Here is a 53,108-nt window from a genome sequence, read left to right as displayed (position 1 = left end):
ATCACAGGAAGCCTTAACCAACAAGGCTAACAAATATGCAGAACCTCTTAGCCACGGCTCACCCCCTTTGCTTTATTTATCCATTAAACACGCATCTTCTTCCACATCCACTTACATTCATTAAGCTAGCACAGTTGCCATGCAAACACTTGACTCCACATCTTTTGGCTCTGCTCCCTCCCACATAAGCCCATTCACAGAGAATTTTCCAGAAAGGGAGAGCTGGCTCCAAGCTTTCTTCTGTTTGTGGAATAGCTTTTCCAAAACAATAGCCTTATCTCAAATGAGATTCTGCAAAATGAGATCACTGGTCCTGGAAAGAGGCTCTTTCCCTTCCGACTCTTGGTTTTCTCTTCCGCTAAACAGTGGTACCCACCAACATCTCAGTACACAGTGTACATAGAAGGCCTGGCTTCTTATCAAATTACTTTCCCCAGGAAAGGTTTAAGAAGGAGGGAGAATGTCCACAATATTTCTTAAAGCAGAAACCGTGTACACAACAATAGCTGAGACAGTGGGCAGGGACCACTGGAGTCTGCACCTTCACCCAACACTAGGCAGCAGCGAAAGAATACATTAGCTAGATGACTTCTAGTTCCTTTTCAAATTTAAAATTCTCTCATCTGGACACATCTTAATATCCCCAGGAGTAGGCATTTTCCACTGTGGCTTGTTTTCTTCTGTGTAAAGTTTGTTCTCTGATAATTCATAATAAGATGGTTTCTATCCCTTACCACTCATTCTACTCAGAACACTGCCCACCGTCCACCCTTCCATCATCACCGAAGTCTCTTCCCTCTTGGAACCTCAGTCCACCCATCTGTAAAATGGGACACCGACACTGAACTATTCGGAGACAGCTTCCAGGCAGTAGCTTGGACCCTAATCATTCGTTTGGTGCAGAAGTGTCTCCCTGTTCTTGAGATGTCTAGGAAGCAAACACTGAAACTCAGCCTTTGTGGGCTGAAGAAGACTCAGGTGAGGGGTAAAGTGCAGAGGTGATGTCCGCTAGCCAGAGGGCCACTGCTCCAGAAAGATGCCTTACAAACCAAATGGACCTCTCCTGCTGAAGCCAAGCAGGGCAAAACTGCAAACTGAGCTGAGATCTTTCTGCTCTGGCGAGGCAGGTGCAGGCGGATGCGGGCTGCTGACGTGGGGAAAGGAGCTATGCGGAGAGGAACTGCAGGCCCCAGGCCCAGGGCGAGTACAGCCCAGGACGGGTGCTGGGAAGCACAGAAGAAAGCTCCTCACTTGCAGCAGGAGGGGACAGAAGGCAGCTTCTAACTCAGTCTCTGTTGAGGCTCCGCACATAGGACCTAGCCGAATCATCAGAATCACCATCCTATCAAGAGACTCAGAGCCAGCCACTGTCACCGGACTCTTTCCCTTCTGGTTCTCTTATGTCCCCCAGGCCTTTTCAACCAAGGCTCTCTTTATAGAAGAGCATACTTCCAAGGTGCTCCACAGTCCCATCGAGTGGAGAATCATTAAAGGATGGGAAGACCCGCCTTTGGAACCTGGAATTCGCCCCTCACCCACGGAACCCCTCCCCCCACACCTTGTTCCCATCCCCACCTCCATCCCCATTCATCCCTCACCCCTACCCATCCCTACACCTTCAGACCTTCTCTATTGCCCGCTTCCCATAAGTTCGACCTTTCAGAGCTCTCTGAGTGGCACCAGCCAGCTGCAGATAATTTAGAGACATTAGAAAATGTCCCTTTGGATCCTGACCCTGTGGTAGGGAAGTGTCACATTGTTATGCCTTCCACACATACCTCGCAACACTAATGACAGGTCCCATGCTAAATGCTCGGAAGTGTTATTTTAATATAACTCTGCCACTATTACTCCTGTGTTACAGAATGGGAAACAGAGGTACAAAGACTGAGCAATTTAGACCCATGTTCCCAGGAAGTCGTTGCTAAAACAGAGAGATGAACCTTATCACCTGTGCTTTGTGCCCTGTTGTCCCTCAAGGTGGAACTGACATTTGATATATGAGATAGGAAACGTGCCTTCTGTTCTTCATTATTTGTTTGTGTGTATAGGTGTTTTGCCTGCACATACGTTTGTGTACTATGTGAATGCAATGCCCATGAAAGCAAGAAGAGAGGGCATCAGATCGCCTGGAACTGGAGTTACAGACTGTTGTGAGCTGTCATGTGGGTGATGGGAATTGAACCCAGTTCCTCTAGAAGGCAGTCCATGATAATCACCAGCAAACACCCACCCCCATTGTTGCTCTGCCTGTGTGACTTTGGGCAAGTCATTTCATCTTGTTTTTCAAATACATGAAACACCTAAATTGAATCAACTATGCATATAAGCATTCTTCTGGTAAGAGCAGGCTTAGTTTTCAATAACACTGAAGAGACCACTGCCTGATTCCACAAATACAATCAGAACTGGTCAGGGCTATATCATCCTTACACCCTATTCTGCTGCACAGCCAACCCTAAGCTCTCTTCTAACAGGGGCTTGAGCATATCAGCTGCAGGCTGCTGCAACATTGAGCCAGAATCCCCTAGTCATGGCCAGATCTTCCAGCATGCCCGCATGCCCGGATAGTCATCACAGGAAGGGTGGCCTGGAGATCATCAGATTCACCCTGCACCTGTAACACCTCAGCATTTTTACTGTGCCTTTTGTGTTCTTTGCTCTGTCTACTCTACGTTTGTATTCCTTTAAGTTATACTAGGAAAAGGATGGTCCCAGCTCCCCCTCCAGTCTTGGGATGAAGCAGGTGTGCGTTATTACAGGATTGCTAGGAGGACATTGTACAAGATCTTATCCTTGTCTTGCAGTCAGGACTCTGACTGCAAGACAAGGATAAGAGACTCTGAAATAGAAATGCCAGGCAGAGGCTCAAAGCATTGAGAACTGGGAAGGGCTTTGTGGAGATGTAGACTCCGAGCCCTTCGTGAAGGGTGAAGAGGAACATACAGTGCAAGTCAGCAGGCTGAAAGGGCATTCTGAACAACAGACAGAGCCTTGAGCAGGCCCTGGTTTGTTTATCTCTTGGCTTACTGCTCTCTTGTGCTCTTTTCTGATCTTTTCTATTGCTTTGTTCTGAATAAAGTTATTTTGTTGCTATTTAAAAAAAAAAAAAAAAAAAACAGCTGGTAAGAAGGACCTTGAAGATTTGGAGCTAATTGAGAACTGACAGCTATGTGGGCTGGAGTAAAGAGATGGGAAAGGAGCCCTGATGGAGCCAGACCCATGCTGGTGAGGGTTCAGGGTTACTAGTTGTGAGACTTGCTGGCTGTGTGACACTGGAAGTCATGTAACATCTCTGACCTTCCATTTCCTTGAACTTGGAGAATTTGGACTAGATGATTCTCAAAGTCTTTCCTGACTCTGTTATCCTGTAATTTTTGTGATGTCACAGAAAGGGAAGCAGCCAGAGCCAGAAAGGAAAGTTTGGGCAACGTTCTGGGTTCTATCAGTTAGGCCTTTAAACTCTCCTGTTGAACACCCATGGCCTCGTAGAACAGGAGTGCGAAACAAGGCAACCCTGTGTCTGCCATGTGCACAGAGCCATGTGCAGCCATGTCTGAGTGCACACAAAAACATTACATCATTCAGCCAGTAGAAATCATTTTCCTGGCCTGGTTTCTAGTCAGTTCCAGCCCCGGCCTCACTCTAGCTTGCCCTCCTTCAAGACAAGAGCTATTAAGATTGATTGACAGCTGCTTCTGACAGCATGCGAAGGCCAACCTCTGTAAACCCTCCCACAAATCACCTAGTGCAAGCCCAGTCCTTTAGCAGGATGTTCCACCTGCAGCTCCTAGGCCCTATGCATCCCAGAATATCTGGTGATATATTTCATTGTATGGAGATAATTGATATTTCCATATCAATGAGTTGGACTCCCCTGCAAGCCTTTTTTAGAACCAACTTTATGAGCTACTCCACAGTGGTCCTCCTCCGCCATGAGTAAGAACCCACTCAGCAGTGGTACAGTGCATGGCTGAGGGTGTGCCAGCTCGGGGCTGGCTGTGCCAGCTGCACCTCCCTTCATCTCCCACTTCTCATCTGCGCCTCTTCCCCGCCCGCCCAGGCAGGTCCTATTTGAAGGACATTGATTGCTTTCCTCAGTTCTCTCAAAAGAGACCCTGCTCTGCACCTCAGGTTATTTACTAAGAAGAAAATGAGGAAGAGAAACCCAAGAGCAAGATGATTCTCTCCCCTCTCCATAGACACGGCTTATTTCTTAAGTGTTTACCCACCTCTCACACCACCACCCGGTTTTAGGTCATGCCTGGGCTGCTTGATAAGTAGCATTTCTACTTAGCAGTCAAGCCCCAGCAAGCAAACTAACCCTTTAGGTCATTTCACTGGAAGGCAGCCGTATCCCACAGAACTGGCTCTCTGGGAAGTCTCTAAGGAATAAGCTCTGTGCCATGCTGGTGACTCAGGACCACAGTTTGATTTCCCTCTTTTAGCTGAAGGCTTTCCAGTGATGGGGTCGTGGAGGTCTCATCTCAGGCCTCTGTTCTGTTCCTGCCAACAGCCCAGCCCCAGGTGCCTGGAGTCAGATGACAGGCAGCAGAAAGAGCTGACTTCTGTCCCTAACCAAGGTCAGACCATCACAGTCATCCCTCCTATTGAGAATTCTGGTAAAATCAATTCCTCTTAAATGGCGGAAGGTGCAGCCAGCTCTTTCCAGGTGCATCAGTCGTCAGAGCCAGGTTGTCTGATGAGAGAAAAGAGTAAGGGATTTGTGCCCAGCTACATGCAGGCCTACACAGATTTTTCTATAAGGGACCAAACTGTAAACATTTTAGACTTGGTGGGTAAATCAGCCTTTGCCATAACTAGTCAAACTACCCTTGCAACATAAAAACAACCATAGGAATTACGCATGTAAGCCAGGCAGCAAGCTTATATTTTAATAGAAAGTGTGTTTACACAAACAAGTCACCCATGAGCTGAATTTCTTTAAGTCCTGGCTTAAAGAAATCAACATAAAGTAACCCAAAACTAGGAAAGGGTACCCTGACCTTTGTACTTGACTTTTACAACTTACAGAGAAATGAGAAGACTTAAAATCCACTCAGAAACTTCTGGAAGATACAAGAGGGACGGAGGGAGGAAAGCAAGAGTGAGAAGATCAAATCTTATTTCGAAGGGGGAGTGGAATCAAACAGCTGTCGGCAAGGCTTCCAAGTAGCAAGGCCACCTTGTGACTCTGGAAGGCTGGTCATCTGTTCTCAAGCTGGCCAGTTGTGACCAGAAACCGTGCCTCACAGAGGCCAGGTGCAGGCAAGGCAGAGAGACAGAGCGCACTGGGTAAACACAGACCACAGGCTGCTAGCAGGTAGCCCTGGACTCCTGGGAAACCAGACAGGCAGGGAGTGATGGACAGGGCTTTGCAAACTAAACGCCCTGCTTAGACTCTCAAGCCATCCTATTTGGGACCGGTGGATAAACTGTGAAGAAAAAGGAATGTAGTTATTTTGCATATCAGAGAAAGGGACTAAGTAGTGAGATTCAAGTTACAAGTAAATCTCATGAGACTTCTTCTGGGAAAGGGTGGAGGAATGTGACAACCCCACAGGTAAGTCCCTTCTCTTCAGCTGCAGCTTCCCATCAGTGGTCTGTGATGGGGGGTAGGGAGGGGGGTTGTCTCCTGTGAGTAGTGGCTGTGTTTCCTTAGCTCACAGAAATTCAGAAGGCTGTATCGTCATGTTTTCTGAGTGATGTCCTAGAACTCACTATCACTGTATCTGGCAGCTTGTTGCGTAAGAGAGATTTTAGGGAAACTGTTTTGGGGTTGGTAGGGACAGGAAATTCTTTTGTCTTTTCAAGGTGTATTTTGTTGTTGTTGTTGGGTTTTTTATTTGTTCTGTTTTGTGTTTGCCAGTTACATTGGGAAATTATAATGCTGGAAGAAAAAGATTCACTTAAAACAAAAGAAATCACTCTTAGATTCAGAAGTCTCTTAGAACAGAATATACCTGGTGCAAGTGCAGAAAGGAGATAATTTGGCCGAGACACACAGACTTAAACATATATCACTTACAGAGGGCTCATTAAAGCTGGGACTTCCGGTTCTGTGGATAGAGGGGACCAGGAACCCACAGTTCTAACCACTCTCCATGCTCACACTGCAGCAGGCCCATGAGCTACGTGTTGAGATTCACTGTCCTGTGTAGCCTGGTGACAACAGCTCTTTAACACTGGGTTTCTGAAGGAGGATACTGCTGAAGCTGAGGCCCTGGCTCAGCAGCATTGGGCTTTACCATTATGGCTAACACCCTAGATTAAATTCCTAGTGCTGGGGAGAAAATGCTTTTCCATTTGCATTAAAGTTGGCTTTATCTAGAGATGGGACAGTCAGCACTGTCCTGCCTCAGGACAACGTCAGGCACCATCACTAATGGAGACTCTTCATGGAGGCAACTGATGTACTCCAAGATTTGGTTTTTCCATTTGGTTTGTTTATTTTAAAGGGTGACTCCAGGTACTCCTGGGAAGAGCTGGAGAGGCCAGCTAATAAATCTATAAATATTTCCTGAGGGGGAGATAGGTTCCTTTAAAACAGGGAACAACATTCAAAATGAATTTAACCAAAAGACATGGTTCCTCAAAAATAAAATCAAACTCAGTTTTACCAGTTACAGTGTGGTTATATTTGGAGATGAAAACACCAACAAAGATTCCAAAAGGACTTCCCAAAAATGCATACAAATGCACAGCTAGCCGGACCTGGGTGACAGGGATGTGAGAATTGGCCAGCCACATTATGACATCATCGGGAACTGGCACACACATGCCCAGAGATTAGCTAGGCTGTTCCTCTCAGACTGAGGTCAGTTAAAAACCATGACACCCATGATTGTTAGGATGCCCTAAAAGATGATGGAAAGGTCTACAAGATATTAACAGAAATCTCTAGAAAAAATACGAAATAATTTAAAGTTTCTGGAAATAAAGTCCCTTGAGCTGTTAGACTTGGAACAAGAAGACTGACTTAATTCTACCTCTACAAGAAATAAGCAGTTTGTCTCTGTTGTTTCACTGCAGTGGTGACCAAGCAAGAGAAACAGCCTTAATTTTGAAAGACATGTGGTTTTCAGTTAACATTTCAGGCAATTTTTTATTTATTATTACATAATTTCAAACACATACAAAATGTACTTTGAACCTGTTCCTCGAGTCCTTAAAATTTTGCAAAAAGTTAATAGCATTAATGTTTCCTAGAGGTGGCATGTGCAAGTGATGCTTGAAAAATCTCAAATGCCCTTTAGAGAAAACATGAATCAACCATTCATGATCTAGTCACATAGTGAAATATTATATACAGCAAGCAAAACCACGACTTAGAGTAGAAACTTACAGGGGAGTCTTATGAAGTTTCAGAAGATGGCATACAATATGGTATTCTTTTATAAAGTTTAAAATAATTAAAATGTTCACATGCTTTTAGGAATACAGGTAAACACAATATAGAATATAAAAAGAAGGCAGATAAAAGGAAACCCAGAGGAAAGTGGGTAGAGCTAGAAGACATTACTTGAAGCAAGGTATCCCAAACTCAGAAAGACACATGGAATCTGACATCCTCTTCTGACCTCTGAGGGCACCAGGCACACACGCTGTACACAAACATACACACAGGCAGCACATCCATACACAAAGTAAGTGAAAAACTGTTTTAAAAGAAGACACATTGAGTGACAAACCTAAGCCACTGTGTCTGTGTAAGTGCATTGTGACTGTAACCTCCCAGCATGAAGCCATGCCCCACTGCTGACTGACACATGGTGGCTGTGTTACTCAATGGAGAAGAAAAGCCAACAGGTTCTACAATACCACATGGCTGGCTCCTGCAAGTGTATTAAAACAAAAGAAACCAGGCACAGAAGAACAAAACTTAAAGCTGGGAGAGAGCTTACTGTTGGAGACAGTAAGTGTGTGTGTGTGTGTATTGTGTGTATATATATGTGTGTATGTGTGCATGTATGTGTATGTGTGTGTATGTGTGTTTATGTGTATGTATTGTGTGTGTGTATATGTGTGTATGTGTGTATGTGTGTGTGTATGTGTATATGTGTGTATGTGTGTACATGTGTGTGTGTATATGTGTGTATGTGTGTGTTTATGTATATATATATATTATATATATATATTATATATATAATATATATATATATATAAAATATATATATATATATATTGTGTGTGTGTGTGTGTGTGTGTGTGTGTGCACTTGCGCAAGAGGCTAGAATACATAGTTCCATCTGTATGAAGCACAAAGCAGAGAAGCCAACCTGGTGGTGGAGGTCAGCTCTGGTCTCCATGAGAATCACTGTGACTGGGGAGACCTGGGTCAACCTCTGAGGTTCTGATTCCCTCCAAGCTTGGAAACCAATCCCATGGCTGTTTTCAGACTGAGAATTCACTCATGGTTTGTGAGCATGTCTTGATGCCTGCCACATTTTAAATAAAAGTCTACTTTAACGGGGAGTGAAAGATAAAGGAGAAAAGTAGACAATAAGGAAAATAGACCAAATATTCAATGTGTCATCCACAAGCCTAGACCACCAACATCCAGTGCAATATCCATGTATACTGACTGCCAAAAATATATCTGAAGGCCAGGCCATATAACTAGGCGAAGACCCTTTGGCTTTTCATGGTTAATATTTGTGTTCATTTATACAGTCATTTTTAATGGGGGGGGGGTGCAAGAATGTGCCTGCCAAGGCTAGAAGAGGGTGTTTGACCCCATGGGGCTGCAGTTATGGATATTCAGGAGCCACCTATCGTGGGTGCTGAGAACCAAACTCAGGGCCTCTGGAAGGATGCTCTTAATTGCAGAGCCATCTCTCCAGCCCTGTAGCCAGCCAGTAACATTTTTACAGGACATCATTTCTGTGTAAAAGTAACACAGGTTGGTAGAGCATGTAGCAAAGAAAAGGCCATGAGTCCAAGCTTGGCAGCTCACAAAAGGTAACACACATTATTTCTCATAATTTCACAAGCAACAGTCAAAGTCCAGAAGTTCATCACCCAAGCTCTTGGATGTAATAAACTCTTAGAATGTTTTTGAGTATTTTTAAAGATGTTCATAGCATAGGAGGGGAGGAAAGCAAGGTGTGGGGAGCAAGGCTCAGGATGCATGGCCTCCTAGTTGGGAAGAAACAGAAGAACTCTTTCTTCAGGGCAGTAGATTCGTTATAAAAATAACAAAGAAATACAAATGGGAGGCAGAGATTCTTCGCCTCTGATTATTCATAACCTAATAGTGTGTATACCTGCAGTCCAATTAAAATGGAAAGCAATCCCACACTGAGTGGATTTTATGCTGCAACTGAAGAAAACGTCTTTTAGGACCCAAACCGACATTTTTAAGAAATGCTGCACTGACAAACGTTAAGGGTGGGGTGTGGTAGGGTTGCGTAGTGACATCCCTGTTGCCTCAGCAGAAAACACTCTCTCTTCAATCACTAAACCCGGATGTTGTGAGTCCCGGCTTTTGATTCTGGTGGGATTGGCCACTGTGATTTTTGATAAATCAGTCCCCAGAAAGGTAGAGAAGCAGCCTGTAAACGTTTACACTAACGCTGTGAGAAGACAGTCTGCTTAAGTCTGTTCCTTCAGCTAATGAGACCAGGATGGCTCCTGTGTCCCCTGCCTGTTAATGACACACGGGTTTCAGCTGATGATTCTTCTCATTTCTGCCGGCAACACCCCAGATTTGCACAGTGATTTGTGTTTGTGCCCCTATCACTGTATAATAAGAAAGATTTAATGAGGTGTGAAAATGGGGTCTAACACAGCAGGAAGAGTCGCTGGGTTTGTTGTAGTCTTTGGTTGGGTTGGGTGTTTGTTTGTTTGCTGTTTTTGAGCCATAGTAAACTCCACTGTGGACCTTTCAATTTCCATCTTAATGAGAACTGGGTCATGGATCCAATTTGCAACTTCTTAGTAGGCAAAACAAAGAGAAACCGATGAGTTTGTGGTACGCATAAAATATGTTGGGCCATTTAAAAAATAAAACAAAAACAAACCCTAGTAATTCGATGAGCCACCAGGTCTCTGAAGGCCCTTGCATGGAAGTGCATACATAAGGTGCAGCCTAACTGAATCCAGGATGTCTGTATACCCCGCATCCTGTGCCTGCTAAGAAATAATGATCAATACACAGGGATTTTTGCACATTGGTTGTTATACCATTAGCAGCTTGAAACTGCCCACAGTGGGTCTACAGCACATAGCACCTGGATCCTATCTGAAAGCTGACTGCCACAGGGAATACTTAGCTTACATTGTATTTTTAATTTAGTAGGTCTGCAGCATCTTTTATGTCCACTCCCTGATTTTCTTTCCTTTCCTTCATACAACTAGTTGTCTAGGACATCACTCCATGTGGAGCCTGCACAAGGTGCAGATGGGTAGGAGACAGGGTCCTTGTGCAGGCCTCTTGAGTGCAGCAAAGACACTCTTGGGGAGCAGATGGGAGTCAGAAATACATTCCCTTGAAATGACGGGAAAGTATGCTGAAATATTCACCCACCCCCTTCCCTTCAGGACTGCCCTTTGGGATATCACAGCGATCCTTTGCAGAACACATGGCACCCACGGAGGGGGAGAAACATCTTATACAAAATTTGTTCAGAGAGCCCAGGAGGATCCCAGATTCCTGGTTCTTAGGCTTGCCCTCAGCTCAGCACTTCCAAGTCCTTGTTTTACAGCATTGTAGATGGACGTAGGCAAATGTCTGTGTGCAAGAAGTAGTGATCTCTTTTGCCAGGGCCTTTAGGAGGTAAATTTACCCCATGGCAGCGTGCACACCAGTTCCTAAACTTGTTTAACCCAGCATCCTAGGTGGTGGCAAGTGTTGGGACAACAGACTGCACTATGACACCCTGGGAGTCAGGGACCCCTGTGGTTTGGAAAGGCAGTTCTACCATGCTATTCCACAAAGACATTACTGTGTGATCCTGGGAAGTCTGTTATATTTATAAAGACACTTCTCGGGTATCTCTGCAGTTCAAATGAACCCTTTCATTAGCCCTTTGGTTGTGCACACATCCATCAGCAGAGCTCACTTGGGCGTGAAGTGAGGTGGGGTAGGAGAAAAGACTTCCTAACTCTTGACCTGTGCCCCCAGTAATGCACCCAGTTCTACCTGGAGACTAGTCATCAGCAGGGTCCATGCAGCGATCCCCCATTACACTGTCCACCCTTAAAATCCAAGAGCGGAGAGTCCTGGTTATGTTTTAGCCTTGAACTTACACAGCTCTCGCCTTCCATTGCTCTTTTTTTTTTTTTCCTGTTTTCTTGAGAGCATTACAAGTTCCTCACATAGCACTTGTGTTTTGGACACACTAAGTGTGGATGTGCACGCAACAGCCATACATGTAGCCCTGCACCTTGAGTCACCTCCGCCTGTCAGAACTTAAGACAGAGCTGATGCCTGCCAACACCCTGGCTTGCTTCTCTCCTTCGTTTGCTTCCTCTGGCTTCTCTCCATGGTGCTCCTTGTCCTAGGATGCTCCTCCCCACTCTTGTTCACCCATCTCCCTCCTCCTCTCCTTCCAGTCCCCAGCTCAGCTGCTCCAGTCCTTGCATTTTTTTCCAACTCAATTAAGCCATTACCGGAGCTAAATGAGGCGTGGGCTCTCCAAAAATCGCACCTGTTGTCAGGGAGATTTGGTGGGAGGGAGGAGCAGAACCCATGCAGCTGGTCAGCAGAAAGCCCGGCTGGAGGGAGGCAGCAGAGTGTGACCACGAAGTTTGTGCTGAAAGAGGCCCCCATTGTAAAACAAGAGATGTCCCACCTTGAAATAGAGGAAATGGAGTCTGACCTAGGGTGGGGGATGGTCCCATGGATGATGGCAGATAGGCTGTCCTTCCCTAATTCTTAAGCAACAAGTTTGTACAGAACCCCTCACCATGGATGCATCTTCAGCAAGAATAAGGAAAGCTGTAACCAGAGCCAGGTACACAAGTTTGCTAATCATTGCTCGAACTCTCCCAGTTACTTTTCCCTGTTCCTCTTTGTTAAAGCATGCACGGTTCTCACCTCTCCACACTAGTGGTTCAAACCCCACAGTCTGTGACAGAGAGGGCAAAGATTGCTCTACAATCAGTCAAAGAGAAAGCCGTGTGCTCAACCTACAAAGACAGATGACCTCCACTGGAAATCAATTTGGCTTTGTGAACACTTCCTGCTCTGTTTTCTTTCATGGGCGATCTAGAAATATTATTTTTACAACCCAGAAGTTGAGAAATCATAGTTTCTGAGCTTGCCATGCCTTGAATATACCTGCAGGCTTTGTGTTTGGAAGATCTGTGCCTCGGCTCTCTCTAGGTGGACAAAATCATTTGGCTGGAGAATTACATAGTTCCTAGAAATGTTGAAGCCAAAGGGAGATAAGGGAAGATTTTACTTTGGTGAAAACTGAAAGTTAAAATGTTATTAGTAGCCTGTCTTTATCCTCTGGCAACTTGATCTGAACTGTGGCTCTTAGACCAGACAAGGACCTCCTACATTTTTGCACAAAGGCAAGTTTAACTAATAATTTTTTTAAAGTATCAATTTAGCTTCAGTCCCTTGTTTAAAGCTATAGATGCAACTGTGACCATGAAGAAGCCCCACCCAGAGGAATCGTGAGGTCAAGTGCGGTGACTGTTTCCCTATTCCCTCTGCAAGTTGCCCAACCAGACCTGGTCTGTACCAGTCACCCTTTAACAAATATGTGTGTATTATCTACTAAATTTCAGAGGTGATTCTTGGGGGTACTTTGTGGTAGGCCACAATAAGGAGGAAGAGACAAGCCCTGCCCCCAGGATGCTGCATGTCATTCAAAACCTGGACTTAGTTCATCCGCATAGTCCAGTCTGCTCATATCTCCTTCTCCATCTCTTGGGTAAGGACTTCAATGAGAAATCACCTGTCTATACTGAAACACCCCTCCTGACATCTTCATGATGTCGAGAACCTTCTAACCTTGGAGCCAGCTGCTTCTGATATGTGTCTGCCAGGTAGAGAAAAAAAAAAAAAAATATTAGCCTTGGTTTTTTCGTGTGGTGCTTTCTGGAAGAAAGCAAACAGGACTGATGTGATTTAAATAGAATAAACTTAGTGTATGGTTCACAAATGAGTTTGTGACTCATGACAGGTCTGTTAGGAATAATTAGTTAAGCAAAAAATATAGAAAAACCCTGGTTTAAACAAGTGTGTTCTCTATCACATGAAGGCTGGGATAGTTCAGTTGTGTGTTTTCCAATCCGTGAGAATTTTAACCCACAGAGCCACCATTTCTAGAATGTTGCTCTCTGTCCCAGCTGGGCCCCAGCTGTCACATACACCTCCATTCAGCAGAGCAAGGAAGCTGAAGCAGGGATGAGGGGCTGGCTCTCCTAAGCAGGTTTCTTAGAAGCTGTCACAGGCCTCCACCCTAAATCCTGTTGGCTGGGACATAATACATGAACACATAACATCAGAAATGAGGGGTGGAGCAGGACAGTCTTTATTTTAGCCACTTTCCAGCTAACAATGAATTTGTTGTGGCATAAAATGAGGGAAGATACAAGACACAAATACTAAGACTGAAGCCCTGGGGCTGAACAGATGGCTCAGTGGTTAAGGGCGCTTACTACTGAGCTCAGTTCCTTGCAGCTGCAGTGGATAACTCACAGCCATCTATAATTCTTGCTCCAGGGGATCTGATGCCCTCTGCTGTCCTCCCCAGGCACACACACACACACACACACACACACACACACACACACACACAGAGAGAGAGAGAGAGAGAGAGACAGAGAGACAGAGAGACAGAGAGAGACAGAGACAGAGAGAGACAGAGACAGAGAGAGACAGACAGAGACAGAGACAGACAGAGACAGAGACAGACAGAGACAGAGACAGACAGAGACAGAGAGAGATAGAGAGAGACAGAGACAGAGAGACAGAGAGACAGAGACAGAGAAGGAGGGAGGGAGAGAGGCATGTACCCAAAAATAAAAGAAATCTTTTAAAAATACAAAGTGTTGTTAGTGATTATTCACAAACTATTATACTCCCATTGCTACAAGCCAAAATAAGCCAAAATCACAGCCATGAACACCCAAGTTAAGCACATGAACTTGGTCCTGATGTCATTGTCATGCCTAGGTATGGGAGCAAGGGCAAGAGAGGAAAGAAGGTTGCTCTAACAGGGAAGATGATGGAAGTCTGACTAAGGGACCACAACAGGCAGGAGAAGGCAGAGGGAAGGACGAGGTCAGCATTGCAGAGGAGGGTCTGCATGCATAGACTTGGCGTTACCTTCTTTGCCAAATCATTGCCTGGTTTAAAGTAGACTAGAGTTTGCTGGAACTGACACAACAGCTTATCAATACGCAGAATTGATAATACTCTTTCCAAACACTTACTCTTCCTAAGTATTCCTTTGACACACAGTTGGCATTTACTGGTTTAGACGTTGTGCTAAGAGCAGGGCCTGAGTTATGGTTGGATTTAGTCTGAAGAAAGAGAGTTCAGTTTTGTTGTGGGGCAGCTTGCTTTTCACCTCTTCCCGCTGAGGTAGATGCTGAAGCTCCTCAACAGGAGCTACCGTTCCCACCCACTGGCCTTAGACGCCTAAGGACAGACTTACATGTGGTTATATATGTGCTTATCATCTTTACGCTGGCAGGCCTCTGTACACGTTTTTATTAAACTGTACGGATGAGCATGCCGGGTCCGTAGGATGAAACCAAATGTCCAAAAGCAAGATTGGAGTCCAAAAACTAGAGTGATCATGGATGTTTGAGAATTTCTGGAGTTAATTTCGTGGAAGTTCATCACCTCTGATATCTCTTCTCATGTGAAGAGCAATGAAATTGGCTAAAATGACTGTCAGAGTCTCTTAGGAGGTCAGGGAAGTGGAAATTCAGCAGAGCTAAGGGCAGAGTTCAAAGCAAACACCAGCAGTCTAGAAAACAGCTAGTCGGAGCCACAGCTAGAAAGGGTTTTTCTCAGGCTGCCTCTCCACTCCATTCTTTTGCTGTGTAGAAACCCTGTTGCTCTATTGGTGGTGTTAGCTGAGTGACTGGAGTCTCAGCTACAAAGTTCTTGTCTGGGCCCAGGGCCCTAACAGTGTTTTCTGAACCTTTTCTTCTATCAGCTTTAGAGTGTTAAGTCTTAGCTTAAGGTCTTTGATCCATTTGGAGTCAATTTTTGTACAGAGTGAGAAACACTGATATAGTTCCATTCTGGGTGCAGACCATCCAGTTTTGCCAGCATTATTTGACGAAAAAGCTGCCTTTTCTCCAGTGTATACTTTTGACATCATTGTTTAAAAAAAGAATTCATAACTAGGCCTCAAAATATTGAACACCAAACAATCAATAAATAGGCCAATGAAGTGAACTGACAGTTCTCAAAAGATGAAACACCAATAGCCAATGAGCATATCATTTGCCAACATCACTGGCCATCAGAGAAGTAATATACAAACTGCACTGAAAGCCTAGCTCTCTCCAGTCAGAACAACAGGCATAGAGAAAACAAGGAACAAGTATTGGCAAGGATGTGAAGGCGGGGCCTATATAGAGGGGGTGGGACTTCAAAATGGCCCCACCTCTACAGAATTCAGAGTAAAGTTTCCTCAAGTAAATAAACAAACAAACAACAACAAAATAAAACCTAAAAATAATTCTGCCATATGACTCAGCCCTACTACTCCTGGGGATTTACCCCAAGGACCCCAGATCAGCTTATCACAGGAGAACCTGCACACCAGCCCTGCAGCAGTAGCCATAAGACTAAGGCACAGAGACAAGCTCAGTGCACAACAACAAAGGGGTGGGCTTAGAAATGTGGTTTATATACACAGTGGAATGATTTCAGCCACAAAAAGGATGGAGTTGGGGGCTGGAGAGATGACTCAGCAGTTTGGGGTGCCTCCCCATCTTGCAGAGGACCTGAGTTTTTGGTAGCAAGCTCCCTAGTGGGGCGGTTCACATTGTTTATTATTCCAGGTCCAGGGAATTCAATGTCCAATTTCTGACCTCCCTGGGCACATATTTAAATATACACACAGACACAGACAATGGCACACACCACATAAACTCACACACACACATACCACATACACTCACACATACCACATACACACACACCACATAAACTCACACACACACATACCACATACACTCACACATACCACATACACACACACCACATACACTTACACACACACACACATACACACACACCACATACACTCACACACACCACATACACTCACACACCACATACACTTACACACACACACACCACATACACTCACACACACCACATACACTCACACACACCACATAAACTCACAGACACACACACACCACATACACTCACATACACCACATACACTCACACACACCACATACACTCACAGACACACACACACCACATACACTCACACACACCACATACACTCACACATACACTCACACACACCACATACACTCACACACACACACACCACATATACTCACAGACACACACACATACACTCACACATACACTCACACACACCACATACACTCACACATACACTCACACACACCACATACACTCACACATACACTCACACACACCACATACACTCACACACACACACCACATATACTCACAGACACACACACATATACTCACACATACACTCACACACACCACATACACTCACAGAGATACACACAGACACGTACACTCACACAGATACACACACATACACTCACACAGACACACATACACTCACATAGACACACACACAGACACACACACATACATACACACACACACACCACATATAATCACAGAAATGCTTATACTCATCAACTTAAAGTTTTAAAATCTTTTTAAAGGAAAGAAGAATGAAGTTATGTCATTGGTGGAAGGAAATGGGTGCAATTGGAGATAAACATATTAAGGCACACATAAAGTCATGTATGTACAGGTGACACGGAAATGGAAGTAAAACTCTCTGGGAACAAAGGGAACCAGTGGGAGGACAGGGGAGAAGAGACAAGTATCAGGCAGGGTATAAGGACTGACAGACTGTGCTCAAAGGACATCCTATACCGGTATGAACATGGCCATATGTGGCCTTGTATAATACAAAAACTTCCAAGAAAGAGGTTTGTCATTTCTAGAGGTTTACATGTGCCGATGGTTCTCCATGCACTGTATCACCAAGTTCACAGAGATCTAGCAACTTACCCCAAGTCCCACATCAGTTTTGTAGAAATACAGTCCAAGCCACAGCTAAGTCAAAGCCTGTGCTCCAAACCCTTTCTTCTGCTAACTGTGAAAGCCTGCAGTCCCTGCAGTGCCAATACTGAAAGTGGATCTGAGTGTGGTAATCCATGTCTCTAAACCTGGAGGCTGAGCGAGGCAGGACAATCTCAAGTGTGAGGACAGCCTGGGCTACATAGCGAGTTCTAGGTCAGTCTGAACTACCTAGCAAGACCCTTTTCAAAAACTAAAGAAACTAAACAATGAAAATATATATTCCCTCAAAGTGGGAAGGCAAACCAGAAAGAAATGTATACCCTCAAGTTTAAAAAAAAAAAAAAAAAAAAAAAAAAAACTTTAGATGCCCTTGAATACAGGGAGAATTGGGTGGACCCTCGGGGGGATTTAGAAAGAAGACTCAGCAGTGATCATGTTGGTGAGAGGGGCAAGGGAGCTCGAGTCATGGGTACCAAACAGTTTTCTGTAATCGGAAACAATGAAAGAGGAGCAGATTTGGAAGGGGGGTGCATTTAGGACTTGTTAAGATGTAGCAGCTCAGGAGGGTGAGCCACACGAAGATGTCCAGCTGACGGTGAAGCTCAGGAAAGTCATCCACACAAAGATGTCCAGCTAACAGTGCAGTCCTTGCCCTGAACTTGAGAAAGACTATATGGAGTCAACATCAAAAAGCAATCAGTACTTGACCCTCCCAGGAGATATCTGGGATCTGGGATGTGGGATGGACTCAGAGGTCTTAGCAGGCTGATAAGGTTACAGCAGAAAGGCTTCCTCAGAGCCGGTGGTTGATCAATAATTTACCAGAATCCTTCACCCTGGGGCTTCTTACATCTTTTCACTTGTCCCTACTTTTTTTTTCCTGAAAAACAAATTGATATGGCTTTAGGTGTACAGACAAATAAAATAAATTTAAATAATTTATTTAAATAATAAATTATTTATTTATTTATTTAAAAAATAAATAAATTTGTCACACAAATAAAATCTTTACTGATAATGAATCGGAAAGGAATGTATCTAAAGCAATTATTTACTGTTCTAGTTTTATTCTATTACTGCTACTTAAAAAAAATCTGACTAAAAGTAGCTTAGAGAGGCAGGTTGTGCTAGTGCATGCCTTTAGTCCCAGCATTCAGGAAGAAGAGGCAGGTGATCTTTGAGTTTGAGGCCAGCATGGTCTACAGAGCGAGTTCCAGATAGCCAGAGCTACACAGTAAGACTCTGTCTTGAAAGAGAGACAGAGGAGGGAGGGAGGGAATAGGGAAGGAGGGAGAAATACACACACACACAGAGGGAGAGAGAGACCAAGAGACAGAGAGAGACAGAGACAGAGAAAGAGAGACGAGAGAGGGAAAGGAAGAGAGAAAGAGAGAAAGAAAGAGAGAGAGAGGCTTAAAAGAAGAAAGGTTTTATTTGTTTCTTATTTTTAGAGTATGTTTGCTTTTTTATTAATGTTATTCAGTTTACAAATGATGAACATCATATGACATTTGCATACATGTACTTTAACCTACTTTGTTCACATTCACCTGTTAGCAAATCTTGTCCTCCCTTTTCCTCTTACTGTCCCCTTCCTTGTCCCAAATTATAGTCATCCTCCCTTCCCCTTTTATGCATGTATACATATATTTAAATCTGGATTTTGCTCGTAAGTACCAACAGGCAGAACTTGTTTTGTGTGTCCCCCTTTATTAATAGTGATGATCTCCAATGGAACCATTTTCATTCAAATGATATGATTTTCTTCTTGTTTATGGCTGGATAAAACTTTATTTATTTTTTTCTTTTTCCTTTTTTTATTGGATATTATATTTACATTTCAAATTTTATCCCCTTACCCCATTTCCCCCACCACCCAGGAACCCCTTATCCCATCCCCTGCTTTTATGAGGATGTGCCCCCACCTACCCCCTACTCCCACCTCCCCACCCTCAAATTCCCCCCGACTCAGTGTTCAGCCTTCATGGGACCCTCTCCCACCTATGGTCGACAAGGCCATTCTCCCCTACATATACAGCTGGAGCCATGGGTCCTTCCTATGTGCTCCCAAGCTGGTGGTTTAGACCCTGGCGGGCTCTGGTTGTTTGGTATTGTTGCTTTCCTCATGGGGTCACAAACCCTTTCTGCTCCTTCAGTCTTCTCTCTAACTTACCCATTGGGAAACCCTTGATCAGATCAGTGGTTAGCTGTGAGCATCATCCTCTGAATGTGTCAGTCTCTGGGAGACCTCTAAGGAGACAGCTATATCAGGTTCTTGTCAGCACAGACCATGGGAGCTCTGGTTGGTTGGTATTGTTGCTCTCCCCATGGGGCCACAAACCCTTTTAGCTCCTTCATTCTTCTCTCTAACTCCTCCATTGGGAACCCTTGATCAGTTCAATGGTCAGCTGTGCGCATCTGCCTCTGGGTATGTCAGACTCTGGCAGACCTCTAAGGAGACAGCCATATCAGGCTCCTGTCAGCATGCACTTCCTGACATCCACCTCAGTGTCTATCTTTGGTGACTGCACATGGGATGGATACCCAGGTGGAATGGTCTCCAGACGAAAGGTTCTATTTCGTTTTTCATTAGAAGATCAAAGTACTTCACTGAGGGAGACCAAGGCCAGGAAGCAGGAAAGTGCTGCACACTGGCTCCTTTGCAGGCTCATAATTAGCCAGCTTTGCTGTACAGCCCAGGACCACCAACCTAAGAACTGTGCCATTCACAGGCGCCTAGGCCATCCTGTATTGATCAATAAAAGACAATCTCTCAAAGATATGCCCACAGGGAAACATTATATAGACAATTACTAAAACAAGACTTTTTTCTTAAATAACTCTAGGCTGTGTCAAGTTGACAATTAAAGCTGACTGGGAGCCAGGCACAGTAGTGCACGCCTATGATCCCAGCACTTAGGAGGAGGAAGGTGGATCTCAGAGAGATTGAGGCTAGCCTGGTCTACATAGAGAGCTTCAGACCAGCTAGGCCTACAGAGAGTCCTTGTATTAAAAAAAGAAAGAAAGAAAAGAAAAGGAAAAAACACTGTAGGACATTTATTATACTTATAATTTTAACATTTATTAAAGACAACAGCAAATTTGCATACTTATTTGAATGTACTTGTTCATGTTTGCGTAAATAAATCTTAGCTAAAATTTTTGCCTCATCTTCAACATTGTCAGGAATTCGTTGATATCTGATTTGTAATTGTCAATGCTGAAGATGTCACTTCATATAACTATGTAGTACAAAATGGCAGAATTCTGATTAGGACCATCTCAGAAATTGCTGAAACTCTGTCCCTGTCCCAGTCCCAAGCCAAAATCCACTGAATGGTTTTAACTTTTTCAAAACATTCAAATCAGCACCTCAAATGACAATGTTGAAAAATCAAGCCTTCTGAGGTAATACAATCTGAAAATACAATGTTTCAACACATGGCAAGGAATGGCAACAGAGAAATAGAAAATCTCTGCTTTCTATAACTAAGTCATTAAGTTTGTTTAAGAGCAGAAAACTTCGTATGTTCAATAAAACACTGCAGTTCACACCTACAATTGTCTTAAATCCAAGCTAAGGCATTTCCAGAAGCATTATTTGTCACCCAGCATGATGTCAGGCTAGTGCCAAGGTACATGTGTGCTCAGAACCAAGGCGGTGGTAAAATCACATGATGCCACCTGGCTAAGCACTGCCAGAAGCACCTCAGATTCATCATGCATTTGATTTAGAATTAAGGTGTAGTCAATGTTTCTTCAGAAAACCTTTAATGTTGCCATTTTTTCCTTTTAAATTTGCATTGGGGGGGGAGGTTAGGGGTAGTGTTTGCCACTGGGCACATATTAAGATCAAAGGACAATGTTTAAGAGTCCCTTCTCCCCTTTCAGGAATTGGACTCAGATCCTCAGGTCATCAGCTTGGTGACCTTTTACTCATAGAGCCATCTTGCTGGCCCTTGTCAAAATTTCCAGAATCCCTTAGATTCAGTTGCATGGCCCACTATGTTGCAACCCATCATTTAAGATACTACATTTTATATAAAATGTTCATAAAAGCCTTGTAAACCATTACATTACAAACTGGAAATACAGACCTTCAGTAAACAGGGAGGGGGCTATCAAAATAAATGATCTTCTTTTGCTTGGTTTGAAGTCAGATTTAACCTTAAATGAAACTTGTCCTGTGTTTTCTGTAGGAGTATATGGGTGAGTAAAGCACTATTAGTATTTTAACTGAAGGGGCTGCTACTTCTGGGACACTTCCATACACCATTCATGTGATGAGTGGTTTACAGGCAGCAGCCACAGAGCAGGCCTCTTTAGAATGTGGCCTCTCAGAATTGGATCCCATCCTTCCGAAATATATGAGACTATATGAGACAGAAGTTTTCTATATCTTACATGTAGTACTGTAAAAACGTGATTCTGCGCCATGCTTCTCAATCTGCTACTCCTCGACCCCTCTAAATGGAAATTCTGAGCTACCTCTGTCATAGTATTAAAATGGAACATAGGTTTAGCTGAATCCACTTTGTCTTTTTTCTCTTAGAAAACTTCTCTGGAAGTCTCTACGTGATGTCGCTTCTCAGGACTCAAGGACCAGCCACCCTCCACCTCTGCAATGGAGAAGGCAGAAATGGAGACCCAAAGGCCATCACTTCTGTTCTGTCATTAACCACTCTGTAGACATGTATCCCCATCAGAAGGCGTGAACCACACTGAGGGGCGTGGAGTTCTCAGGCCCCCAAACCACTAACACTTTTAACTATCCCCTGGAGAGAAGGCAGAGCCATGGCATCCTACAGCTGCTGTTTGGCCCTCTTGGCTCTTGCCTGGCACTCCTCTGCCTATGGGCCCGACCAGCGAGCCCAAAAGAAAGGGGACATTATCCTAGGGGGTCTCTTTCCTATCCATTTTGGAGTAGCAGCCAAAGATCAAGATCTGAAGTCAAGACCGGAGTCTGTGGAGTGCATTAGGTAAGGGAAGGCTGAATGGAGAATATCTGCATCCCTGGATAGTTAGAGAAAAAGCTACATGGGACCCAAAGGAACATTAAAAATCTTTTCTCTCTTTTTCAAAACAACTGGTTATCATGCTAAAGCTTATTGATCCCTTCTTTGCTTTCCCTAAAACATGCTTTTCCCAAAAAGCAAAAGAGCAAGGGTATGGTACGGAAAACACCAGGCCTGTCGAGGGCCAGTAATTTGGTAGCTAGAGCATCGTTGTTCATGTGGTGTCAGCATCTGGCAGTAGTGTTGCTCAATTCAAGACCAAGAGAGAGTTGAGCTGAGCAGGGTGGTACATCCTGCAACTCCAACATGGCCTCAGAAGGATTCAGAGTTCCAGGTTATACACCAAGACCCTGCTTCAGAAGTAAGACCTTGTCTCCAAACACAGATAGGAAAGAAAGAAAGAAAGAAAGAAAGAAAGAAAGAAAGAAAGAAAGAAAGAAAGAAAGAAAGAAAGCTGGGTACTTAGCCTAGAGTATAGCTCTTCTTATAATGTGCTGCATTTAATCTTCAATGCTGCAATATTAATTAATTTATCCATTCACCAATTGATTAATTAAACAGGTATAGACAGAAGTTCATTTTAGCTTGTAAACGGTTGTAGTAAAGTTCTCTTTGACCTATGTGCTCCCGTGGCCTGGGGCGTGGCTGCTTTGCCCCGCTGGTGTTGTTCCTCTTAATAAAGGAATTTAGAGTAGAAAGAAGCAGGGTGGCCTCTAAGACCCAAGCAAGCATGTTCCAAATACAGCCCACTATATTTTGAAACTCTTTCTGTTAAATGTCCTTCACATAAGAAGCTAAACCCCTTCCGGTGCCCTACTCCCTGACACAATCCACACTTCACTCTGTCACATACAGGGATCATACCTGGCACAGATGGAACATCATAGAATACTTAGTTATCCCATGGCCTCTCAGGACACCAGAAGGAAGCTAACATGTCCCTCTAAATATTTTCTTCTCCAAGCCAATAGTCTCAGTTTTCTTATCAGTTTCTGTCCTGTGTGACTTTTTAACCCCTCACTATTCTGCTTGTCCCCCACCTGATACTCCCTCCTTGATCGTGACGCCTTTAGGATGTGGCATCCAGCCACAGACACCTCCATAGCAGGATGTGGTTAGCAGAGTCACCTTACTTAGGCAGGAGACAGCTAAGAGGCCATGAAATCACCTCACATATGTCTCTGCTTCTCAGAGAATATTCTTTCCTTCCGCACCCCTCAGCTTCTAGAAGGAAGCCAGCCTTCACCTTGAGCTTCATGGTAGCTGGAAAAGGAAAAGTAAAGGTCAACATTATCCCAAGAAAACTGGATTTCTGATCATGCCATAAGGACAGCCAGGGACATTTTTTTCTCATGAAACTAACTGTAGGATTGCATCAAAGTTGACCTTATCTTCATACAACCCACGTGGACAAGTGCTGCCCGTGTTGCTCCTAATGGAACAGCCTTGCAAACTAACAAAATGCTTGCCCTGAAAATGTGTTAACGATAGCAGAACCAGTTTAGCAGTGGTTTTTATAAAAATAATATTTAATTAATATTTAAAAAGTAATCTAGTATCTCCTGATAATCTTACAAATTGGAAAGAAGTAACTATGTGTCGAAAGAAACATGAAGTGATATGGAAATTTTTTACATCCAAGGTTAGACCAAGAACTCTAAAAACCTTACCATACGGTAGAATACAATGGGCCATATTTCTCCTGTCACTGAGTTCCAGTTGGGCTCACAACACAGAGGAGGAGGAGCCTGTCTCTGATGACTGCTTTTCTGCCTGACCGATTTGCTGAGTCAGCACATTTACCCAAGCCTTCACTCTCCCAAGCCAGGGAGAAAGAAAACTGACATTACTTCTTTGTTGATTTATTTGATTTTTTTAATTTACAATAATGTTCTTTTAAAAGCAGCAATGGTCATTTTTTAAAAGTAAAAATTATAAATTAGCTCAATGTATAGAACTCTTAAGGCATCTCCTATTCCTTCTGTTCTTCAAATACTTGATATTTATCTACAAAAGAATCACTTCACTTTCTGCTTTAACCTCCAGGAATGTCACAGTCTAAATTTGTGACAAATCTGCAAATATGAGGTTATTTTTGGGTCCCCACATATTAATATCTTCATCTATTTACAGTCCTCTTGTGCTTTGGGGGTGGGGCGCTGGGGGACTTCCTATGTAGCCCAGAACTGGCCTCAAACTCACAACCTTCCCACTCAAGCTTGATAATTATACACCACACAGGCATGCACTTCTGCACCCGTCATGCCTTACGTTCACATCTTCACACCAGCTACTGCAAAGTTTATGCCACAGATTGCAGCTATAAATTATACAACTAAATGCCAATAATAGTCCTTTTCAGTTTTGTTCGCTAATTCAAAGGGAATGCACTGTGCTGAGAATTTTACCTATCTCATGACATCTTTAAAGGCAGCCCAATAGGAAAGTACTGTTCCTGTTTTTACACGGAGGACCTTGAACCTCAAAGGGCACATCACAAAACTGAAGGGTATTAGAGCCAAGATTCAAGCCCAGCTCTGACAGTACTCACGCCAACAGGTCTCCTACCACGTCTGTGTCTTTCTTCCAGGTATAACTTCCGTGGATTCCGATGGTTACAAGCCATGATATTTGCCATAGAGGAGATAAACAGTAGCCCCGCCCTTCTTCCCAACATGACGCTGGGATATAGGATATTCGACACCTGTAACACCGTCTCCAAGGCGCTGGAGGCCACCTTGAGTTTTGTTGCCCAGAACAAAATCGATTCTTTGAACCTGGACGAGTTCTGCAACTGCTCTGAGCATATCCCTTCGACCATTGCAGTGGTGGGGGCAACCGGCTCCGGGGTCTCCACAGCGGTAGCCAACCTGCTGGGACTCTTCTATATCCCCCAGGTAATGCTACCTTCCTTCCTAAGACTTTTTTTTATTTCTTTAAATTATGTATGTGTTTAAATATGTGTACAAGTGCAGGTACCTTCAGAGACCAGAGGTGTCAGGATCCCCTGGAGCTGGAGCTACAGGTGGCTGTGAGCCACCCAACACAGGTCCTGGGAGTCGAACTCAGGTTCTCTGGAAAAACAACAACAACAACAACAACAAAAACAAAAAAACAAAACAAAACAAAAAAAACAGATCAACCATTTAACCTCTGAGCTATCGTCTACCCAAGTGGCATTTCATTAGATGGGCACCAGACTTGGGGATCAAGAGAAGCAGGTTTGAAGAGTTGCATGCTAGCAGTGTCCTCTGAGGCTTTCCATAGATACAAAGGTAGTTGGGCACTGTATCAGGAGCACTTGGGGGGGGGGGGGGTGTCTCTGAGACCTTTATGTCAATGAGACCTTTTCTGTTCTTCCAATATTCTTTTCAATATAACTCACGTGTATACAACTCGATCTTTTTTTTTTTTTTTCTCACTTTTATTTCCCATGTCACTCAGTTAGTAACTGGCCTTCTATTTTTACCAAAAGAGTAAGGTCCTATGATGTGAGTCTCTCCATTCAAATAAAAAATATCTGTCCCTAATTCTTTTTCCTCAAAGTCTCTTCCTCCGTATTTATCAGCTTTCGTTCAGTGGGGAAATCAAGCTTGCTTCCCCACAATACAGGAGTTTAGTCACTGTGTCATTCATTCTGAAATGAAGCATACCCTAATATCCCCCAACAAATATTGACAAAGTGTACATAAACAGTCTCCATCATGCAGGAACTCAGCCTGGGCAGGAGGTGGGTGTGTCTTCAAATACTAATCTTTCACCAAAACAAGTCTTTTATAAGCATTAATTCAAAGTTGTGTTCCACTTCCCCCACACCAAACAACAGCAAACTCTAAATGCCATTTTATTACCCCTATAGCACTATGGCCCATCAAGTCAACCTTTCTTTGGATTAATAACTACAAATCTATCATATCGCTTTGTCACAGTGAAATTGCAAGTAGCTTAAAAGTCTGTGGATAAGAAAATGGAATCATCTTGGTTGTGATGTAGCCTTCAGTTTTAAGTTAAATTAAGGATCAGACTTCAAAATTTTTCAGTGTTTAATATTTGAAAAAATATTCAAAATTCATATGAATTCATATGTTGCAAGGGGTCCGCTTCTTTACCGAGAGCCTTAATCCTTTTGTAGACTTGTAACAACAGAGACATTCTTGTCTTACACTTCCAGGAAGTAAAATAAAGATGGTCCACATAGGGAAACCCTGACTCTCTTATGTTTGTACCTAAAAGCTCTGACCCCAACACCATTAGTCAATGTGCTGAGCGTGTTTAAGTCTGTCAGATTGTGAAAGAATTATTTTAAAAGCGCCATGAAGGTGAGTCGTCAGCCCAGGGGTAGAAGACGGAGATGACGTCAGGTTAAAAACTAGGAGGGGAGAGCGTCACTTCTGCATGGCTAGAGGACAGGAAGAGTATGATTGATCAAAGTGGTAAGGAGGCTGCAGCTGGCTGGGTGTGGTGGTGCTCACACCTTCAATCCCGGCAGGTGGAGATCTGCGAATTTGAGACCAAACTGCTCTACAGCGTGGGCGGGCTACAAAGTGATACTCTGTCTCAACTTACCTTCATGATGCATTTAAAATAACGCTGCACAGTCCGCCTGCCAGATTTAAACATGCAGCACACTGACCACACAGAGAAACACTGTCTCAAAACAAAAACAAAAACAAAACAAAAACCCCAAAAAACAAAAAAATCAAAATAATAATAATGATGAGAAAAGAGGATGAAGAGGATGACGAGGATGACGGTGATGATTATTAGTCATGATTATTAGTCATTCGTTCAGCAGGAGTTTTTTTCTGTGGTTTCAAGTTAGAATTACTGAGGGAGATGCTTGGGCTCACCCTACAGAGCTCATGGCTTAGCAGGCTAGGATGCAGCCTATCTGGAACTTCCATCCTTCCCCAGTGAATTGCACTGCAGGGCTAGAAAACACTGCTCTGTGGGTAGGGCAGCCAGCCCAGCCCTGTTACTTATATCTCAATCACGCCACCAAGTGGATGTAACAAAAAGACCAGCTGGAAGAAACTGGTCAGAAAGGTTGTCTGAATTTTCCATGTTGTTTTCCCCTCCGTCAAGGAAAGTTCGATGTGTTTTTAAAGGCTTTTTCTTTTGGGAGGACACAGAGTGACATTTACTTGACTTTATAGGTTGTCTTTTGAAAACAAGGCAAATATATTAAATACATTAAGAGAATATATTCACAAGAGACAGTATGAGTTATGAGTTTTAATTTATATCCTTTTATAAACATTTTTGGTCCATTTTTCAAAAGTAAACAAAGAAGTGAGCAATGATAGGCAAATGTCAGAACAAATCCCTAACTCTGAAACTAGTTTCTTTTTCTCTTTCTTTCTTCTTTCTTTCTTTCTTTCAATCTACAAACAAAACTTTCAAAAATTAATAATGTGGATGTGGCTAAGACATCTGTCACCCCATTGATCGCCAGGGTTGATTCAGCTGATCTGGCTGGCTAGGCAGGTGTGGTCCCCTTCCTCCCTCACCACTTTAGGTACGTTCTTACTGAGGCTGCTCATGGTCAAGGAGGACCTTGCATGAACAGAGGAAGGCCAGTCAGCTGGGTAACTGTGCTTCCCTGTTAGGACCCCCAAGCAGGCTCTCGAAAATTAGGAACACGTACACAAATCACTTCATCTTATCACCTAGATCCTGAATTTCTATGAAAGCAGGAGGGGATTATTCAAATTTTAAAAAGTTGTCGCTTTCATGTTAGAGCTTCTAAGATCAAAGCCCTTATCAGAGTTGTTGCCTTTGGCAGATTTGAGTCTTTCATAGTCCAGTATCTTGGATATCGTTCATATTAAGACTCTAAATGGATGAAAAAGACGCCTGTTGGAAATGTTTACTTTAAAAGATTGCCCCAACGAAGCTAATTATTCCCATTAGTAAAAAGTGTTGAAAAGCATTCTCTTCGGCTTGTTTTCTGAAGAAGTTCAAGGGTGCCTTAGGGAACTATAGAGAACAGCGGCTGTTGACTGCTACTTCACTTCCCAGAAGGACTCTATTAAGAGGAAAGCAGTCTGTTCATCAGAAGAAATGCTCTGATAACTTGGGACTCCCTAGCTGGTGAGCTGTGATGACTCCCAGGGGTGCTACCAGGGGGCCAACCAGGGGGTATTGATTCTTTGATGCTTTCAGGCACTAAGTGGGTCCTAGGGAGAGAAGAACCTGAACATTCCCACTAGGGTTGGTCAGCTCGTCCATTGCCCAGCTCCAGTGGTCTCTGAACATCAAAAAATTTTCTGTCTCTGATGGACACCCATGAGCAAATGTAGAACTGCCTGAGAGCAGAGTGGAGGAGGGGGGCAAGAAGGAGGGGCTATCAACAACGCTCCTTCTCCAGGCTTCCTTTCAGCCTCTATAATGTCTCTGAGACTCACATCGGACTCTGGAAAAGTAGTCTTAGTCATCACCTGCAGTTGATCAAAGAAAGGGGATTTAAGTGGTAGTTGAACCACTGGGGAACCTGGAGAAGAAAAGGTGTTCTTCTGGTGATAATTAGTGAGGTATTGTTATTAATCTGTGAGACAACTGAGTTTACATTACTAAGCTTGAGTGATTTATCTGAGCCTAGAAGCTAAACAGCTCTAGAAATTTACTGTAATTGATGTTCGTTTTATCTAAAGAAAGTAGGAGAGGAATCTTGGGGAAATGGGAAGAGAAAAAAGGGGCAGAGTCAGAGGAGGACCTTCCTTGGGGGTCCTCTGAAAAGCCTAAAGTTTATAACTCTAGGAAAGCTGATTCTTCCAGATGTTGGATTATGTACCGAACATTCATAACAGTAATCGGGAAGCTATAATGTTCATACCGGAACCTGAGCCCAACAGGCAAAATGTGTGTCAACTGAACACATGAATCTAGTATAACCAAAGAGGCACCTCAGAGGAAGCTAGAAGGCACAAGACTCCTTTAGAAAGAAGTGCATTCCACTATGAAGGGGTTTAGTGGATTGCTAGTAGCAGTTTTGAAGGCATCGTTGTGAAGAATCATGCACTGGGAATTAGAAAGTTCACCAAATAAACTAACAGGTGCTTGGGGGATTCATGTTGGGGTGGAACTGCCTGATTGTCCTCACACCTCCATCCTACCCACACTGACATTAATTACGTTAATCCTTGAGACTGGCTTGGGACATCACTCTCACTCACTCATTCTGAGTTCTTGGTTCTTCCCAGGTGAGCTACGCCTCCTCTAGCAGGCTCCTCAGCAATAAGAACCAGTTCAAGTCCTTCCTCCGCACCATTCCCAATGATGAACACCAGGCCACCGCGATGGCTGACATTATCGAGTATTTCCGTTGGAACTGGGTGGGCACAATTGCAGCTGATGATGACTATGGCAGGCCTGGCATTGAGAAGTTCCGAGAGGAAGCCGAGGAGAGGGACATCTGCATTGACTTCAGCGAGCTCATCTCCCAGTACTCTGGTGAGAAAGAGATCCAGCAGGTGGTGGAAGTGATCCAGAACTCTACAGCAAAGGTTATTGTCGTTTTCTCCAGCGGCCCAGACCTAGAACCCCTCATTAAGGAGATTGTGAGGCGTAACATCACAGGCAGGATCTGGCTGGCCAGCGAGGCCTGGGCCAGTTCCTCCCTGATTGCTATGCCTGAGTACTTCCATGTTGTTGGAGGCACCATTGGGTTCGGTCTGAAGGCTGGGCAGATTCCAGGCTTCCGAGAATTCCTACAGAAAGTCCATCCCAGGAAGTCTGTCCACAATGGTTTTGCCAAAGAGTTTTGGGAAGAAACATTTAATTGCCACCTGCAAGAAGGCGCAAAAGGGCCTTTACCTGTGGACACCTTCGGGAGAAGTCACGAGGAAGGTGGCAACAGGTTATTCAATAGCTCCACCGCCTTCCGACCCCTCTGCACAGGGGATGAGAACATCAATAGTGTCGAGACCCCTTACATGGACTATGAACATTTACGGATATCCTACAACGTGTACTTAGCCGTCTACTCCATTGCGCATGCCCTGCAAGATATATACACCTGCTTACCCGGAAGAGGGCTTTTCACCAACGGGTCCTGTGCAGACATCAAGAAGGTTGAGGCCTGGCAGGTAAGTCTCTCGCTTAGCTAGCAGTTCTCTGTGTGATAAAACAGAATCAGGGTGCTGCAGCAAAGGAACATAATGACTACATTATTTACTTTTGTGGCGCTGTGATCCAAAGTATCTGAGAAACCAACTTAAAGGATTTATTTGGACTCATGGTTTCCAAGGGTCTAGTCCATGGGACATTTGGTCCCATGTGCTTGAGAAGGACATCATAGCCATAATAGTATGTGGCATAAGAGAACTGTTCACTTCTTGGCCAACCAGGAAGCAGAGACAAGGACCTACTAGCCCTCCTCCTCCTCCTCCTCCTCCTCCTCTTCCTCCTCCTCCTCCTCCTCTTCTTCTTCCTCCTCCTCCCTCTCCCCCCTTTTCCTCTTCCTCTTCCTCTTCTTCTTCCCCTTCTTCCTTTATCTCCAGGACCTCAGGCAGGGGGATGGTGCCAGCATCAGAGCGAGTTTTTCCTTCTCAGCTACACTTCTCTGAAGGCACATTCATAGTCACACCCAGGGGTAGGCCTCCATCTCCTGGGTAATCAGTTAAGACAACGAAGATTAGTCATCTGGGTGATTACAAAAATTGCAATATCAAAATGAGAGCAAAGTAGGACTTTGGATTCATAAAACATTATCAAACGTCTGAGAAGCCACCTGCTACAGAACTGATGGCGCTTGACTACCTGTCACTGGAAAGCTGCAGTTCAACCATCAATTAGTCTGACGTCCAGAACACCTAAAGCACTGCTCCTGAATGTCCTCCAGTGTCTGGGGACTTGTTTAGTGTGGCTTCAGTAACATCTGAGTTAAAAATATTTTCTCTTGTGAGTAACCAGCATTTGTCCAATACCTATTGCATTCCATACGCTTACAGGGAGGAAAGTGGTGCTGTGTGCAGACATTGTGTTTGCTATACGGGGCTCTTCCTGGACTGGACTGGCCGGCTGGCCAGCTAAGCACTAACTTGGGGCACAAGCATTCGAAAGGCTTGCCAAACCAAAATGGTAAATGTTTCAAAGGGAAACACTAGCAATAACTACAAAAAAAAAAAAAAAAAAAAAAAAAAAAAAAAGTCAGGACTTAAGTGAAGGTCTTACAGGTGTTTTATGGGTTATTCATGTAGGTGTCTAGGAGTTTTTAACTATACATAAAAGTGACATTACAATGTTGGTCATCTCATGAGTTTCTGAAGGGAACAACCAAGACTGGATTATATCCTAAGTGGCTGCTTCGGTCTTGCATGTCAACTCTGGTTTTTCAATCAGACTCTGTTTTATACCTTTTGAATGTTTTTCTCAGCTCCAGAATGTAGCAGAGAAACTGCATAAGAATGGAATGAGGTATCCCTTGACTCTGAATCTAATGACCCAGGTTCAGCATCCCCTTTCTAAGCTGTGATCTTAGGCAAGCCAAGACTCTAAGTGACAGCCTCTTCCCTTGCAACATGAACCTTATGTCTAACTGGCTGTCCACACACGTTTCTTTTAAAAATGAAATGAGGTATGAAAGCAAGTCATAAACTTGTAAGCTATAAACAAATACGTAGGCATTACGGTAATAATTTGTGTGTGGGGTGTATGTTCATGTGTGGGTGTGGGCGCGTGTGTCACATGCATGCAGACATCAACAATCAACTCTTGGGTGTCTTCTTCACTATCTCTCCACCTAATTTTTGAGACAAGGCCTCTCACTAAACCTGGAGCTCACTGACAGTGAATGAGCTTTCTGTCTCTTCCTCCTTCCCTCCAATGCTATGACCACAGAGATGTACCATCATGTCTGGCCTTTTACATAAGTGCTGGAAACTGAACTCAGTTCTTCATGCAAGCATTTTAATGGCTGAGCTATTTTTGACAGCCCTTATTGTGTGGTATCTTAACATATTCATAATCAACCAGTGGACAAAAATTAGAAGTAAAACAACTTTGTATACACATCCCCACAAGCATAAACCTTTCAGGGAAAGATACTAAGAAACAAAGAGCATGTAACTTGTGTGTGTTAATGTAGCAATTCCCATGTACTTGTAAGGAGTAACTGTCTAGGCTCATAAAACAAGTCAGGATTCACGGGTTCCCAGACCTCCTTGAATGGGAGAATCTCCCTCAGACATCACTGCCAACAGAAGTTTCTCATCTCTGTGGGCTGCCCAAACCTCCTCTTCACACTGAACTACTACCAAAAGCATTAAGCTACAATGAAGACCTCAGGAATCACGCTTCAAATGCAAAGTTTTAAGTAAGATGAAGTAAACAATAATATCTGGATGGTAAATATCTCTTCACCTATAGCCCATGAAGGAAGACCTCACCTCTTGAAAATGCTACAGGAGCAGGGTAGGCTAGAAAGGGAAGAAGTTTTCCATGGGAAACTTGGCTTTCCAGTAACTCTTCTCCAGACTAGGAAGTAAGATGGTCAGACTAAATTTGAGACAGGGGAGAGACTAGAGTTATGATTCAAGCTCATTAGTAATGTCATAGAAAACCCAAGCCAAATTGACCTGTGCAAAGAGGGGGAAAAGGAAATTTTGTGGCTAATCTTGCTGCAGAGCTCAGAAGTGTACCCACCACAGGTGATTCCATCTCCGTCTTTCTGTTCCTTATTCCCCAGTGCCACTGCTCGCAGCCTCCACGGTAGCTTTAAGTTCAAAAAGGTTAAGAACGAGGGGTGGGCAGGGACTGGAAATGGCTCCTGAGTACTGAGGATGGGTGGTATGCACATAAGCTAACATGTCTTCTGGGATGACTACAGTCTCCATTGAGCCCCAGTAGCCTACAAGTTCTCTAAGATCTTGGCCATGTCTTTCACTATCAGGAGATGTACCAGCAAGTGTGATGTCATTATGAGGGCGTATGTCGGTAGAAGTCTGCCACCTATATACAGTATCATCTAAGAATTAGCTTGCAGCCCAGTGTCTGCCATCTCTCAACTCTTTGCTTCTAAACCACTTGCCCAGCACCATCCTTCAAATTCCGTATTAATTTTTGATGCAGAAATCTTGTTTCTTATTAGCTGTTGGCATGGCATCTTTTGTCCTTCATCTCTTCAAGTCTATGTCCCATGAAAGGAAGACCCAAGGAGCACCATGTTTTATTTCTAAGCACTATCCACCATGAACTTTTCCTTTTTGTCAGAATTTAGTTTCTCTTGGAAATCTTTTCCAGACAGACTCTCATGTACTTCCATTCCGTTAGGTTTTCTTCCTCGTTTTTTGCTGGCTCTCTGCCAGGCATAAGCTTTTTTCATTGATGGAAATTCCTACCTGCGTGTGGACCATTTCTGGCCTTGTGGCTCTGGCTAAATTCTATTGCCTTTTAGAATGTATGCAGATAGGGGCTTCCCACTCATGCCTACAATGCACATATATTAGCTCTAGAATCCTGTGGTGGGAATACCCTCAAAGACCACAAGATGGAAATATCATCACACAAAAGAAAGTGGAATTCTCAGAACTTGCGTGCATTTATCCTTCTTGGAGATACACGTGTCCTCAGAGTGTAGCAAATGCACCAGGGGTCCTGCTATGTCTTTATTCCCCCCCCCCACACACAATTTATTCACTCCTTTTCCTCCCACCACTTCACAAAGAAAATAAAGAAACATGTTGTCCTGGTGTACAATCTAAAGAAGAACCTCACATTTTCTTCTCAGTGGAATTATCATTTTCCTTTTAGCATTCTGAAAACAGAAGAATGCCTTCTCTGAGGAAAAAAAAACCTAAATACCTTTTTGTTTTAATTGCTTTTTATTGACACATACTCATTGAATAAAGACATTTTTATTCAAATATGTCATGTATTTTGATCACATTCACCCTCCCTTACCTTCCCCTTTCTCCCCTCTCCCGATGCCCATTAAATTATTTCCCAGACAATCTCACTTCTGTTTTATAGATGAGATTTATTTATCTGTATAAATTCTAATAAGAAATAAGAAAAAAACCCACCAAAACATGTGATAGTTGGCCAATTTTGCCCAATCAGATCATCTTTGTTTATCTCCATTTTTCAGCTAATGATATAATTTCATTCTTACCTATGGCTGATTAAAACTCCATTGCATCCACACTCAGGGTCATATGGCAGTTCTTCTTTCAGCTTTCTGGGGAAACTCCATACTGGCAGTCATAGTGGCTAGTCTAATTTACATTCTCACCAAGACCCTTCAAAGGTTCCCTTTTCCCCACATCCTCACTAGCTATAGCTCAGTGGGAAAGAACTTACCTAGCAGTCATGAGGTTTGTGGCTTCAAATTTCAGTGCCATTTTAAAAAAAAAAAAAATAGATGTTTTTGTGTGTGCCAAAAATAATTAAAGACTCTATCATTGCTCTTACATGTGAAACGATTTTCACCTCTTTCTTCCCCATTGCATGACTTAAAGGTGAAGTATTATGCAGAATACAAAGTGCTCTAATATAAAACTTACATGCCTGCATGCCAAAAGAACTACTGGGGATGCTTAAAGAGATGAGTTTGGGCCTGGAGCTCCATGTTTAAAAGCACTGGTTGTTCTTCCAGAAAACCAGGGTTAAATTCCCAACACCCACATAGCTCACAACTGTCCGTAATTCCAGTTCCAGGGAATTCAATGCCCTCTTCTTGCCTCTGCACATGGTACACAGATATGCATTCAGACAAAACATCCATACACATAAATTTAAATTTGTTGATTATTTAAAAAGAGAAATGGGACTTAGACAAGTGTAGAGATGACTCTCCAAGTTTATGAGTATTGTACTCCGATTCTAGCCTAGCACCCACATGATGACTAAGAGGAGATACAAAAGTGGCTTGACATTTTACTTTAACTCCAGTCCCAGGGGATCATCCGATGTCTTCTGGCTTCTGCTGATACCAAGCATGCACATGGTATACAAACATCCATGAAGGCTAAATACCCATAATCATAGAATAAAGTAATACTTTCTAAAAATATTTAAAGAAATAATACTTAGTAAACAAATAATGGGTTGGTACTGGACAAGACACAACTTTTGACTAAAATACATTTCTCACTCACATGACTGAGGAGGAAAGACCACAATACCATCCAGGTTAGAATTTAAAGGAAAGAAAGAAATGGGAAATGTCATGCAAGATAGTCCTGAAGAACAGGTAGGATTTGTGGGTATGGAGCAGGTTCTGTATGGGGAAATGCTGGTGCAGAGGTAAATGAAGACTAGATGGATGGTTCACAGCAACACTAGCTTCATAAAGGAGTCATGATGTGGAGGAGGCAGAATACAATCTTCCGGTTCCATTTGCATGACGTTCTATCTCTAATGACAAATCAGTGGGGGTCCTGGCTGTGAGGACATGGAGTTTGGCTGGCGTCTTAGGTATGATTTCTATTCCTGTGTAGAGACACCATGACCAAGGCAACTCTTACAAAGGAAAACACTTAATTAGAGCTGGCATACTGTTTCAGAGGTTCAGTTCATTATCATCATGGCAAGAAGCATGGCAACATGCAGGCAGACATGGTGCTGGAGACAGGGCTTAGAGTTCTAAGCAGATGCAAAGGCAGCAGAATAAGACTGTGTCCCACACTGGGTGGAGCTTGAGCGTAGAGACCTCAAAGCCCCACCCCTACAATGACATACTTCCTGGAATAAGGTCACACCTTCCCCAACAAAGCCACACCTCCTAATAGTGCCATTCGCCGTGGGCCACGCATTCAAACACATGGTCTATTGTGGCCATTCCTCTTCAAACCACCACAGCTGGAGAGCAGCATCAGGAAGCCTTGTAGGGTGAAGGCAGTGAGAGTAACGAAGGGGTGTTTCGATAAAATTCAGTTTACTTATGTGGGTGTACTTATGCAAAGTATTTCTCATCAAGGAGGATTAGGATTTTTAAATCTTAAAGATAGAAAAGAATAAACCACATTTGAAAAGCAGGATGTCATTCACTTCAAACTTCTTTTCCAACTATGGCCTCCCATAATCCTCCATCCCACTTTTATTTTACCTTATTTTTAAAGATTTGTTTTTATTTTATGTGAATGAGTGTTTTGTCTGCATGGTTGTCTACGTACATCCATCCCTGGTGCTCAAGGAGGCTGGAAAAGGGCATTAAACTTCCTGGGATAAAGGATGGTTGTGAGCCACCATGTGGGTGCTGGGAATTGAACCCAGGTTCTCTCCAAGAATAATAAGTGTTCTTAACCATTGAGCCATTTCTCCAGGCTCCCACCATCCCATTTTTAAACTTTCTTCTCAGCCTAAGTTTCATACTAGTTAAGTTGTTGAACTAGAGACAGGCAGCCCAATGACCTGTCTACTCTGACTTCTACACACGAGCAGCTGGTAATGTAGATTGGCTCATGTAAATTGATAAAGACTATCCCTCTAGACTGCACCATTCTCAGCTGCCCGCTAATAGTTTTCTGACCTTAGGCAGCCACTTAATGCCCTGTGCCCCACTTTTCCAGCCTGAGAAACAGGCACCATGAGACTTACAAGTTTGTTATAAGTCGATAATCAGTTAATATATTCAGAGAGGTGAGGGTGGTGTCTACACCAAATAAATGTTCAATAAACAGTAGTCTCCAGCACTCTTTTATCTTGTGGATGGGGACAAAAACCCGAGGTGACTAAAGTTACTTACCAAAGTCAGATAGTTACCCAGTAAGAAAGGCCATGTCTAGATGACCTGTGCCCTGTCATGGACACTGCTACCCCTGAAAGAGCTGTGTAGTCAAAAGGTCCCTCTGCATACACATCTTTTAGATCCTGAGAGGCTGCTGGCCCATAGATGGGTTCCTAGGGAAGACACTAGTGCAATGTTGAACTCAGGGATTTGTCCTCACAGCCCGATTCACACACACACTTTCTACAGGGAGAAAGTATGGTGTGGGGGAAGCCGAATGTGGGTGTGACTGTCCATGTTAGGGTATAACCAACATCTCTTTATCTGTATCAAATTCTATTATATCTCATCCTCAAAACAGCTTTTCTGTTCCTACTTGTGAAATAAACAAATAAATCAAGGAAGAGACTTGGCTGCAGATATATACTAAAAGAAAACAGAACTTTCATGGATGATATGACTGTGTATTGATAGATGAGGGAGAGGTGTGTGTTCTCAGAGAAGTGGCCATGTTCCCAGTCAGCTGCTGTGGTTCTGGTATTCTACATGGTAGAGATCATTATGGACTACTATTTCCTGAGCATCTATTATGTGTGGGTAGATGAGAAATACGGGACTGGTCTTTGGCAGTTTCTATACCCATAGGTATGTGAAGGCAGCCAGAGATAGTGCCAGATAGTCAGGAGCTGCATCAGGTGGTGCCCTCTGTTGTTAATAGCTCTCAAGCAAGCCTTGGGTGATGGGTCTCAGCCCTACAAGAGTGTTACAGCCCTTGCATTACCTTAAAATGTCAGGATTCCTCTGACTTTGACAAAGCCCAAAAATATAGTTCCCAGACCTAGGGTGTCCTTAGATCCTTGGCCCTTGGAGCTGCTCCTGCTCTTACCTCTGTCAGGGTCACAGTCACAGCCATTGTTACGTCTCTTCTGCTGAAGCTCCCAGAGCTCTGCCTCTACCACATGAAGGCCTGTAGTCCCCTGAGACCCCTTCCTTCTAAGAGGCAGCCACCCCTTGCTTCCCCAGTAACTCAGCTTGCCAGCCACTCTACCAAGAGAGCTGAAGAGACCTGAACAGCTGGAAAAGCAGTGTCCACATTGATCATCGCAGACCCTCTGTGCACATAGAGGCTTGTGTCTACACTAGTTCTGGCACGGTCCCTTTTACACCAGTCGCAGCAATCCCCCTGCAGCCAGGCCTCCAGGAGAAGATCTCTGACTTTGGTATGGGGAAGTAAAATCACAGAGAAAGTCTCAGTTATGCTGTTCAAGTAGTCAAGCCAGCACTGGGCTCCAGACGCCAAAGCAAGCCTTTGGATTATAGTGTCACTTCCACAGAGCATCCGTGGGGTGGTCCCAGTAGCTGCTGTTGGTGTAAGAGTGGCTCTGTTGACTGCTTGACTGATCGTCTTTTTGCCCAAGGCAGCCAGCTTTGTAGAGGAGATTCTCATAGCTGGAGGCAGGGAGAATTGTCCAGTCCCCACTCCCTTGTTTCTTCATAGGAATATGAACAGCAGAAGGAGTGCTTATAGTCAGAACTTATCATTGACACTGACAGTGACTTTAAATGATCTTAACAGTGCTCTACATAGGAGACCTCAAAACCCATCCTCACAATGACACGCTTCTTCCAACAAGGCCATATGTACTCCACTAAGGACACACCTACTAATAGTGCCACGCACTATTATGAAAGCCAAGAATTCAAACACATGAGTCTATAGGGGCCATAACTCTCCAAACCACCACACTCATAGCTACGAAAATTTAGACATCATTCAATACGTTTGTTTCTAAATCTAAAATAAAAATTAAAATACACTTATATATACCACACAGTGTGAATTTGACTGGGGAAATATGTCCCATCGTTTATTTACTCTATACATTTGTGCTCAGGAGACAAAAATCACATGCAGTGGCTTTCATCAAATTGTTCAACCTTCCTGGAGAAGGACTCATAGTGACCATCAGATCAAGTTTAAGCACTCAGTTCTACCTAACAGAATCAAAGGAAAAACACTGTAATTTTGATTACAATTAATAGGTCTCTTAAATAGATTGAGTAATGAGGTCTTATGGGTGATTCAGTCCATTGACTGTAATTCTTTCTCCTTTGCTACTTTGTTTAGGCTTTGTTATTGTTTATTCTACAGAAAGCTATAATATATATCTGAATGAAAGTGAGGCATTGGCACCTTACAACACCAAAAATAAAATAAAAAACAATGACGAGACAGCAATTCCTGTTGGATAATATCTTCCCACCTCTTTATGTTGTCAATGAGAGGATAATTGTTATTATATACTAACCAAAAATAAAAAAAAAAATGTTTGCATACATTAAAAAAAAAAACCCACTGCTCTAACAATGACTGACACTTGAACTGTGCCCCAGGAAAAGGAGGAGGGTCCCCTTCCTTTGTCTCAGTCAGAGACAGCACAGCTTTATAAATTTTGTCTGAAACCTGCTTCTGCATTATCAGTAAAGCAAAGGACAGGAATGGGGGGGATATTGTGATACAGACATTGAGAGTACGGCAAGGGGCTGGAGAAATAGCACAGAGGATAAGCACAGTTGATATGCAGGCATCAGGACCTGAGTTTGACCTATGCAGCCCATACGCCATAACTCCAGAGCTGAAGCAGATCTAGAGTATTACTGGGGCTGGCTGGCCAACAGCCTAGTTCCAGTTCAATAGGAGATCTTTCCTCCTACTGAAACCAGATGTCCTTTTTGGGCTCTGGCACATGTACAGACATGTGCATATGCACAAGCTGGGTGTGGTGGCACTGGCTGCTCTGTTCCAGAGGACCTGGGTTTGATTCCCGGCACATACATAGTAGCTCTCAATAGTCTGTAGCTCCAGTTCCAAGAGATCAGGTGTCCTCTTCTGGCCTCCTGGAAGAACAAAGCATGCACATGGTATACAGACATGGATGCAGGCAAAACATCCATACATACAAAATAAAAAATGTTAAGAGAATAGTGGTTTCATCCCTGGCAGAATGTACCTGGTTATCTCAAACTAATTTCAGGCTTGGCAGGCATTATTCTTATACTGGTGTCAGCAGGATCTGGGCTTTAAACTCCATGGTGCATTCTAAGGGTTCTATACTAGAAAACTATGTGTGGGGCGGGGCAGGATTTTAGGGCAATCGTGGGGCAAATGAGAAAGCCACAACTCAGAAGGCTTCAGTCAGATCCAGCTGAGCCCCTAGTGTAGAAATCCAGCATAACGAGTTCTTTAGTGGAAACTTGAAAACTTTGAGGATACGATTTTGGGATGTATCCTTCTTCCAAGTTAGGAACATGGGTTAAATCACTAGCCAGAACCAACAGTGACACACCTGAAGCCAGTGATGCTTGCTAGTTTGTTTGTGTTATCTGTCTGTGTGGAAGGTAACTGGCTAGTTATGAAATAATGGCATTCCAGCTCTTGTCCCCATCTTTCCCCACTCCTGGACACTGTAGAGGGCAGTGAACACAAGAGAGAAGAGAAGTCATCTGTTGCTTGCTGGGTGTCTTAGTCAGGGTTTCTATTCCTGCACAAACATCATGACCAAGAAGCAAGTTGAGGAGGAAAGGATTTATTCAGCTTACACTTCCACATTACTGTTCATCACCAAAGGAAGTAAGGACTGGAACTCAAGCAGGTCAGGAAGCAGGAGCTGGTGCAGAGGCCATGGAGGGATGTTACTTACTGGCTTGCTTTTCCTGGCTTGCTCAGCTTGCTTTCTTATAGAACCCAGAACTACCAGCCCAGGGATGGCACCATCCACAATGCCTCTTCCCCCATTGATCACTAATTGAGAAAATGCTTTACAGCTGGATCTCATGAAGGCATTTCCTCAAGGGAGGCTCCTTTCTCTGTGATAACTCCAGCTTGTGTCAAGTTGACACACAAAGCCAGCCAGTACAATGTGTGAAGAGCCACAAGAGGAAAGAAATTGATGGCTCTACTTTCTCTATTACATATAATATTATTCAGAGTTCTCAGAGAAGCAAGGCAATGGGCTATGGATATACAGGTATGCATTTATGGAAGATGAGCAGTCCTCAGTCTACAGGCTAGGGACACAGGATGTTGGTAGCATAGCTCCATTGGAAGACCTCACAAGTAGAGAAGCCAATAGTGCAACTCTCAGCTGGAAGATGAAATCCTGAGAACCTGGGAATGCAGCTGTTGGTGAAGCCCTGGGGTCCCGAGCATGAACTTCTGATATCCAACAAAAGGCGAGTGTATCCTCAGTCTTCGGGAGAGAGGCCAGTTTACCGTCCGTATTTGTTTTCTATGATCATCCTAAGGTTACATGGTGTCCACTGACATTAGGTGTGGATCTTTCCCACCAGGCTAACTGGACTCACATGCTAGTCCCTTCTGATGCACACTAGGTTGCTCATCCAGATACCATTTGACCAGATTTGCAGGTAATCTGCAATCCAGTCAGCTCAGCACCTAATATTAACCACATACACACATGAAGGGTTCTTCAAATAAGAGTAGAGCTTTTTTAAAAAATGCATTTAATAAGGAAATCGTAGTGACCTCTTCACCTTGGGCACTGAGCCAGTTCTACTGGAGGCAGCGTGGAGCAGCAGAAAGGTGTGTTTACGTACCAGCCCTAACCTTTACCAACTGACTTCTGCAAGTTGCTTAGCCTTCAGTGTCCAGTTTCATTGTTCATAAAAGGAATCCACAGGGCCGCGAGGCATCAGTGAAGCTATATTCACAGATATCGATGCTGACACATGTCACTAGATGGGCTTCCACGCCTCCCTCTCTACTGTTCTAATCTCCTTCCACGGCAAAGCCAGAGCAGGTGTGGCAAGTGGAAAAGGCAGTAGCAACCGTAGCCTCTTCCATGATAAAGTGATTCCATGCACAGAAGACTAAGGCAAGAAGCTTCTGGAAGCTTCCTAGAGAAGTTTGAAGCATGTTTATCTGAGCCATGGGAGGGCTTCAGCTAGAAGTGGGAGGAGCTATGTATCTTCAGCCAGAAGTGGGAGGAGCTATGTATCTTCAGCTAGAAGTGGGAGGAGCTATGTATCCTCAGCCAGAAGTGGGAGGAGCTATGGCCACATCACAGAGGTCTCAGAGTCAGAAGAAGGAAGCTCTGAGAGCCACAGGCGGGAGACTGTTAAAGAGCGGGGAGCTGTGTGCTCCTGTGAGAAGGATGTGAGCACACAGAGATGCCTTTGTAAGAGAAAGTAGGAAAGGCAGGTGCACTCTTAAAGGAGGGTACATGTGACCCCCTCTAATCAAGACTGATTTAAGAAGTAAGTAAAAATGAAGGCGAAGTTGATGGAGACAAAGACTGATGACCACTGGGGAAGAAAGAAGAAATTTCTCAGAAGAAAATGAGAGATACAATACCTTGGTGGGATTCATTCCTCACCAGGTTTGAGGATGGTTCTGTCTGGTTGTAGAACTGGCTGGTATAGAAGAAGCAGGCCCTATTCTGCAAGGTCCTAGGACAAAAGCCAGGACACCCAGAGCGGGAGTAGGACACTAAGAGAGTGGACCGTAAAAAGCAGGCCTGGTGAAGCAGCCAGGAACACGCCTAAAGATGAGCAGGTTTCCCCCATGGACTTCTGCCTCCAAACGTGTCTCTGAGTTCTTATGAGTAAATCCTGGCCATTCCTGTTCTCTGTCCTTACAACAGGTGCAGATGTTAAAATCCAATCAATGCAAGAGTATGTTAAGAAGCAGCATCAGCTCTGTGAGGTTCTCCTGGGGCTCTGGCCAGGCCAGCAAGGCTTGACACACATCAGATATCTGTGAAGAACTGATGTTTGTTTGAGCTTCAGCATGGTCCAGTAAAGTCAAGACCATATGGACTTACACTAAACTTTCCCCCAGTATCTCATTAGATATACTAATTTTTAAAGTACTTTTAAAATAATTAAAAGCTGGGCATGGTATGGCATGCCTGTAACCCCAACACTCAGAAGACAGAGGAGGGGAGATTGTGATTTCAAAGACAGCCTGGGACATGTGGCAAAGCCATATGAATGCCCCCACCAAAACAAAAGAAAAAAAATCTATGAAAGTGGATGTTGCCTCTAGATGTGCTCCAATCCACAGACCAGAAGACTCAGTGCTCAATCTGAGGCACTTTAGCCAACCCAACTAGGCCTCACCACACCTCAGGCAGGAAAGTGGGACCTGCAAGGGACAGAGGCTCCTGAGGTACAGTGGAAATGAGTGTGTCGTATTCCACCACTGGGCCTGTCTTCTCACTTGGCGCCTCAGTAGCATAGACCAGGAGCTGCAACAGAGTGTGGTGCTTACTTACAAGCATGGGCTTATAATTCAGGACAAAGTATTTCAATTTTCTGTACCTCAGTTCCCCAATTAATAAAATGGGGAGTGGAGCCAGGCGTGGTGGCACATGCCTTTAATTCCTGCACTCAGAAGGCAGAGGTGGGGTTGGAGCTTTTAAGTTTAAGACCAGCACAATCTACAAAGCGAGTTCCAGAGCTATACTGTGAGACCTTGTCTCAAACAAACAAACAAACAAACAACAACAAAACAAAAGGGGAAGGGGCATTCATGCTATTTTGTGATTAAATAACACAAAATACTGTGGACCGTGCCTCAAAGGCAGTAAAACAATATTTAAAACTTCAAATGACTCATGTGTAATAGCAATTACTACAGTTGCTTTTATGAGCAAGGGCTCTGTTGACCCCTAAGATCAATTCAAGGATATGTCATGACTGTCAACAGTGATGGCCGGGGCTCTACCCACAGTGTCTCTGTTCCTTCCTTCTGCTCCACACTGAATTTTGGCAGCAAGACATCTCTAGAGACTCAAAGCCATAGGGAAAGAAGGTGCAAAGATCAAGAACTCTCAGTCTTCCCTCCTCTCCTTCCCCAACACCCAACTCATGAGATGCCAGGAAGGGCCTGACCCTGATGGTCATGGTTCCAAAGGTCACGGTGCACCTAAAGAGGCTTTCACTTGATGAAAATGTGGTCAGGGAAGATATAGTCTTTTCTCCTCCCCAGCTTCAAAAAAGTGTTTCCTACACCACTTACATTGTAAGTAGTAAATAAAGCATGGCTTACCAGAGCTACCACAGACACATCAAGCACTGTAAGAAAAAGTGAAGGAAGGCCTCTTCTTTAGTTTCACGTTTCTTTCTTTGCTGGAATGAGATAGTCACTGTACACAATCAAGAAAGCTGCAGGTATTAGTCCACAGCTCCCATTCATTCATCTCTGTCCTCTTCAGGTCCTGAAGCACCTACGGCACCTGAACTTCACCAACAACATGGGGGAGCAGGTGACCTTCGATGAGTGCGGTGACCTGGTGGGGAACTATTCCATCATCAACTGGCGCCTCTCCCCAGAGGACGGCTCCATTGTGTTCAAGGAAGTTGGGTACTACAACGTGTATGCCAAGAAGGGAGAAAGACTCTTCATCAATGAGGAGAAGATCTTGTGGAGTGGGTTCTCCAGAGAGGTACTAGCAAAACACCCCATGTCAGCACTACAGACAGGGGACTGATGGCTTGGGAGGGCCTTGGGATTCATGAAGGGCCCTTAGGATAATGTCTTTTCCTAAACTCCCCAGCTCTGGGTGTCCAGGATTCCCATGAAATAAGAGTGTTTTAGTGATGAGAGGAACCCAGGAGGCTGAGCTTCATGACTAACCACGCTTTTGACTCCCTGGCTAGTCATAAAGTTTCTCAGGCATAAACTTCCCCCAACCAGAGCAAAATATTTAAGCAAACATCTCTCAAGTCAGTGGTTCTCAAATGGCACTGAAGTTGACATCCTAACTTGTCTAGGGGATTCAAGTTTGAGGTTGAAAGGATATTGAGATTTAGGTTGTTACAATGACCAAGAAGTAACGATGTCCTTCGACACTTGGGGTTCAGGGATGCTAAATGCCTAGCATGCCTGAGACAATCTTTCATAGCATCTTCCATCCACCTCAGTTTCCATTAGCCATGTAAGGATGTGAGCCCAAAATAGACCTGGGTGCTTTAGAACAAGGACATTCAAATAACCAGGCTAGCCCATACAAAACTCAAAAGGGCTGTTGATTCTACTTTGGGAGCCCCCTAACAAAGAGGAAGATGCTTGTGACTCTGGTCAAGATATCCTGCCCATATCTGAAAGCCTGACTAATAACCAGAAGTTTATTACTCAATGAAGATGCTTATTAAGAAAAGACATAGGGTATGCTGAATATTCTGGGTGGCCGTATGCTAATGTACTGCTTAAATTTTTTTTTTTTTTTTGTCAACTTGACACAGCTAGTATCATCTGGAAAAAAAGAAAACCTCAATTGGAAAAAATAAATGACCCATCAGATCCACTTGTGTTTAAGTCCATGAAGCAGTTTTGACCTAATGATTGATGAAGGAATGCCTAGCCCAATATGGCTGCTGCCACCCTTGGGAGGGTAGGCTTGAGTGGCATAAAAAAAAGTAAGCTGAGCAAGCCAGGGGGAGCAAGCCAATAAGCAGCATCCCTCTATGGCCTCTGCTTCAGTTCCTGCCTCAAGTTCCTATCCTGGCTTTCCCCGATGATGGACTGCAGCCTAAAGGAAGGAAACCATTCCTCCCCAGGTTGTTTTTGGTCCTGGTGTTTCCCACAACAAAAGCATAATGAGGCTGCTAGAACAGAGCAAGATGTGGAGCCCCAGCCCCTCTGCAGCCTCTGCAGCCTCAGGACCAGGCATCCTCTACAACATCTTGGGAGTCTGGCTGAGATCCACTACAGTGCTCTTTGCAGTGCCTTTCGGTTGAGCACTGTGAACCACTTTTCATAACATGACCAAAGAGTCAACTTGATCTTATTTCCAAATTGCTACTATTTTGCTGTTTCCCGGTCTGTGGGATGACTTCACCACGGGGAGGTCTCCTGTGACAGAGAATCTCATCCACAACGGGCAAGTCCTCACCTCACTTACAACATGTGTCATGACCTCCGCAGAATGGAGGTTTTGGAATTCCAAAATTCCAAAAATTCCAAAAATGGGTGAAATTCTTATGCCCACTAATTACATCTTTGTCTGCTTTTCAAATGACCGGAGCCCAAACAAACTGGCTGTCCCATCACCAGCACACTGCTACTGTGTGATCAGCTTATCATATGTCTTCATTAATTCATGCAATTATCTGTCATTGGGATGTGACTCATCTCCCCTCCTACCTGGAAACTATTTTCTGTACAGGTCCTTGTAATCCTAATGTCCTCTATCAGGCAATGAGCATGCCAGGCATAAATATTAGTACATGTATAACAGAGATAATCCTTATGCATGCAGTCATTTATGTCCCTGACTACTTGACAGAATTATAAATTAAATGTCAATTCTTGATGGAAACGTGACCTGAAAGCTGGCACACAATAGGCACCCAACAAATCTTGGAGTCAAACTGGCTTCTGAAAAATTGGTAGAAGCAAGTACAAAAGCACCAGGTATGTTTATGAATTATGTATTAATAACTTCCTTACAAATTTCATAAGGTTGCTACTGAGATCAAGTGAAATCTAGGACTTTGCATGTGAGTTTGAACTAAACAGCCAAGTCTGTCCACATGTGGCCTTACCACCTTTTACTTTTACAAGGAACAGGACCAAGAAGCCTGGCGCGCGCTCTCTCTCTCTCTCTCTCTCTCTCTCTCTCTCTCTCTCTCTCTCTCTGGAATGGCCTAGAGTTGGCCACACTCATCCTTATACCCAACTCCTCATTTTGTCTATGTCAAAGGAATTGCAAGACTGACCCTTGACTGCCCACCCCCCCCCCCCCAATGCCAGCCCCAAACCTCTTATGTTCTCTGCCCTCAGGTGCCCTTCTCCAACTGCAGCCGGGACTGTCAGGCAGGGACCAGGAAAGGGATCATTGAGGGCGAGCCCACCTGCTGCTTTGAGTGTGTGGAATGTCCTGATGGAGAGTACAGTGGTGAGACAGGTAAGGGATCAGCCCCTCACATACCCTGTGCAGGACTTGGGCTGCCTCAGGGCAACAGTAAAGCCCATGGGAGAGCTGGACAGAGCTGGTGCTTTTAGAATCACTAGCTGTCTAGGGAGAGCAGGCTTAAGCACTGCATCCGCTGGGCAGGAGATGAAGAGAAAAACCTCATCAGGTATCATTTAAATATTCCAGATGTTTATAAAAATTCCTGTAACAGTCTTTTCTCTGCCTCCAACCCTGCCACCCAATAGTGTGTCTCTTTTCTTAAAGCTCCATGGCCCTAAGTGGACAAAGTGCCATCTGCTCCATCTCCAGGGCTCCAGAGTCAAGGCTGTGACAGATTGCCTGCCGATGCCTGGTGTTATATGTTCTCTCTCTCTCTCTCTCTCTCTCTCTCTCTCTCTCTCTCTCTCTTCCTGGGTCTCAAGCTTTTTATACATTTGTTTGTTTGTTGTTTGCTTCATGTGTGTGTGAGTGTTTTGCATGTCTGTATGTGTACCAAACGAATACCTGGTAGCTAGAGGTGGTAGAAGAGAATATTAGATCTCCTAGAACTGGAGTTACAGATGGCTCTGAGCTGCCATGCTAGTACTGGACTCAAACAGGAGTTCTCTGTGAGAGCAGCAAGTGCCTTTTACCACTGCGTCATTTCGCCAACCCAGGCTCAACTTCTTCTAAAAGAAAATCACAATTAGACCCCTTTATTCTTGATAGATGTAAAACATAGCAATAATATATCGATAAGTAAAATACGAAGGGACCACATCTACCCTCCACATGCACACTTACATTGACTGTGCCACGCAGTAACTGAATATGCACTGGTCATTTTCAGATGCGAGTGCCTGTGATAAGTGCCCGGATGACTTCTGGTCCAATGAGAACCACACATCCTGCATTGCCAAGGAGATTGAGTTTCTGGCGTGGACCGAGCCCTTTGGAATCGCTCTCACTCTCTTTGCAGTGCTGGGCATTTTCCTAACCGCCTTTGTGCTGGGCGTCTTCATCAAGTTCCGAAACACGCCCATCGTCAAGGCTACCAACCGAGAGCTGTCCTACCTCCTGCTCTTCTCACTACTCTGCTGCTTCTCCAGCTCCCTGTTCTTCATTGGGGAGCCCCAGGACTGGACGTGCCGCCTGCGACAGCCCGCCTTCGGCATCAGCTTCGTGCTCTGTATCTCGTGCATCTTGGTGAAGACCAATCGTGTCCTCCTGGTATTTGAGGCCAAGATACCCACCAGCTTCCACCGGAAGTGGTGGGGACTCAACCTGCAGTTCCTGCTCGTTTTCCTGTGCACCTTCATGCAGATTGTAATCTGCATCATCTGGCTCTACACGGCACCCCCCTCCAGCTACCGCAACCATGAGCTGGAAGACGAAATCATCTTCATCACGTGTCATGAGGGCTCACTCATGGCGCTCGGCTCCCTGATTGGCTATACCTGCCTGCTGGCTGCCATCTGCTTCTTCTTTGCTTTCAAGTCCCGGAAGCTGCCAGAGAACTTCAACGAAGCCAAGTTCATTACCTTCAGCATGCTCATCTTCTTCATCGTCTGGATCTCCTTCATTCCCGCCTACGCCAGCACCTACGGCAAGTTTGTCTCTGCAGTGGAGGTGATCGCCATCCTGGCAGCCAGCTTTGGCTTGCTAGCCTGCATCTTCTTCAACAAGGTCTACATCATCCTCTTCAAGCCTTCCCGGAACACCATCGAGGAGGTGCGCTCCAGCACCGCGGCGCATGCTTTCAAAGTGGCAGCCCGCGCCACTCTACGCCGCCCCAACATCTCCCGGAAGCGGTCCAGCAGCCTCGGAGGCTCCACTGGCTCCATTCCCTCCTCCTCCATCAGCAGCAAAAGCAATAGCGAAGACCGGTTCCCGCAGCCAGAGAGGCAGAAGCAACAGCAACCGCTGGCCCTGACCCAGCAAGAACAGCAGCAGCCCCTGACTCTCCAGCCACAACCACAGCAGCAGCCACAGCAGCCGAGATGCAAACAGAAGGTCATCTTCGGCAGTGGCACAGTCACCTTCTCTCTGAGCTTTGACGAGCCTCAGAAGAATGCCATGGACCACAGGAACTCCATGCGTCAGAACTCCCTGGAGGCCCAGAAGAGCAATGACACCTTGAATCGACACCAGGCCCTGCTTCCCCTACAGTGTGCAGAGGCGGACTCAGAAATGACCATTCAGGAAACAGGCTTGCAAGGGCCCATGGTGGGGGACCACCAGCCAGAAATGGAAAGCCCAGATGAGATGTCCCCAGCGCTGGTCATGTCCACCTCTCGGAGCTTCGTCATTAGCAGTGGAGGTAGCTCTGTGACAGAAAACATACTGCACTCCTAATGAAAGAAAAGGCTAACCAGTTGAGAGTTTTTCTTAGAGTCCCAGGAAAACGGGTGGGTTCTTCCTTTCTTCCCAGGAAGCCAGGGAGAGTAGGTACATCAAATGCCTGTACTCAGTTGCACTGCTTTGCATGACAGTGAACTGATGATGGGTGTGCTCTTTAAAGTTGGAAGAGCCATGTTTTGGGGTCGTTTTCCAGAGCTCAGTACCATCTCCAGTTTGCTGAAGCCTTTTCCTCTGCTCCATCCACCACCAGCTCAGATGAAAGCAAGGCTATACGCTACCTACTTGCTTCCCTCTAAAAATGCTCATATCTAGAAATGCCTGCTGCAAGAGTCTATGGATAGCATGGTCTGAAACACAGTCCAGATACAGACCGATGGGGCATCAGATCTGCCATCACTAGAGTTGAGTCTGAAAGCCGGAGATAGTCACTGGGACTGTCTGATCACATTGACAGTGGACAGAACGTTACGTGTTCAAGACACCAGGCAGATGTATCCTCTCCTATTTATAAAGACCTTAGAAGTGTGGTCTTTTTATCCTCCCTGTTGCTGCTATTGTGTGGCCTCGATTCCATCTGCATCCTTCCTGTGGCATCACATCTGGATGTGTCCAGAATCTGAAGACAATGCCACTTTTAGATCTCAGGATCATTAAGCATCACCTCTAAGCACTGGGAAAGGACTAAATCCAATGAGCTGTCTCTGTAACTGATATTGCTGTACATAGCTTAATCCTTAAGAAAATGCGTCTGTTGTAATGGTCCATGGGTGATTGATTATAAACTGAAAAATGTCACAGTCTGGATTCTATAAGGCAGTATTATTGAGTTCTGTTTTCCTTTCCCATCCTGTACCCTCATCCTGGTGAGCAGAGCCCATGGGGTCCCTATCAAGACATCATGGCTCCAACCACCCCCCACAACCCATCCCTGAACTAAAGGCTTTATGAAGGCAAATCCTGACCTGGCTCTATGGAGAATAAGCTCCCAGAAGAAAGCACAGTTCCCGGTGAATGCCACAGTTCCCTCAGCAGTGCTCAGCAGTGAAATTAAATGTGCCCTGGCCACTGCTAGGAACTCAGACTCTGGACGACAGAGACCAAGGTCCAGGCTCTAGCTTGGTCACTGGAAAGATGGGTAGTTATAAGGTAGACACCACAGCCTCTTTAAACCCCAGCTTCCTTAAGTGTAAAGTAGGGAGTTACAGTTCTTTCCCACGGAGCTCTCAGATGAGTTAAGTAAGCATGTGTGTGTCATACCTTAGCACAGTGTCTAACACATCATACACATTTAGTGTTAGTAAATATGATTAGTGATATAGTAACTACTAGTTTCCACTTACGTAGACTATGGCATAGCTTGGACTATGAAATTAAAAGTCCTCATGTTAACAGATTTGTCCCTGGGGTGGGACATGAAGGTCATGGTGCCTTCAGGAGGTGGGACTTAGTAGGACATCATTCAGTCATGGGGGGTGCACCTTTGAAGGGAGTTATGGGACTCTGGTCCCATTTTTCTTTCTCTTCTCTTTCCTGGCCATAAGATGAACAGTTTTCCCACTAGAAATGCAAACCAATGGCCTGTGTGAGCATGGGCCAGAACCTCCAAAACAAAGAATCAAGATTAACCTTTTCTCTCTCTAATTATCTGAAGTATTTTATTACAGTGAGAGAAAGTTGACTAATACAGAAGATAAAGCAAAAATCTTACTAAGCATCCAGATTTTAATGTCTGATCCACTGATCACAATAACTTTCTTCAGAATAAGTCCAAAACTTCTGAATCTCAGGTCAAGGTGTCAGCAGGAGCCAAATGCTACCCCCAACAAACCCAGTGTTTTGCCTCTCTGGTAACAGTACCTCTTCCAGCACTGTCACTGGTTAACAGTTTCTCAGAACAGATTCCAACAAGCCAAGCCACACTGATGCCAAGACCAAGTCATAGGATGTAAATTCATTAGTAGTCTAAGATTTTCAGTCCAAGGTGAGTCTTCCTCTGACCATTTCCTTATGGGGATTTTTAAGGTAATGGTTGGCATTACGACCATGAATATGATGATGAACTTCCACAGAATGTGCAGTTAAGAGCACAACCCTGTCACAGAACACAAAAACTGTCCCCATGAGCCACCAACACTCCAGCCTGAAAGGGTGCAGCCTGTCGGAGCCTGCTGCCTTCTTTTGTCAGCCTCTGAGCAAGGCAACGTGCTGAGTGAGGATTTTTGTTTTTAACATTTCACTTGGCCCTTAAATAAATATATAAGTAAACTAACAAAATTTCAGCCAAAAGTTTAATGACTTTTCAAAAGCATGTCACAAAAACTATGTAGGAATAACGTCAGTAAAATGTCACCCACTCACCCTCACTAGTCTGATTTCAGTGCATGCCATGCCTTCTTCTGCAAATAATATCCTCATCCCATGATTTAAAAAAAAAAAAAAAGAAAGAAAGAAAAAGAAAAATGAGGACCAGTAAGGAAAATGTTGCACTAAGTGTTCATTTTGCCGGGGGCTTGCACATCAAGTAATGTCTATGAACACCCTCATCAGAAAGGTAGACAGGAATTCTCAGTATGTCTCTATAGCAACCTAACATTTATCTCAAATTCCTATCTGGCCAGCAATCAAAGCTATAGTTAAGTCAAATTAGGGGTTTTCCCTGGAAATCCAGAGTTTTCTGATTCACATTATAGTTTTAGGCATCAGTTCAGAAGCTGTTGGTTTTTTTTTTTTTTTTTTTTTTTTTCTTCCTCTTTCCAGGTGAGCTGTAGCATAAAGGAGGTGAGAGTCTTCAATCAGGGGCAGGTCCTCCTAGTATTCCTGAAGCCATCTTGTCTGGCTCTCAGTAACTGTGTCTCCATGCTGGCTTCCTGCAATGTATCTGTGGCAGTCCACTTTTTGTTACTGTAACCAAGCAGGCTAACTTTATAGAGAAAAGAGATTTAACTCATACCTATGCCCATTCAAGGGACAAGACCATAAATCACCACTGGTCACCACAATGGCAGGAAAACACTGGAAGGGACAATTGCACCTCAAAATAGGAAGTGAGAGGGTGATTCAGGAGTCAGCTTTCCTCTTATCGGGAGAACCTGTGGCTGGAACACAGGGAAGGCCTCCAGGACAGCAGCATGATGGCAGGCCCCAATAACACGAGAAAGTACAGTGTTCCAAGATCTTTATTGACATGGTGAATGGTAGTTGAATCTGGATGTGCACCCCCACGACACTTAGGTGTGTGGGGGGGCTGACTTAAATAGGGAGGAGGGAAGGTAAGGAATACATAATTGACTATGCCCTCCTGGCCTTTAGGTAACTCATTAATATGGAAATCTCTTGAGGCCAAGACCTGTAGTCACGCCCTCTACCTGTGTAGGTGAGACCTCTTTGGGAGGGGCTGCATAGCCTACATGACTGAATGGTGCAGATCAAATGGAGATCTTAGACCATGTGTCAGGACCCTGGGTTCTGGGGGTGTGGCCGAACACCTGCTGTTGCCCCATTGGGGTCGGAGTTCAAGGCCTATGCCACACCAAAAACCAAGACACCCTACATAGCCCACACTAATAACAACTTAATCTTGAGACTGGCAGTCCCCATAAGAACTACTTAAAATCCTCAAAAAGCAGACGCCCCACTGACCTAAAGCCTTTCCACAAGGCTCCAACTCCCCGTGGGACTACACTAGGGGCCAAGCTCCTAGCTTATGGACCCCCTCAGAAACCATATGTAAACTGTGAAAACATCATATCCTATGCAGTCCCCACAGCGGGATCTGTGGTTTCCATGGATGAATCACTGTCTCAGACGACTGGCCCTTCCTAGTTTCTCTCAGCTCCTTCCAGGCCCATCCTAGGGGCCAGGAAAGTCTGAGCTCTCACAGCCGTGACCCCTTACTGCCGCTGCCCAAC

The 53,108-nt window shown here is 44.3% G+C and overlaps 1 protein-coding gene across 1 annotated transcript; it reads left to right on the top strand.

Annotated features, from left to right (window-relative positions):
* The first annotated feature begins 21,795 nt into the window (after nucleotides 1–21,795).
* On the top strand, nucleotides 21,796–49,995 carry Casr (calcium sensing receptor). The gene is made up of 6 exons (XM_034515452.2): nucleotides 21,796–22,215; nucleotides 24,842–25,148; nucleotides 29,454–30,338; nucleotides 44,158–44,388; nucleotides 46,728–46,851; nucleotides 47,690–49,995. The coding sequence occupies exons 1-6, from the start codon at nucleotides 22,031–22,033 to the stop codon at nucleotides 49,192–49,194; spliced, it is 3,237 nt and encodes a 1,078-aa protein (XP_034371343.1). The 5' UTR covers nucleotides 21,796–22,030; the 3' UTR covers nucleotides 49,195–49,995.
* Nucleotides 49,996–53,108: the final 3,113 nt, after the last annotated feature.

The sequence above is a fragment of the Arvicanthis niloticus genome, chromosome 12, assembly GCF_011762505.2.
Source record: "Arvicanthis niloticus isolate mArvNil1 chromosome 12, mArvNil1.pat.X, whole genome shotgun sequence".
NCBI lineage: Eukaryota > Metazoa > Chordata > Mammalia > Rodentia > Muridae > Arvicanthis > Arvicanthis niloticus.
The sequence above is the reverse complement of the archived record's forward strand: the minus strand, read 5'-3'. Positions and strand labels throughout refer to the sequence as shown.

Excerpts from the sequence above, each read along its gene's own strand:
- Casr (XM_034515452.2), top strand. The coding sequence starts at position 22,031 with ATGGCATCCTACAGCTGCTGTTTGGCCCTCTTGGCTCTTGCCTGGCAC. Across the intron at positions 22,216-24,841 it reads GAGTCTGTGGAGTGCATTAG|GTATAACTTCCGTGGATTCC; the intron begins GTAAGGGAAGGC and ends TCTTTCTTCCAG. Across the intron at positions 44,389-46,727 it reads GGAGTGGGTTCTCCAGAGAG|GTGCCCTTCTCCAACTGCAG; the intron begins GTACTAGCAAAA and ends CTCTGCCCTCAG.